This window comes from Silene latifolia, unplaced genomic scaffold (genome assembly GCF_048544455.1).
Source record: "Silene latifolia isolate original U9 population unplaced genomic scaffold, ASM4854445v1 scaffold_394, whole genome shotgun sequence".
NCBI classification, from domain to species: Eukaryota; Viridiplantae; Streptophyta; class Magnoliopsida; order Caryophyllales; family Caryophyllaceae; genus Silene; species Silene latifolia.
Window position 1 is genome coordinate 1 of NW_027413319.1, and position 72,089 is coordinate 72,089.

At 38.9% G+C, this 72,089-nt stretch overlaps 4 protein-coding genes across 4 annotated transcripts; 2 read left to right on the plus strand and 2 right to left on the minus strand.

Annotated features, from left to right (window-relative positions):
* Positions 1-12,289: 12,289 nt before the first annotated feature.
* On the minus strand, positions 12,290-13,682 carry LOC141639441 (uncharacterized). Its single transcript, XM_074448568.1, has 4 exons — positions 13,584-13,682; positions 13,115-13,474; positions 12,635-13,027; positions 12,290-12,547 (listed from the first exon to the last, which is right to left on the minus strand). The coding sequence occupies exons 1-4, from the start codon at positions 13,680-13,682 to the stop codon at positions 12,290-12,292; spliced, it is 1,110 nt and encodes a 369-aa protein (XP_074304669.1).
* Positions 13,683-19,330: 5,648 nt separating this feature from the next.
* LOC141639440 (uncharacterized) lies at positions 19,331-24,925 on the minus strand. The gene is made up of 2 exons (XM_074448567.1): positions 21,049-24,925; positions 19,331-19,944 (listed from the first exon to the last, which is right to left on the minus strand). The coding sequence occupies exons 1-2, from the start codon at positions 23,963-23,965 to the stop codon at positions 19,565-19,567; spliced, it is 3,297 nt and encodes a 1,098-aa protein (XP_074304668.1). The 5' UTR covers positions 23,966-24,925; the 3' UTR covers positions 19,331-19,564.
* Positions 24,926-33,712: 8,787 nt separating this feature from the next.
* Positions 33,713-35,516, plus strand: LOC141639442 (uncharacterized). Its single transcript, XM_074448569.1, has 3 exons — positions 33,713-34,080; positions 34,123-34,402; positions 34,503-35,516. Exons 1-3 carry the CDS (start codon positions 33,713-33,715, stop codon positions 35,514-35,516), a joined length of 1,662 nt encoding a protein of 553 aa, XP_074304670.1.
* A 9,573-nt stretch (positions 35,517-45,089) lies between these two features.
* LOC141639443 (uncharacterized) lies at positions 45,090-46,142 on the plus strand. The gene has a single exon (XM_074448570.1). The coding sequence runs from the start codon at positions 45,090-45,092 to the stop codon at positions 46,140-46,142; it is 1,053 nt and encodes a 350-aa protein (XP_074304671.1).
* Positions 46,143-72,089: the final 25,947 nt, after the last annotated feature.

The window sequence follows — 72,089 nt, forward strand, 5'->3', positions numbered from 1 at the left end:
GACAAAGACTAGACCATTATTTAAACTAACCTAATAACATAGTCGAGCATGAGACAATTAGCGGTCTCACTCCGCTCCCTTCAACTCACAACAAGACAACCATGAGGTAGGATGCCTTTGCAAGGCAAGTGGTGGGTCTTGCAAAATGGACACATCCAAACATTAAGCACACAAAATAAATAATGGATGCATCTATAAAAAGAATAGCCACTTTTCATCTAATGGTGAAATTATCTACAAGGGGAAAAATTCAAGGGTACACACTCCTTCATAGATGCAATTTCTTAAACTACTAAGCTTCAGAAGGATACCAATAAATCACCTCCAAGTCAGGTCAAGCTAGGTACCTTTGTCCTCAATCGTTAAATGTTTTGTCAAGAGTAGACTTATTGGTGTTAGAAACACTGAGGATCGTGGGACCTTCCTCTTGCCTAGACAAGAAGAAGGGTCGTCCTCTCTCTACCATGCACAAAAATGGATACTTATGGATAAAGGGATCGATAGTATTTGAGTTTCATTTGGGGAGTTTGCTTTTTTGTTTTGCTCTTTCCCCCCTTGGGCATATAACATTTGAGAACACTTTCTTTCGCCATTTCTTTTGATTTTGGCATTTCAACACTTGACAACTTTCAACTTTTTGCATTTCTTTTTGAACATTTTCAAAGTCACCCATATGGTGAGGGTACCTTATATTTGAAGTTTTTAGGAGTCTATTTTTTGCTCCTCTTTTCATTTGATTTTGCAAACTTTCTTTCACTTTCATTTCATTGAACTCAAATGATTTCTTTAAAGCCCATCCCCTTTGATGACAAAAATGTGTAGAACATGGATGAATGATGGATGGATTTCAAGGGTCACCTTGAATAAACGGGAGCTAAGGAGTTATCACACCAAAAGATTTTGACTAGGCCTTAATCCATGTCAAAGGATACTAGCATGACACATCCTAGGTGTTTTTACAAGCATCTAACAAGCAAAGTCTTAAGAAAAGAAAGACCATTAGGGCTTATACACCTGTCAAGCCTCCAAGTAGATGGCTTCTAAAAATGTTTCAACAAGCCTTGTAACTATATTATGATGCAATCAATATAAACATCCTAATGCAAATGATTTCATTAACCAGATATATAACTAAATGTAACCAAGTCTGGCATTGTTTATACCGCACTGAATCAACCAAATAGTTACATAGCTGGCTAATATAAAGAGGAAAAGGAGATTGAAAGATCTGTACTATACCTTCATGATTCCTACACAGTCCTTGACAGGGCGTAGTTTCGATCAAAGTGAACAAGGATAAACAAACCTAATGTCTCTCAAAATGATATGCTCTGATACTCTGAAATGAAGCATTTTCGTTTTTCAATTTTAAATTTTTATGATTTTGAAATTTTCAATTTTTACTAGTTTTGAATAAAAAGTTAAGTGTTAGAATTCATCCCCACACTAATGGGCATTGTCCTCAATGGCCAAATGATGAATGTGCAAAAATGATGCATGATTTCTATACTAAATGCAATTCTACACTAAGCTATACAACATGATGCATGGTTTTTGTTATGACGGAGAGGATAATTTAGATTACTCGCTGTGATGCATTAACTTCCCCAAAACCAAATAAAACACTATTGCTAATGTCAAGGATGGGTATAGTTCATGCACACCATGTTATGAAACTAAAACTAGATCAATATTTTGATTTTCAAAATGGGAACAATAAAGAACACCAATGGAACCGAGGCGTGAGTCCTTTGATGTTGCTAGACTAAACCAACAATGATCAAAATGAAATAAAATACAAAGAGATATAGACAAACCATGGGAGTGTAGGAGTTCTCCCAAGGCTTATAGTTCCATCATGCTATATCATCATCATCACTTCCATGAGAGGTGGTCATACTGGTCACTTTCCTTGCACTTTCTTTACTTTCTCCATCATCTTGTTCATCATCATCTTCACCATCTCTTTCCATCTCTTCCATCTCCACTTGCTTCTTCCTCAATATTATCATCAATTTCTTCACCATTTCAACAACCTCATTTGCTTTCCACCACGTCCCAGATGCACCCTAAATAAGGCTTCTTTATCCGCCCCAACTAGTAAAAGGACAAGATGGATCAAGGAGTCTCGTTTCAGCTAAATGTGAGGGGGAGGATATTGAGCCAAACATGCATTCCCCTTCCGATCTTCATAAGCTTGCTTCAGTGCATGGCTTGCATAAGAAGAGTGACATAGTCTTTTCCCAATTTCCACCTTCCGGTTTGAAACTCTTCATACACAAAGGGGTAAGGTGTATAATAAATGGAAGAGAGGTAGTTGCATGATCACCTTTGTTTGTTGTTGAATGATGTACTCTTCTTGGACAGAAGTAGATAGTTGGTCCGGTGGACACTAAGACATAAATCTTCGCGGTAAAGTGAATGATCGAGCTCACTAGTAAGCTTATCCACATTTGGTGTCAAGGGTTTCTTATAACCCACTTGAACTTGTTAATCATGCATAGTACATTACCAGATACACCTTCCTTTGCCTCGTACTTGCATATCCTTATTGAAATTAGGACTGTGGGCGCTTATAGACCGTGCGATCAGGCCGCCATTAACAATAACGTTGTAATTCTTCTTCCACTATCAACATGGGAGCCATCTATCAACCAATAGCCTCAAAGAATTGAAAGGTTTGTATGGATTCCTGATATTCAAAGCCGATTCAAGGTAGAATAAAATCGAGTTCCATAAATGATTGTGTCTTCCTCAGTGTCAGATTTCCATAACTTGCATGTACACACTTACGTCCTTATTGATGATGGACAAAAGAGTACTACAAGCATGAAAATCATCAAACTTTCCCGAGATTGCTCTCCCAGAGGCTCTGGGTCATACTTTCCATGAATGCTTAAGATATCTCGATCTATCGCTAAGCACCTAAAATTTCACCTTAATTCTTCAAAGGTAACGCGCCTACTAATGCCAGCTAGACTAAATCCTGATTTTCCTATCCTCAACTTTGGTGACTTTCAAAGAACTTAAGAATTTCCAAGACAAGGAGGGGTACATTCCTTTGTTTCAACTACCTCTTCAAACCCATGGCATTGAAAAGCGCTTAAGTTTGTTCAAGAACACCTACTTTCCAAGGCATCTTTAATATGAATTTGGTGAATTGATTTTATGAAGCAACTTGACAAATGTCCTTCCTGGGTATCGAACGACGCTACCTCCGATAATCGCAAGAGTTGATCGATTACTCGAGTAGGTAGGTGATGCTCGCCATTGAGTTTGCTGTTGTTTGCACGTCCAAGTTCTGGTGTTGATACTACCAGTTGTCAGCGACGCTACGTGTTTTGTTTGGAGAGCTTTTTGGCTTTTCGGGAGAGAGAGCTTCGCCTGTGCTCGGGTTATTCTTTGTCTCATGCAATTTGATGAATCTTAACCAAGACAGAATTCAAAATCTTGCACTCAGTAGAAATTCACTAACTCGATTCAAGTGTAGGGCACTTGGCGTTATACAAATGCATCCGCTTCCAAAGGGCTTAAGAGATTCGGCAGCCGTTTTGATTGTTATTGAAGATGGCGACTTGATTTGCTGTTCAGCTGGGACGGCTCGATCTGATTTTAGCGACCTTGTCGAGGGCTTTGCTTTTGGTGATGGAGATGAGGAGGGCTTTGATGCTGCCAGGAAGTAGCGGTTTATGATTGAATGAACGGTGGAACTGGCTGGCGGTGTGGCACTTGAAGAAGCCCAATTTTCGAAACGCCAGTAGGTAATCCGTGAAGTGATTGAGTTCCAATCCGCGCGGATTCTCGCAGCCTAATGATTTTGGCTTTCCGCCTGGAAGACGGCGGCGGATTCTCAACCGCCTGGATTCTTCCAGTGACGGGACTGGCGATTGGTTCATGACGGAGCTGGATTTCACTGCCTAGAAATTGCTTTGTTTGCTCCAACAGAAAGACTGGGCGCTCTGGTTCAAGCAAGATGCTTCGACATCTACGAGACGCAAGGCCTGTCCTTAAATCCGCTTCTGGGATTCTTTTCGGCACAGTCAAGAAACTTTCAACTGTCAAACCACACTTCAGCTTCTCCATGGGCCTGGTCGCTTGGATTGCGATATTGTTGAAGACGGCTGGGATTTGCATCCCGGCCTCCTGATATCAGTCCTCATTGTGACACCGATTCCATCCACCTGTGTACAACGCACTTCCTTTACCATTCTTTCATTCTTGCGTTCATTCGCTGTGGGGGCTTCTATGGTAAGGGCCGAATAGCTCAGGCATGCTGCTTGTAATCGATCCCCACACTAAGGTAAAGGCACTACACATCAATCTGAATTTGTTGATCTCTCCTCGCTTCTCTCTTATCATGACAATTATTTTGATCAGCAAATAAAATCCAAAATGACATAAAAACAAAAATGCAGATACGAACATGGAAATGTAAGTTAGGAGTTAGAAGTATTATGGTTGCAGTTTAAGGAGGATCTACCAAACTGGCCTGTGCTTAAGCAGACGTCTAGGTGGTGATGTCGCAAGGTGTTGTCGATGCATGCTCAACACTCTGAAGAAGGAATCGCCAGTAAGCTTGTTCATTATTAAGTTGTAGAGGTCTTTAGCAGATCATGGCTCGCGCTGCTGGATCATGATCGACGGCATGCTCCAATGTAGGGATTGAAGACTCTTCCAAATCCACGTCTGTCCCAAAGACTCACAGAACTTCGGTCAGCCGATCATCAAAATTCTCTCGCCAGGGTGGAGAGCAACTCCTCAAGAATTTCTTCTCTCGGCTCAATGAGGCACATCCTTCTTCTCCTTGTTGATTTTGATGAGCTTGGCAAGCTCTCCTTGTCACAATTCATCGCTCTTAGAATGGATGCATCTTCATTCTTCTTCCCATCGGAGTTCCGATTTCTCTCTTTCATCCTTCCTATGAGAATGATCAAAATCATGAACATGCGGCCTGACAAACGAGAGCTCTCTATGGTATTTGTCGATGATTAAAAAGTTATGCTTTCATCTCCTACTTCTAGAGTGAGCTTCCATGAGCTTGATATGAATCGCTTGACTCCACGGCCGCAGGAAAAGGCTCCTCTCCCAGCATGATTTGGACGCTGAATCTTCCTCTCACATCAACTACGATGGTAAAGCCCACCGGATGAAAAACTTCCAATCGCCAAGTCGTGACACCTTCCCATATCCCTAATGGTGTACTTCACGATCTCTACTCTGCCTATGATAGAGTGCCATATCGGCATTTGAGCCCTCTCATCCCAACCTTTCATCTTCCACACTGGCACATGATGACACTGACTCAGCCCTAGATCACATAAGGCTTATATCGACCATTGTCGCCGCACGCGGTACACGTGTATTGTAGAAGCTTCCCCGGATCCCTTTGACCCTGGATGGTGAACTCCTCAGAGGTATCGCACTTCTCTGACCTATAGCACACACTTCCGGCCTTGAGACCGCTTCCTTCCTGCTCCCTGGACTTGCTTCTCTTTCTTTCGGGCGGTGGATATCTTGCGATACTTGTATAGCTTGTATCGTGTGATTGATTAATTCCGTGAAAGTGAATTGAGACTTCAAGTCTCTTCACAATTTCCAGGAACTTCCACAAGTTGATCATCACCAGTCATTTGGGCTTGTCGACGACCTGGAAAAAGCGGAAGTGCAATTCATCGAACGGGCCTTTCTTCGGCCTTGTCTTCTCATTTTCGTTATGAACTCTCTTCTTTGATGATCTCTCTTGGGGCCTTTGTAACAACAATTTTCTTCTTTTCTCACTCAGCTTTCACAACTTCATTTCTCACCGTCTTCTGGGGCCTGTGAGTATCTTTGGCTCAGACCAGCATGAATGGCACCAACTGGCCGTCACGCCTATGGATACTGAGCGTAATCGCACCTTTTGTGCCTTGGTGGAGCTTGAAGATGCGAAGGAGGTCAATCAGCTTTCAACACTCCAGTGAGTTTAGAAATGCTGTTGGCGGTGTACCTTTCGTCGGCTTACACATTCTTTTCGCATTTGAGGAAAACTCTGTTGATTCTTTGATTTGAGGATCTGCTGGACATCAAAACTTAATATTTGGGTGATCGATGGACTTTGACTTTTGGCAACCTTAGTTCTCGATTGCTATGGTCTTGATTTTGCCTCTCATGGTGTGATGTATATACGGTTTGAGTGGTTTTGGACAGCTTTGGCTGCAGTGAGAGATTTGGATGAACCTGGTGTTTACAGAAAACCTGAACAAAGTGGTACCACTTTGTAAGTTTCGAAAGCATTAACTGGTTTCGTTGTTCCCTCATACTCACTCGGGGTCATGACCTAAAGTTCTGCAATTCTCATATATCCCACTTGGGATTGATGAGGATGCCACATGCACCGACATGATGTTTACGATTTTGAGTTTCTCCTGTCCAGCTACGCACGCTTGTTCAAACTCTGTTGATCGTGGACAATGTGAGCATCTAAGCTGAGTTCCAATCGAGTACCCGAGTCCACTTCATGCTTTCCTCCAGCAGCCTCTGCAGGTCTACTATATTGTGAATTATGGACCGCCATTTCCTCAATCTACCATCCTATGTTTGATCATGATCAACTTCTGTGAATATTCCATTTGATCTCAGCATCGAGCAATGTCTTTAGAATCTTCTATGATAAACTATCTCCAAAATTCGTCAGACTAAAACCATTCACAAGTCCATAGGAGGACACAGAGCGACAAATACCTTTGAACTGCTTCCTAAGCTTCGGACAAAGATTCTTCATCCCTTAGTGCGAAACCCGACTCCGAGCTTCTCGCATGTTAGTCTTTCCTAGCGTAGAATTTTTGTAGATAGCTAGAGCTTACTTCTTCCAAGAATCTATTCCATGGGCGGCTTCACTTGCTGCTCCTCTAATCCATTGCTCTCATGTGTGCCGGACTAACGAAAAAGGCAAAACAAGCACTCCATCTCATTTGGTCTGATTACGCCTGGCTGCGAGGCAGCATCACAACACTCGTGTAAAAGGTCGGCGTAAAGGAGAATCGAGGGTCCTACCATGGCACCCCGAATCGGCTCTCCTGGGCAACCAGCTGGATGAGAGGTCTGATTTGCAATGTGCAAACCACTATGAGATGTCTTGCAGTGCAGGATGAACCACTGGGCAGATTCTCCTGGTGTATGTGAGGACTAAGAATTGCGCCACTGGAGGTGGACTTTGCGTGGCATTGCTTAACGGGTTCTTCTCCCTTCTATTACGGTAGGATTTGACAACTCTACCTAGTGGGTTGAAACAACTTCACCAAATACCTCCCAAATTCCTCCCTAACAAGTCTCCTATTATTCACTAAGGTTCTTCGGATTACTTCACAAAGGTGTCAAGCCTTGTAACCTTCTAGACATGCAAATATCAAACAACCTGAAAATAATTAGAAATAAAACCCCCAGGAGTTTACTTCAAGGTGAATATTGAAATAATAATAACTAATAAATAATAAAAAGAAATCTAAATCAATTAAACACTCAACATTTTAATTAAGCACATATTTTGATGGGCATTGCCGCTGGGTCACATCCAATCAAACATATTTATAATAACAACAAACAACTAGTTAGCGGTAAGTCGAGGCCGATCCATGGACGGTGCTGGCTCTAAGTCTATCTATCTCAATTATGCTAGTGTCACAATTTGTTTCCGTTTGTAGTTGTCTAGACTAATGCAAGCAATAAAGTAGAAATCGAGTAATAAAAGGAAAGATGTAAACACTGATTAAAAGTGCTGTGGATATCACGGGTTTATGGGGATTCATGGTTGCGTTGATCATACAAACATGTTTAAGGGCATGCAAGCAACAATGTTGTGGAGGAACCGAGTCAAGCAGTATTCATTGCTTCTAGGAAGAGTCAGTCCTGGGTCAACTGATTAGATTGTACAACACCTATGTTTACCTTCTACTTTCCTCCTAATCAACTTTTATGTGATGGTCTAACAAGACTCGAGTTGGTTTATATATCTACGAGCCGAAGTTGAGTAGATAAGAGACGGTAAAATGCAATTTAAATATCAAATTAAGAATACGTAAGGGATGATTCATTTATATAGTCAACAGATCATCATTAATCAGTAATGATTGGCTAACTAGAGTTTGCCATTACTGTCGTTTGACGGTGGTGATTAGTTGATCCCTTAAGGTCACACCTAAAGGACAATTCTCTTAATAGACAAATTGATTAATTTTATGATGATAAAAGTTAATCAATTCCTTAAAATTGAACAATACAATTTGTGAGAGAGAATATTTATATCTTATTGTAATTTGATTAAATAAGATTTATTTTAGTAATTGAAATATTTTATTACTAAAATTGATTATTGTTTGTGAAACAATTGTGATAAGAATTAATGATTAATTATAATTACAATATGTTGTGAATTATAATTATATGACCCATTTTATTTATATGATCAAGAATCACTAGTCAATTTTTTGTATGTAATTTAATTAATTTATAAAACTATATTTATTTGATAAATATGCATTAAATTAATTAATAACATGTAACATACTACATGTGATATATTGTGTGACAAGTGATAAATTGACAAAATAAAATGGTAGTCCATTTTATATATATGGGCCAAAATGAAGGGATTGTAGTGGGTTTATGGATGATATTATTTTATGTGATAAAATTAAATAATCATGCCTATGTTAAGTAGCCTTACATGCCTACAATTTGGAGAAGATAAAAACTAAAAGCAAGATGTCATTTTGGCCTTATGCTAGCCGGCTCCTTCTTCCTCTATAATGAGAATTTGTTCTCATTTTTTCACTACTCCATTATTATTCAATATTCATTCAACATGCATTTCTCTCCTTCTCTCACAATTCTCTCTAAAATGGTTTAGAAACCTTATAAATTGTTAGTTCTAAATTCTAGTAACAATATAAGATTACTAGTGTAGTAATAGTGATATTATTAGAATCATTTTAATGATACTAGTGTATTAATATAGTTAATTAATAGGGTTACTTAATGAGAATACTCTAAAATATAGGGGTGCTGCTCAAAATACTCCATACTCTTATTTAACTATGAATAAACCAAACTAATGCCCCCCTTCACTTTAAACAGAATTGATGTTTTATTAACTTGTTATAGGAGGTAATTTTCGTTGACCTTTATTTTCCCTTTATTAGTCTTCAACTTCTTCCTTTACCCCTTCTTTCTTCCTTTTCCATCTTCATCTTCTTCATTTACCCATTTTTTCTAGATTTTTATCTCCCTCTTTCATTTCAACTATAATTTACCTCACCTAGATTTGTAATTATTCCTCTAATATTTCTCAAATAAGCGCTCATCTTCATTTTTTTTTTCAAATTCTAATAGATCTAAAAATACCTGTAGAACTTTTTGCAATCATAAGCTTTTTATCGACTTGATGGAGTATAACTTCTCATTTCAATCACAACGACACTTCAAACTTTCAAAGTCAATTGGCAATTGCATCCTTTCCCACCAACAATTTTTTCCAAAATTCAACTTTTAACAATCCCTCATGGCCTCATTCTCTTTCGTGTCTACAATAAAACATTACCCCTTCAATCAAAATGATAATAATGAAGGTAATTTCAAAGCTAAATGTTCTTATTTTAATGTAAATGGGGCCTCTCATTAAATAATCAAGATCAAAGTCATCGGATTTTAAATAGATAAAGATTGATTATATTAAGGTATCTTGAAATGACCTTAAATGTCTGCCAAACACCAGCTTTTGTGACGATGCTTCATTTGTGGTTGTTGTACTCTCAAATGGGTCCATTGACGAATCCAGTTAGTCTGATTATCCGAAGATAAGAGCGGCAGATTATACCAAGTAAGGATGAATAATTTAAGAAATGATCAATGAGGATCATCAATGGCGTTGTTGGGGGCGTTATTGGAGAAGAGTGGGAGATTTAATGGTGATTAGATGAAAAAGTAAGGGAGAAGGTGGAAGCTGAAAAGGTTAACAAAGAAATGAAAGGATAAAGGTAGGGTTAAAATTTATTCACCTGCTTAGGAGGTAGCCGGTCACCATGTTATAATAAAAGCGAAGGGAAGTATTAGTTGGGTTTATTCATAGTTAAATAAGAGTATGTAGTATTTTGAGCAGCATCCTTATAGTTCAGAATATTATCATTAAATAACCCTAATTAATATATTAGTTTAAGGGATTTGTCTTGGGTGCAACAAGAGGAGGATCTCCACATTGGGATTTTGGAGGATCATCCACCATTTTTAAGCTCAAGAATAAATAAGGATTTTTATATAAATGTTATGATTTTAAGGTCAAAAATGAGCATAAAATTAAATCAAGTTGAATTATTGTCAAAAATTGAGTGATGACTAATTTCTGAGTCCTAAGAATGTTAGGATAATTAACTTGAGCTTAAATTTGATTTAAGTATTGATTAGTGATTTTAATAAGATATTATCACGCACTTCCATAAAACCAGATTATATAATCGATATAAGGTAAATAGGGCGATTTGGCACATAATTTGGCATGATAGACACATATTATAATGTTTCATATTTCAATTGTTGAATGTCTTTTATTTATATAATTTTGAATTATGTAATTTTATCTTAGTATGGCCTTAGTTTTAATCAATATTACCCGCAATGAAAGGGAATATTGATTCGGTTGTAATTTAATGTGATCTCGTATCACTTTTATTTTTACTAGTTTTTCATTTTACAAATGTATAATAGGAATAGCTTTGTATTTTTATTATAATTTGTAATCATGGAATTTTTCAAGACGGTGCCATTCGGAAAGGCGTTCCGACAATGACGGTGTTCTTGGGAGGCGTGCCACTTGAAGATTCAAGGGACCAAAGGAGTTGGTTTCCGATTATGTAATAGATTATTTGATTTTATATTTAGGAAGGCCATATTAGGAATTTATTATTATTGCTTTGCATTTATTTCAATATGTTGCATGCATTGCCAAATCGCCATAACAACACATGCAAATCATATCGAGTCATCGACCGTGTCAATTATAATTATCGTAGTTCACCGCTTTAGTTCACTTAAAACGTGATAGATAATAAATTGACAAGACCTCTCACTAAATAATAATTGAGAATTAGCCTTACCAAATAGTAGAAACCATGAATCCCAATTTCATGAGGAAGTAGGCTCGGCTCACCGGGGTACTAAACTTGTTACGTTGGGTAAGTGGGTAATAAAATGTTATTACATCGAAATTTGGATTGAGCTCAACGGAAGTATTCGTGACCGTAGTCGCATGTGTTAATATTAATGTAATTTTATTGACCGAGAGTTCTAGAAGTAGAATCGATTAAAGAGTTAATCCACCGAATTATATTGATAAGGGATGAATCGGCTCACCGTGCCTGAATTAATATGAATTTGGATCTCGGAATCATTTATAATAGTTGGGTAGAGGTCACTATATAAATGCTTAAAACTTGTTTAAAACGTTTACTAGTATAATTAAAACGATACATGTCTTATTAATTCCTTCATTTCCTATTTTGTAGTCAAAATTGTTTTCTCAATTGCAATGGTAACTCCAATTTTATCCGCAATGGATTCATCTAATAATTTTACACCGATCACCATTAATTCGTGGCTCCAATCATTTAATGAAAAAATGCTCTTTGTATGACAATGACCCAATTAGAGAACTACGCATTGGCATTGGTAAGGATGGAAATCTTTGCTATTTTACCACTTCTACACCTCCCACTCCTTTACTCATGCCCACCTCCTTGGTAAGAGGATCATATGACGGAAACTCACAAATTCCAAGGTATCCTTGTTTGATAAAGCAAGGAGAAATGTCACATTGAGTGAGAGTTCTAGCAAGAATGTCCTTTCATCCAAAAGGAGTAATGGTATTAATAAAGTAAAGGCAAAGAAGGGTAAGAAACCCAAATCCGATTGTGAATTGGAAGTTGATAGTGAGACTACCACCACCAAAATCAATAAGGGTGCCCAATCCTACGACGAATGTCATTATTGTAATGTCATGGGCCATTGGAAGCGTAATTACCCCAAGTATTTGGAAGATATCAATGTTGGACTTATCACTCCAAGTGGGACTTGGAAATGTGGAAAAGCTAAACAAGGGTGATGTAGATCTCTGACAAGGAAATGGAGCTAGGGTAGCCGCCACTTCAAAAGGAACTTATATACTTGTTTTTTTTTTGGTGAAACGTGAATGTTTTCATTAATCAAATAGGCATCATAATATTCGATTACAATTCAATGCTACAGATTCTAATACTAGTCATAGCTAAAACAAAATGTCTAAACATGTAAGCCATTTCTGATCAAAGTTAGTAACTGGTTGCATAATCATCTGATTGACTCGAGCATGAATCAATTTCTTCACATCTTTCACAATTCCGTCAAGCATAGTTAGCTGCAAATCCAGCCGACATTTGTTCCTTTCCATCCATATGTTATACCAGCAAGCCAACTTAGCCATTCTACAAACATGTTGTTGCAACTGAGAGTGCTTCCAATCATAGTGCAGTTTAAGTTGCAGCCACTGCTCAATTTGTCCCAAAATTTGTTTACTTTATACACAATCTTCAAAAAGGTGGGGATGTGTTTCAACTCTTGCCTCACAAAGAACACAATTCGCAGAGTCACAGATTCCAATAGCATATAACTTCTCCCTGGTATTGAGGGCCTTATGATAAACTAGCCAGGCTATGAAGGCATGTTTAGGGATGCTCCGTCTATCCGAGACAGATTGGTCATTCCCTTTCATATAGATATGATCTATCCATTGAACCCACAGTCTATCAGCCTTAGTATAGATCCAATTCACATGCTTTCCAACAGTTGCAATGTTCCATTTTTCAGCATCTTTAACAACCAGACCACCTGATTTCTTGTTGCAGCAAATAGTGGACCAAGCCACCAGAGGAGCCCTGTGATACTCAGTGCCCCCATCCCATAAATAATTCCTGCAAATAGCAACTATCTTCCTGATTATCATTTTAGGAATTAGAAATATTGAAGCCTAATAATTGTGAAGAGTGTTGAGAACAAAATTTATCAAAATCAGTCTGCCAGAATAGCTAAGCTTCCTATCCCCAATCCCTCTCACCCTGGTAACTATCCTTTCCATCAAGATATTATAATCCTGCCTTGTGAGTCTACCTGACTGAATAGGAATTTCAAGGTACTTAAAAGATAACCTTCCTTCTTGAAAGCCTGAGATTTGTAAAATATCATGTTTCAGAACATCAGAAATCCCAGCAAATACCACCTCAGACTTAGCCACATTCACAATTAAACCAGAAGTGGCAGAGAATGTAGAGAAGGCTCTAAGCATAAGCATAATTAATCTAGTATCCCCTTTACAAAACAGCGGGAGATCATCAGCAAATAATAAATGAGTCACCTTGAGGCTCCTACAAAGGGGGTGATATCTGAAGTGCCATTTCTGAGTTGCAAACATCACAACCTTGACAAATATTTCATACAGATTGTAAAAAGCAAGGGAGAGATAGGATCTCCTTGCCTTAACCCTCTTTTCCCAGCAAAAGAGAGAACTGAGGAGTCCTCACACAAACCATAACTAGTTTCTTAAACTTATCAGGAAATTTCAATATTGTCAACATCTGCTCTAAAAAATTCCATTCAATGGAATCATAAGCTTTTTGGAGGTCCATTTTGAACATACATCTAGGTGATGCAGTCCCTCTATTATACATCCTCACCAGATCCTGACAAATAAGGATATTTTCATGTATGCTCCTCCCTTGAATAAAAGCCCTTGATTCCTACTTATGATATCAGGAAAAACAACAGCTAATCTGGCACACAAAATCTTAGAAATGGTTTTGTAGATTACATTACAGCAAGCAATAGGTCGAAAATGTTTGACACTTGCTGGTCTTTCAGTCTTAGGGATGAGAGTGATCATAGTGGCATTAAGTTGGGTAAGCAACTTACCACTGTCAAAGAAATCCAACACAACAGCACAAACTTCATTGCCAACAATGTCCGAAGCATCTCTGTAAAATTGGCTAGTAAAGCCATCAGGTCCAGGAGATTTATCTTTTGGGATACTGAATAAATGCATTTTAACTTCATCTGCAGTGACTACCCTATCTAAAGTCTCCCAATGGGCTAAAGTGCAGCAATCCCCTAATCTGACTACCCTTTCATTCACAGGAATTGTGCTCTTCTAAGATCCCAGAAGTTCCATATAATATTCCAAGAATTCCTTCTGGATTTGATGTAAATATATATATATACTTGTTTTAACTAATAACTTTGAGTTGTAATCGACATAATTGTTATTATGTACCCATTTTGTCTAAAAACATTATTACCATTTCTATGTTAGACATAGAAGGATTGTTCTTTTGCAATCAAAAACAATTGTTGTATTTTGTTGAAATGACTTGACCATGAGCCAAGCCACTTCTATACTAACTATTAGGGAGAAAATTATTACAAAAAATTGTATTTTGCTTACAAAAACTATACAATTTTTAAATTTACTAAAATAATTATATTATTATATATCAAAAATTGTAACGCAAATATTATATTTCAAAATCGTAACGCAACTATTTCACAATTTAATAAATTTTATGGTTTAAAAATATAACTCAGTAAAAAAACAATTTTTAAAATATATATTTTTTTTAAATAAGTAATCCTCTCAAATCTATACAGAAAGTCGTTCATCACAGATGATGTAATATCGTCATGGAGCAAAAATTATGGCAAAGTCGGAAAGTGACAATGATAGGCTACCGAGTAATTTCTACTTCGACAAGCAAGTTTTCAAGATTACATTAATATCGTCTTGGTTAATACGCTTCACCTGTGCAATCTGCAAATAAGTCCATAATAAAATTACGAAATTAGAAAAATTAGAAAATAACGACTGATGACGTAATAAGAGAAGCCATGAAAGAACAATCTCCTCCGAAACCCGAACCTGCAATTAATTAAAAAAATTGCAATTCAGAATAGGAATAACGGGCAACATTCATGCAAAATAAAATATTAGTTTACATAACCAACATGTGAGTCAGGTCTGGTCAGACCCATGTGCAGTAGGGTTAGATCAGTCATCAGACTCATTAGATTAGGGTTAAGTCAGACTCATTGGGATCGAGTCGGGTCGGGTAACTCAAGTGAATCATTTTCTTTATGTGTATTATAAAATTGATCCAGGATGAGGGAGGCGGAATTAGAGACGGAATTAAAGAGGGATGTATAAGATGCAAATGGTTAGAGAGGGAGGCGAAGTTAAAGAGAGAGGATGAGGGAGGCGGACTTAGAGGGGGGAGATTGTTGGGAGAGGATGAGTGTGCTTATATATTACAATGAGTTTATTAATGTTGGGTCAAATTAAGTATGGGCTGGTTTCTTTCTTTATTTTTATTTTCACAAATTGTTATAAAGAGCAGTCTTATAGTATAAGACTAGCCCAAATAGAAATAAGCCCACTTCATTCACCACTCCCAACCTTTCCTGTTTTTCGTGTGCCTCATTCGTCTTCCTCAGTAAGCCACGAATGTCCCAAGTCATTCATCCCGCTCTGCACCCAACTATCTCAGCCACCTGTAAACACCGGACTCAACCCATACCCCAGATTATGGCCATCACAAACCCTCTCAAATTCATCCCCAACTCCATGAGCATTTAATTTAAAACACTAAGTTGTCATGATTAAAACTAGGGATTCATACACCAAAATTCTTACTCTACAAAAGTTAAGCAAAACTCCCAAGTTTACAACTAAAGGTAAAGTAAGTTCAAAGACTCGGGTTTTCTATTTAAAATTGTGAGTTATAAAATTAAAACTTGTACATGTTAAAGCAAGCTTGTGTGTTAGTTAATACATACCTCTATTGAGCATAAAGCAAAATGTTTTAAGCATAAAAATATGAATATTCAAGTTAAAAGATTTAGTTAATGTTTAAAAGTTTGAATTTTACTCTATATTCAGGAATTTAGAAGATAAATATCCAAACCTTTTTGTTGGTAATTGACGTCCATGGTGACTTGCGAGTGACGATTTGTTTTCCTGCTAGTGTATTTAAGTAGTGAGAGAGAGGGTTGACGGAAGGTGATGGAGTCGGCGATCATAAATGATGGCGAAGGTGGCCTATACGTGGATTGAAAAGGTGGCGGTGGAGTAGGTGGTGGCTGGCGCCTATCGCTTTCGTGCTTGGAAGTTGGGACTAAAGGCTCCGTCAGAAGAAAAGGTTTTAATTAATTTGCTTTCTACTTCTTTTATTGGGTTGATTCTCCTTATTGGTCCGTCTTATACTATAGGACGGTCCTATAGGAGAGTAGGTGTTTTATTTTATTTGTTCGGCCCATTTGAACATTATATCGTGTTTGGTCCATTTATTTGTGCGGGTTGATGGTTAGATTGTTAACATTAGTTATTAATGTTATCAGACCATATAAGCACATTTGGTTTAGTAATGTAATCGGTTCATTTTATTAATATTAGCATATTCGATTTTAAAATATGTGTAAGTTTCAAACCCATGCAACTTTTAAATGGATTTTAAACTATTATCATGAGTTAAGGGTAATATAAGGACCTATACTATGCAATTTTTTCCAAGTGAGGACCTAAACGTTTGAACTTTACAGTTAAAGGACTCATGTGAAGGATTCCGTTAACATAGATGGCAAATCGAAAGTCTAAAATCTAAAAGTGGGTCTCATTTAATCCTCCTTGACTAGTTTGACATTTCCTGGTTCTTCATCTTCCCCACCCCAATACCCATTGACTACCCCTGTCATGTATTTCTCTCTCTTCCATTAACAAAAAAATTTGCTAGGTTTATGTTGGTTTGGTTCTCTGTTTTTCCTTTACTTCCTTCAACTTTTTCTCCATTATCAACCAATATCTTTTTTGAATTATTGATGGTGGTCCATCAATCACCATTCTTCGAATCCCGACGTAATGGTTGCAAACCAATTATCTGATCAAACTTTGCAAATTTACATCGACCATATCCAAAAAACATTTTAAACCCAGCATCGCATTACAATAAGGCCTGTAAATCCATCCGTCGACCGACCCAAACACCTGTACATCATTAAACATTTTCTCTAGTCTACGCCATATCAATTAAACGTCAGCCTTTCGAATTTCATTAATCATGGACCACGTTTTGTTCAACAATACTTCTAATACATAAACATAATCCATAAAACTGTATAGCATTAGCGCACCTCCTTCCCAGGGTCGTCTGGGAGATTTTGGTGGCCCTGTGCAAAATCCCGAAAAGGGGCCCTAACTATAAGCACGGTCGATCCAGGATTTCAGTTGGCCTTGTGTGTATGATGAGGCCCAAGATAGAGTCGTGAGAAGGCCGTTATTTCATTGTCAAACTTAAATAAAAATAATAAGGGCCGACCTCAACTTTTTCATTTTCTATGATATTATTTTTAAAAAAAAAGAACCGTCAATAACTCTTGATACAAGTTCAGAATACGATAAACTTTTTTTCAAATTGTGATCTTTAAGAGGTCTTGTTTGAAAAAAAAATTTACGTCTCAACTCCTATTGAGAATTATCGGTCAAAGTTTATTCTAAAAAATGTTTGACCAACCATAACTACGGCTAAGAGTTCAAAAACTTTTTTTTTTTTTTTCAAATTGAAGGCCTTGAAGAGATAATTGGTTTGGAAAAAAAATTGTTTTTAAACTCGTAATAGAGAATTATTGTCGGTCAAAGTGTTTTTTGGTTAAAATTACTGAATATCCCAAATAGCAAGGGTGTTGTTTAAATACTCAAGTAAAATATTATCAAAATAAATAGGGTTATTTGTTGTTGTGCTAAAAACCAAAGGACAACAAATGACCGGGACGGAGTGAATAATTTATTTGCTAAAGAAAGATGACAAATGAACTTTATACTTCCTCCATTCTAATCCAAATGTGTGAAGTTTTGAAAATTTGACAGCAAAAGAAAATTAGATTTTTTACGAAAAAGTAATGTACAATAAAAACTTTCGCAAGAAAATGCTGTATTTAAATGAAAAAATACCAAGCAAAAATAGAGTTTACCTTCAAATTGGATTGGAGGGGCATTAGAAAAGAAATGGAAAACAATGTGAAATTACTTAATAATGTAACATAAACAATTTGAGAGAAAATAAATTAGCCCCACATGAATTCTAGAGTTATGGCAGGGTAAAAAAAAAAAAAAAGAGGAATACAGTGGGCCCCACAAACTAGAAAATTTACAAAAAGTGCAATTGTATGTATCGAACGCGGGCTGTTGCCATAGAAGAAGTCCAGTTGCTTACCACTAAACCATCATCATAGATAGGATTTATCTATGCGTTACATATATTTATTTCTTTCTTCCAGCAGAATTGGGCCCCAAAAAAATGGAGGCCCTGTGCGGCCGCACGGGTTGTACACCCCTTGGGCCGGCCCTGCTCCTTCCCCTATCCCTGCGAGTTTGCGTCGGATACTCGAGAGACACGAATTTAATGCCGCATTAGAATTATGGGTGCAAAAGAAGAAAAAGCCTACTCATAATCTCATATACAATTGTATTTATTTCACTCTATTGAGAATTAATCCAATTTCTAAGATATTCATCCACTAATTTGCGCCTTAAGTAATATTGTTCATGTGTTTTTTTGGTTAACTAATTACTGTCAAATATGCTAATCAAGTTTTTCAATAGGAGAAGTTTAACGGAGTTAAGGATGAAGTCTTTAACTGGAATGTTTGAACGTATAGGTCCTTGATGGAAAAAATTGTTAAAGTTGAGGTCCTTATCATGACCTTAACTCCTATTATCATTATAAAAGAATTAGAGTATAAAATATTCATGTATAGTTTGTCAATAGAAGTTGCATTTTTATATAAATAACATGTATTTAATTTAATATAGTTGACAACAATTTTAGATAGCTTGCGCGGGTTAAAACTAGTTTAAAAATTATATATAAAAACATTAGACAAATCAATGGAACATTTAATATAATTATACAAAAATAAAATTATGTAAAGTATTTTTATAAAATACGAAGAATATATATTTTAACTATAGACATTATCACGAGCAATAATGAAATTTAACTCATGTCGTGTCGTGCTGGGCCTAAAAACGGGCTTTTTTTTATTGAAACATTTGCCTTGGCACGACAAACCGACCGTTGCATATCGACTTATCGTACCATGGTGGCCATGTTAGGTCATGCTAAAATGAATCATGGGCCATGTTTGGGGCGTGTCACACTTCCTTCTCTAACAATGTGTGAGTAGCATTTTAACTAACTCATACGATATACCGAATGAAAAGTGATGCTTATTATTAATCAAATGACCAATTAGGTCCATCTTGACTCAATTATCAAATGAGTATAGAGTTCATCGAATATAATTGCTTCAATTATCTCATTCACGAGACAAATATTAATACGAGTACTATTATTGGAATAAATAAATAAAAAAGAATATAGAGGAAGATCTATATCACCCTACTCAACAGTAGTAAATACACAGAAGAATTAGTAATCAATTATCTATATGATGCCTTTGTATATAATCAAACTGCATTATTTTTCAGGGGTATGTCATGAAATGAAGGGGAATCCAATTTCCCGTCTTGCTCATTAGACTCTATCAGCATCAAGACGACTTCCCGCATGGAAGGACGGTCCAATGGGGACATGTTAGTGCATAGTACAGCCAGCTTCATAACAGTAATCATGTGATCAACAATCGTTTTGTCTTGTAGATTTAGTCGAGCATCAAGTATTCCGGGTGTCAAAGAGTTATTTCGGATATAACTTTTTACCCAACTTACAAGATCACCTCCTTGTTCTAGAGGTTGTACTGGTGCTCTTCCAGTTAACAGCTCCAAGAGAACTACACCGTAGCTGTAGATATCGCATTTTTCGGTAATCTTCATAGTGTAGGCGTATTCTGCAGGTGCATGACACATTGTGAATAAAATGTCTAATTAAGCAGAGTAGAGTAGTAGTAGGAAAATTAGAGAACACATTATGATCTTGGATTAGTTTCACACTGAAGAACACAGAAGTGAGTTAAGGGTATTCATAATGTGTAGATCATAGCGTAATAATGTGGTGGTTCCCTCTAGCCAGCCGCATGGTGTAACCTATAAAATAAATGAGGGGGTAGAACATTCTTGTTAACACACAATGTTTGCATACGTAAACAAATCCGTGGGTGAGACAAAGGTAGGATTTCAGTACTTGGGTTCATAAGAGCTCGCCAGTCACCACAGTAGCTAACAAACTTCTAAACTTCTAAGTTCTAACTATACATATTCAGTAGTAAAAAGTAGAATACTCAGAAGTTCATTGTTCAACCAAAAAGATCCGCATATTAAATGAAACAAAGTTCATAAGGCTTTCAATATATATATATGTTAATGAATCGATATCTATTCGCATATATCAAAATCATTGACAGTCACGGTGAATTTCTATAAGAACACTGTACCTAGTTTAAATTTCCGATATACGAATCATTGACAATCATGACTCATAAGCTTTTCTTTATATGAAGAACTAGAAGAAGTCGTGAGATACTATCAAGAATTTGGGAGGAGTTGCATGTTAATAAAGATGTTCTTCTATTCAGCATTTCAAACATTGGCATTTGGCAATTAGTGCAACGAGGGAGTAACAACCAACATCTAGTACAGTAGTACCACTAATGAAAACTTCTTAAAATTTTACTCCCGGTCGCCTCTTTTAAAAGATTAGTTTATGCACTTTTTATTGATTTTTTTGGCAATAATTTGTTAAACCATTAACATAAATATCTCTTTTACTCAATTATAAACATACTTTTTTACAAATTTCAACTGTTTAAAAACACGGAATTTAGTAGTTTGGCTATTTTAAGAAATGATAATAAGTTTAGGGGTACCGTACCACTGATGTTTCGGAAAAACGAAGGCCACGTAAAATTCAAATAAAAACCCAAAAGGTACCACGTAGAAAAACTCGAATAATAAAATAAATATAAATATCTCAAAAATGTAATTAGGAATCGTACCAGGAGCAATATATCCGTAGGACCCGGCAACTGCAGACACTGATTTTGAATGAGGCATGTCAACAACCTTTGCTAAGCCAAAATCTCCAACATGTGCTTCATACTTGTCATCTAATAGAATATTATTGGACTTGATATCTCGATGAATAATCCTCGGTTTACAGTCATGGTGCAAGTAAGCAAGACCTTGAGCAGCCCCAAGAGCAATCGAGAATCGTTTGGGCCAATCTAGGCAACTAGAAGCCCCATGAAGCAATTCACCCAAACTACCCTTTGACATGTACTCATAAAGGAGCAAATTTGAACCATGGTGGTAACAAAACCCATATAACTTGACAATATTTCGATGTCTTATTTTTCCAAGAGTTAAAATCTCAGCTCGGAAACTATTATCGATGTTGCTCCCCTCCCGGTTAGACCCTAGCTTTTTTACAGCAATCGTCAGTCCGTTCCTCATCACGGCCTTGTATACCGTGCCACAAGCACCACTTCCTATGATATAACTATCATCAAAATTATTGGTTGCCACAATTAGATCATGAAAAGTGAACCCTTCTTTTGGAGGGAAGTAAATATCCGAAATTGGGGAGGAATCGCAACTATCTTCAAAAGAATCCAGAGTGTCAACTGGCCGACGTATGTGGAACAATATAACAACTATAAGAATAAGTGAAACTCCACCAATTGTAACGGCAACTATAGTAATTACTCTCCCCTGAGAGGACCCAGAATTTTGTGGTCTTGGGCCCGAATTAGAAGCTGATATAACATTGCAAGAAGCTAGAGGTTGACCACAAAGACCTCTATTTGCAATAAAGCTGGTGGCAGCCATGGACTGGAACAATGAAATGGAAGGAATGGGGCCAGTTAGATCATTGTAAGAGAAGTTCGCACCCAACAAGCTAGAAAGGTTACCCAAGGTGCTCGGAATCTCACCGGTCAAGTGGTTGTTATTGAGGTAAAGATATTCCAATAGATAAAGGTTTCCAAGCTCTGATGGTATACTCCCAGTTAGATTGTTATTGCTAAGGTTCATCGCAATCTGCAAACTGGTCAGTGATCCCAGTGATGATGGTATATGGCCCGAAAACAAATTTGCACCCATTTGAAGGCCTGTTAAACGCGAGAGATTTCCCAATGCAACAGGTATATTACCAGAAAGAGTATTTTCGGAAAGCATTAGAAGCTCCAGCTGCAAAAGAGTTCCCAGCTCGTCTGGCAGAACGCCTTCAAACCCGTTAGAGCTAAGATCGAGACGTTGAAGGGTCTTGCACTTTGCAATTTCAATTGGGATTTTCCCAGTGAGAAAATTGGATGAGATATTAAATGTCACCAATTGTGTTAACTTTCCAATCTCTTTCGGAAGCTCCAAGACGAAATTATTGTTTGCAAGATCCAATCTTTGCAATTTGGTGCAATTGCCTATATCAGGTGGAATAGGGCCGCTAAACTTGTTCTGTCCTAACTCAATGGCAGAAATATTCTTCAATTTACACATTTCAGAAGGAAAGCTCCCAGTCAACCTATTCCCAACCAATCGCAGTTGTACCAGAGATGGACATGTAACAATCCCGGATGGGATGTTCCCGTAAAGCTTATTTGATTCCAGATTCAACAACATTAAGTTAGAATGACGACATAGAAATGGTGGGATTCTGCCTGTCAACAAATTGACTGAAAAGTCAACAACCCAAAGGGGACTGTAAATCCCGAGCCCTTGAGGAATGCTACCTGTAAGGTTGTTGTCAAAGAGCTGTAACTGAATCATCCGGGTTAAGTACTGAAACCCGAGTGGTATAGGACCCGTAAGAAAGTTAATTGAGAGGTCCAACTTTGTCAAGTTCTTCAAGGAGCTCAGCTCATTAGGTATAAAACCATGGAGCTGATTTTGGAAAAGGTATAGTAAGCTCAAATTCTTTATGTTCCCAAACTCAGCAGGAATCGTCCCTGTCAAAAAGTTCTCAGAGAAATCGACCTCAACTGCTAAAGCAAGATTCCCAATTTCCTTTGGAATTGTTCCATTCAACATATTCCTATAAAGATACAATTTAGTAAGATACTTCAGATTCCCAATTTCTGAGGGAATGTCCCCAACAAGAATGTTCTCATATAAAGCAAGAGTCTCAAGATTAGTACAGTTCCCTATCTCTTTCGGGATAGAACCTGATAACTGATTACCCCAAAGAATCAATTCCGTCAATTTAGTAAGCTTTCCAATCTCCTTAGGTATATTCCCAACAAGCTGATTTTGTGCAAGACCAAGATACTCCAAACTTTCACACCCACCAATCTCAGCAGGCAAACTACCACTGATCGCAGTTTGTCCCGCTCTAAATTTTTGTAACAGTTTAAGATTACCAAGAGAACGAGGCAATGGACCGCTAATATTATTTGTGTACGCCTCAAATTCAACTAATGACACGAGATTTCCAAACTCTTCTGGAATGGGGCCTGACAACTTGTTATTGCACAAGTTAAGGTATTGCAGGGAAGACAATTGACCCAACGACGGAGGAATAGGACCATCAAATTGATTATTGTTCAACGCGAGACTTTCCAACAACGAGCAATTCCCTAGCTCTTTGGGTATACTCCCACTCAATTGGTTAAAAGAAACATCAATCAATGCGAGGTGGGATAAACAGCCAATACTCGAACCAAGTGATCCGGAGAGATTCATACTGTTGAGATCAAGAGACGATACAAGAGGGTTTGACAAACTATCGGAACAAAACACACCAGTCCATTTACAGGGTGTCTTGTAAGTTGGATTCCAGTCAGCTAGGTGATTGAATTTATCATGAAATCCCTTTTTCATCTCAAGAAGACACAATCCCTCGGAATTCAAACCCTCACACAAGTAACCCACTTGGGCAGTGACAATTAGAAACCCCCACAATCCCAAAATCATTGACATTTTCAGCAACACTTATTCAATGAGTATATTTCTATTAATTTAAGAATTGACTCATATTGACAAAATCTTCATCATGGTGTCAAAATGATACATAAAAAATTAGTTCAGTCAGGAAAAAAATAAAAAAAATCAAATTGCTAAAAGTTTGGAGATTGCACCAATATTTACTGTATAGAATATTCTAATGAGAAAGGATAGTGGGACAGAAGATGGAACACCAAAATGGGACAGGGAAATCCGGATTCAAAAGGATCAAAGAAATAAGAATTAGAGAGCAATAGAGCATACCTCTTTGCCTATTATTTGTCAAGAAAAAGTATGAAAGGCAAAAACTTGAGCATGCCTATTGCCTAACAATTTGTACATGAAAACACAATACTCCAAGAAACAAAACTTGAATATGCATCAAAGTTGAAAGCTTTTTTCCAAGATTTAAGGCAAGATTTGAGCATGTTAAGTGAAAATTAATGAGAATAAAATCATGGGTAATCTTGTTTTAAGGTGAAGGAAGCCAAAATGCAATGAACTAGATGGATATTATTGATGATGTGTGATCTAAAAATCATTATTTTAATGGGAAAAAAATAAATAGTAGGATATGGTAATGAGTAAAGGGTTGAAAGGAATAAATGGTGAAAGATGAATGTAAGGAGGACTGGAGGAGAGCTCGTGTATGAAGGTTTAATGGCCGACAAAGCATGCTTTAACCTTCCTTCCCTCCATATACTTCTCTCACTAAACTTGATAATCTGAAAGGCCTTCTGCCCACTTTTTGAGTGCAATGAGGAAAGCCGTGATGTATATGAAAAGGTAGTAGAATTTAGTACTGGTAGCAAACTAGTAGGGGAGGAGTAATCTGCTTTTTGGGAAGTTAAAAATGCAACTTGCTTTCATATCCTCTTTGCTTGGGACTTTCTTTCTTTTAACTTTGCTTATCTTTTTGGCACAAACTTATGTGTCAAAAGCATGTGCTCTTTACATTGTTTATTTATTTGTTTTGACTTGTTTTGAGACCTTTTAAAATTGATCTGATTTCAGGAAACGGGTTCGTACTTGATTGTTAGGATGCAAACTCATGTCCTACATTGATAATGTAAAGGTGAAAACTCATCTTCATAAGTGACACAAAAATATAATAGTATGATACGCGCAGGAAAAGACCAAAAGTAAATCGTGAGGCCAAAGCGGAAAATATCGTACTATTATGGACAGTGGACACCAGTGCAGCAAAGACCCAAGACGAGGTATTCACGCTTCTGTGCAACAAGTGGTATTAGCGTCAGGTTCGACTTGGGCTAGACACAGAGATTCATCAGGCCAAAGACTTCAAATGGTTGTATATTGTTTTTTTTTTTGTGAAAAGAAGCGAGGTTAACCCAAAAAAAACACAAGTTCGAAGCTTACAAAAAACTAAAAAGAATAAAAAGGAACATAACGAGGCTTAGCAACTCCTCCCATATCCTCCTGAACCAACTGGAACAAATGCGCCGACATATCTTACACTTCCTAGACTCACACTTTTTGCCCTTGCACCACGCCATGATTAGCCATTGCATCCGCGAGGTTGGGTGCACCACGCCATGATTGTTAGGGTGCAAACTCATGCTCACATCGGTAATGTAAAAGTGAAAACTCATCTTTATAAGTGCCACAAAAATATGATAGTACGAGACGTTTTGGGAAGGAGCTCAAGAGTAATCCGTGAAGGCTTGTGTAACACCCCACGGTAAGTGAAGAGGTCCAGTGATAGGCTTAAATGACTAGTGCTTAAAGGGATAGGAAGTACTACTCATATCAACAAAGTGCACTTTCTTTTATGGTCATCCATGCGAAAGAACTCCAAAGTTAAGCGTGCTTGGCTGGGAGTAGTCTTAGGATGGTGACCTTTTGGGAAGGTTCTCGGGATGAGCATGAGTGAAGACGAAATGCGCTATAAAGGACCCGTGTTGATCTGTGGGCCATGTACACAGCCTGGTGAGCTATCATAAGTAACCGCTCCTGACCCGGTTTGGGCCGGGGTGTTACAGCTTGGCCCAAAGCGGGCAATATCGTACTATTATGGACAATGCACACCGGTGTAGTAGAGGCTCAACACGAGGTATTCACGCTTCCGCACAACAAGTACCCCAGACCGGATCCGCCACTTCAGAAGTCCTAGAACACAAATGGTCTCTGGCATGGTGACCATCCCACATCGGTAGAAGAGGGGAACGAAGCATGGTTTATAATCATGTGGCTACCTCTTCCTAGTGTGACGCGTTTTAAAGCCGTGAGGGGGTTGTGTCTCCCAGAGCGGACAATATCACGCTAGCAGGTTACCTTGGGCTGTTACACATCCAACCTGGAAAGAATTCATCAGACCTCTGGCACCCAACTTGATAAAAGTCCACCTGATCAACAGTTTTAGTACACAAATGATCTGTATCCCACAAAATTTATAACGCCTTTTCATCCATTTAACCCTAAACCGGGCTTACTCGAGACTCACCCCAAGCTTTGATTCAATAGCCATCCTCCATTCTCCAATGACCACCAGCAATTATTCGGACCTCTTAACTCCTACTTTTCTCTCATGTCTATCACTCCAAAGACCGTCAATACCCACAGTTGCCTAAATGTCACCATCAGATGTACACGATACATTCTCTTAATGTTGATCTTCATGCAACCTCGACAATCAACACTTCTCATTTTTCGCAAACCAACAACCTTTACCACTAAGGGTATCAACAATAAAGGTTTGTCAACAAAGGTTTGTGTACTTTTTAGAGGTTTGTTGACAAACCTCTTTATTGTTGGGAATGCGGGTTGCGGTTTATAGATGATAATGGTTACAATTTTGTATACAGGTTTGTGTTTTTGGTTGTGAGTGATAGTGGACCCCATGTACTATACTTTTATGAGTTTTGTCTATATTTAAGAGGTTTTTATATTGTTGTATTGAGGCTTGTGTGTTGAGTGATGGGGCATTAGACAAACCTCATTTGGGACAAACCTCATTTGGGATTTGTCTATTGCTAATGCCCTAATAGCAACTCTTACTCTCGTTGACACAGTGCCAACGTTGGTGGCGTTTAGACAAAGAAAAGGTGGTCAATGAACATGGAGGGTTGCTATTTAAATTGCTTTGTGGATGATTAATGTAAAAGAAAGAGTAGGTTTTGTGCATATCCAATTATTAACTAGTTAAATCTTTACTTTAATGAATTAAGTTAATAAATTAGTATATCTAATAATAGATCGGAGCGATTAACAGAGATTAATGGTACAATATGTAATTTTGAAAATATAAAGGTACAACAAATGAAAACTTAAAGTTTAAGAGACACGCAAAAAAAAAAATGAAAATATCGATTTAATTATAAATATAATACTCCATAAACTACATATAATTTTAAATAACGATTCAAAGACATGATTTACATAGGCATAATGATTTATAATTGAAAAATATGATAAGATGGAGGGGTGTATTGTTTAGGATTCAAGATGAAAATAATTTTTGTTTCTTTAGCCTAAGGGTATGCAACTGAAAAAAAAAAATTTGATAAAAACTGTATTGATTAATACTAGAAATTTTGCATACCATGAAAATAAACAACTATTTAAAAACTATCTAGTAACAAAATATAAAATATTTTAAACACAAATATTCTCTTGATCATTTCCCTCCAAAAACCAAAGTACTAATAGCTAGACTCGGCAAAGCGGGTTACTCGGATCGGGTCATTTTTGGTCGGGTTATTTCGGGTCTGTTACATATTTCGAGTCGGGTTGGGTTGGGTCGGGTCACTTTCGGGTTTCGGGTCAATTTCGGGTGACCTGTTGTCGGGTCATTTCGGGTCGGGTCATTTTCGGGTATAGGTCATTTCGGGTCGGGTTGCTTTTGAGTTAATGGCTAAGCATTTAAGTTAATACTATTTTGATTAAGAAATACTATTTTGCAAATTTAACTATTTATTAGGGATTATTGTAACCAATGAAACTTTATTTTGATATATATATATATATATATATATATATATATATATATATATATATATATATATATATATATAGTACTAGTTGTTTCGGGTCATTTTGCGTCACTTCAAGTCATTTGGGATCAGGTCAGTTATGAGTCGGGTCTTTTCGGATTGGGTCACCTCGGGTCGGGTCAACATTGGGTCAGACAATGTTCGGGTCGGTTTGGGTCGGGTCGGATCAATTCGGGTTTCTGGTCATATTCGGGTCAAGCAAGTTCGGGTCATTTTCGGGTCTCGGGTCAGCCTTTTTGGGTCGGGTTATTCGGGTCTGACCCATTTTGCCCTGTCTACTAGCAGCCCTCAACAAAGGCGTTATGTCTTGTTCTTTTGGCATTAAATTCACTCCATTTAAGTTTAGTTTAACTTTTATAAGTTAATTGTTCAGTTCAGAAATGTTAAGCTTATGTTAGTTTAGTTCAGGTCCTATAAATTTAATTTAGAAACGATAACCTCAATTTATATTCATTTTTCTATAAATAAAACTCTTGCAAATTCAGTTTTTATTAATTCAGTTCAATTCAATTCAATTTAGCTTCTATATGATCAATTTAGCTTCTATGTGTTTAGTTCTAAAAAGTTAAATTATTATAAGTTCAATTCAGAAAAATTAAGTCAAATGAACATAGCCTTCTTAAGAACGAAGTTGCCAATTTGTAAGACCACCCCCAAGCAAGGTCACCGACTGGGTCGTGACCTTGTCGGGTCACGCTAATGACTCCTTAAACTAGGATTAGCAACATGATTTTGGTGACCTTGAATAACTCAGGGGCAACCCATGACCCTGAGTTGAGAATGGTAATTATGTTGGTGACCCGATAGGTGGCAGCTTCTGATTGCTTGGATACAATTAAAGAGGACAAACCAAAGCAAGTGTCATCCCCTCCCGCCATTTTGCGGAATATAAAAGAAGAAAGAAAACCAATCAATTTATAAATTAAATCTTGAATTGCATCTTAAATTGAAATAAAAAAAATATGAGCATATAAAAAAAGGTTTTATTTTTTAATTGTTTGCAAAATGAACTCAATTTTGATAGATTTTGACCTATTTTGAAATCGACGACAAAATCAAAATCAAAGACTTAACAAATTTACAAAAACGATTTCGGTAAATAATCAAAAGAATATAGCTAAGTCAAGGAAGAAAATAAAAAACAAGATTTTACCTACTTGTTGAAGCCCTTGAAGGTTAAGCGATTGTTGATGGTGAAACCAGTAGATCGAAGAACTCACATTCATCAATCTCGCGAAAATAAACTCCAAATCTGGCGAAAAGGATCCCAAAAATTAATCCCAAAATTAATCCCTAAATCGTGAAAATAAACCCCAAAACGATTGAAAAAATTAATCCCCAAATCGAAATAAAACCCACATCGTTTGGGTTGGTGAGATGAATGTGTGGATAGATGAATAAATCGTTTTTTGTGAAAAATTTGGATCTTGGAAACCCAGAAAATGAAGAACAAATTAATGATTATTTGAAGATTTTGGGGAAAAAAGTGGGTTGAAGACGAAAATTTTGGGTAAAAAAAGTTAATATAATCTGTTTTGATTATTTCATTTGGTTTTGGGGATTGGGAGTAATTATTTTGATAAGGTTGAATTAGTTTGGGGGTAGTGGGTTAAGACTTAAAGTTACGTCAACAACCTAACTTCTTTGTTTTTTTTTTTTTAATTTTTATTATTGGTGTCTTTATTTTTACGATTTGATTTACGGCCATCAAATATAATCGTTTGAATTATTAACGATGGTTAGACTATATACTAGTGTGAATCCGCGCAAAAAGCGCGGTTTTTTAGATAAAGATGTTATAGAATCTAACATTTAAACTAATGGTATTTAATACAGAGTATTATTTTTAAGAGGGTAGCTCGGTAATTTGCCTTGTTTATTTGAAAGTTAAACTATGATTTTTGAAAATATTATAACCATAATTATCGTCAATATTTTACGAAATTAATTAGGAGATAAATATTGTGCAATAGTAAATATAAATAGTGGGACCAATTAATTAGGATGTAAATATTATAGAGTAGTGTGTCACTTAGTAGGAAAAATTTTGAGATTTCTTAATCTCTTAGTAGCGGGGGACGTAGTAGGGGGATGTGTGTATTCAAAAAATATTTTAATATAATGATTTTTTTTTATAAATTTTCTCATATTCTTGTAATAATTTTTTTTGTCATAAAATTAATAATAACATTTATGGTTATGTATAATTTATAGTTTTATCCTAATTTTAATTTATTTTAGTTAAAAGATTATATTTTAAAGTTTAATGATGAAAGATATTTTTAAAATGAAAGATTAGGTTTATTAAAGAAAATCGAACCATGTTTCCATATTTAAGTTAGAGCATTTGGAGGGAAAATTTTTGAGAATCCTTATTCTCTTAGTAGATAGGAGATGTCGGGTGTACTTAAATTTTAACCGTTCGATTGGATATAACCGTTTATCAATGTAATTGTTTTTTACTTTTTATTTTTTTTTCTATTTATCATCGGGACTAAATTTTTTATTTTAATTAAGACATTCATCAAATTTTATCATATTGCAGTATTATTTTTATTACGATATTTACAAAATTAGAAAATTAAGTTATTTAAAATTTGTTAGTAAATAATAATTGAAAAATTAAGAGAGAGATTTTGGTGGGGTAGTGAATGTGTTAAATGATTGGAAATGTTGGAAAGTGGAAAAATGATTGGGTTGGTGACCTAGGTCGTGACCTTCTGCTTGGGAGGGTGAAAGTGGGTCAAGATTAATAAGGTGCGATTAAGAGGAAAAATTTTGGTGGCGCGATTAAGGTGGCTTCGCAACTGGGATGGTCTAATAAGAACCAAATTATGAATACTCGCCACATTTCAATGTTTATATTATATAAGCCAATCTTATACCTTTACGAAGTTAATGTCTAATCATTTAGGACCGTTGTCGTTGTTACATCGAAAGATCTGTTATTATATTGATTTAATATGATTGAGAAATGAGAATCCGATCAATCATATAGAAGATGCGTACGGTTCTGGAGCCTGCCAATCAACGACATTTGGACATAAACAAGTGATACCCAACATTAGTTAAATGTTATTGTGTCAGGCCAATGTTCATAAACACAAATTGGTGCGTTAGCGTATTACCGCATCATGGCACAGTGCCACAGTGTGCCAAAATAAGTAACCGACCAAAATAGCTTCAAATTGAACCCGACAAAATCGAAAATGTTAAATTGAGTTTTATTCCTCATTCTATCTTATTATTTGCTATCTTACAACTTGAGTGGCATTAGTAAAAAGATATTTAATTATCATTATACTTGTTTTAAGGGGATGACTAATTTTATCCCAAAATTTGAATTGAGTCTAAGCACCAGAATTGGAAAAATAATAAAAAGACTTTTTTTATCGCGTCAACTAGATCTTGAAAATTTAACTCATGTTGATACTAAATACGAAAATGTGAACAACAAACTGAGTCTCATTGATTGAGTCAAATTTGTCGTACCAAGTTGTGCCTATTAGGTTGTTTATTCGAGTTTTGAGGCCACATTTATGCACTAATCTTGGACATATACTGACCTATTTCGCTTCCTTATAGTTTTTGGTCAAATTGAGCATTCTCTTAGGTTATTCATCTCATAAGACAAATTAAAGCATCCATATCTATGAGTCGAGGCGAAGATTTCGTTTTACATCAACCAGGATATGAAGCTCACACTAACCAAGCAATGACAAATGAAGACGGGAAAGTAAAGGACCAAGCTAATGATCAGATTTGGAACTCGGACTCTCGTCCCGAGCGCAGCCTGCGCCCTTCCCCAGATCCTGCGCACTCTTAATAGAACACGGGCTTAATATTCCGTGTTTGGGCTTTCATGAGACGGTTTAACCTAGATTGATGTGCATCCATATAAATATCACAAACTTTGAAGAGCAATTTATCTCATGCTTGGCTTTAATCTTGTAATAATCAAAAATTTAATCTTTCCATAATTCATGTTAATCTTTCTTCATTTTATGGGTTGTCAGCAAACTATGGAAGACTAATCTTTCTTTACTTGGTGTAATTTGATCAAAGTATCCAACTATGGTGTTGTAAGACTCTTAAATCTCTCTTAATTCATCTATTGTTCTTTCCTTTGTTCTTAAATTCTTATGTTGAGTAAATGAATGTATGATTTGATCACTCTTGCATCTTGTTTACCTAACTATTGCAAATTCTAGAGAAATGGTTTAATTTATCTAGAATTGTTTGGAGCAAACTTGTTGTATGTCGATTTGGTTTAAAGGATTCATATAACAAGTAGGAAATTACATGTCTTTTCTTGCTAGCATGGTTTAATTTAGTAGGATTTGATTCTAGCTTACATTTCTTGGCAAAAGCTTCATGCTCAATTCTAGTTTTCATTCATGGTTTAATGAGTTGTGGTTGGAATTGAAGGATTCACATATATGGTTTAATTGTGTGTGTCAATTTTTTGAGATGATAGTATTGGATAGATAACAATAGAGAGAAAAGAGTCAATCTTTATCATTGTTGGATTACTAAGAGAGAAATACATCAAGTCCTTTCTCATATTTGATTGTTGCATATCTAGTGTTTGTTGTTTTGCTTCTATGATAAAAATTGCATATTTATTAATCCTTATGCTACTTCAAAAACAAACTTTCTTCATCTATGTTAGGCCCTGTTCTTTCTGGCTTTTTAGAGTGAATCGAATCGAATCGAATCGAATGAAGTGAATCAATCGAATGGAGTGAAAGCTGAGCGAATCGAATCGAATCTGAATCGAATGGAGCTGAGCTAAATCGAATCAATAAGTGAATCAACAGAATCGAATCGAATGGAGCGAAATTTGATCGAACTAAGTCGATTAGAGCTGAATTGAACTGAAATAATATTAATATTAATATTAATACTAAATATAATAAATAATGATAATGATAATAATAATAATAATAATAATAATAATAATAATAATAATAATAATAATAATAATAATAATAATTAAACTAATTTGAGTGATTAACTAGGTAGCCACCATGAACCACGGTTCACCATCAATCTAATTAGGTAAAATAATGGAGCGCCAATTTGCTAGATTGATGTTCAAAGTCTAGTAGTTTATCATCCTAATTTCACTAACAATCCTAATTTAATTAATTAGATAAATAAAAATCGACAGACCCTAATTTCATCTTTAACAAATAAATAAAATTTGGTTGATTAATTAAAACTCAACAAATAATATTAATAATTGATAACAAGTAAATTAATTAATTATTTAAAAAATTAGAATTCATCTTGTAAGTTTTAAGTCATTTGAGCAATTAAATTAAGTTTTAGGGAAAAATATTGATTTAAGAGTTCACTTGGTTCAGTTTGAGGTGAAAAGGGTACAGAATAGAACGTTATGAAAAAGTGTGTGTGAAAGAGTAAAGTTCGTATATGAAAAAATAATTAGGTATTAATAATAGTAATATTAAAATTAACAATGTTATTAATATTATTATTATTAATTAATATTCATATTCATATTAATAATAATAATAATAGTAATAGTATTAATTATATTAATATGAATATTATTGATTTTAATAACCATAATATTCATAATAATAACAATAATAATAATAATAATAATAATAATAATAATAATAATAATAATAATAATAACAAATAAATAAATAAGTTTTGGACCCATATTACTACTCCTGAGATAATGTATTTTGCAAAAGGCTGGTATTACTTTCGTTTTGCTAGTGCTGAGGATATGGAGAAAATTCGGTCTGACACTTGGAATGTCAATGGCTTTCCTTTAGTCTTCAAACCGTGGAGTCCTACAGTTATTGATGAATTGAATGTCACACATGTCCCTGTTTGGGTATTGTTTCCAAACTTGGATCCCTGTTTCTGGTCTAAAGCAGGACTAAGCAAAGTGGCTAGTGCTGTAGGGCAGCCCATCTGTGCTGATGAACATACTACTCATAAGAGTAAGCTGGCCTTTGCTAGGATTCTTATAGATGTAGATCTTTCAAAAGAACTCCCTAAGGCTATTAAGATTAACTCCCCTTATCATGGAACTCTTCTGTAATCTGTTGCATATGAATGGGTGCCTCATTTCTGTACTAGTTGCAAGAAGATTGGCCACACTAAGGATAGATGTAATCCTGGAAAACCAAAGGCTAAACCTTTCTACAGGCCTAAACCACCTGTGATACCTCGTACTTCTAGTCCTGCTGAGACTAGTAAACCAGTTAGTCCTAAACGCACACCTGTTCAGAAGACTGTGGCTACAAACCTCTTCAATAGATTCTCCCTCCTTCAGCCTGAGGGTGAGGAGGAGACTTCTATTGTTCAGGAGATTGCAGACACTGCCTCTAGAGATGAATCTAATGTAGAGCTGGAAATAGTGGATGACAAGGGTTTAGAATTGGATCTTGGGGACCTTGAAAACCCCCATGATCATAACATCTTGGAACATTAGGGGTCTTTATGACCCCCTCAAACAGCAAGAAGCTCATCATTTCTTGCTGATTAATAAGGTGGACTGTGGTGCTCTACTTGAGACTCATGTTAAGCATCAGGCCATCAAGGATGTCAGTAAAAGTTTTCCTGGTTATAATCTGGTTCATAATAATGCTAATCACTACAATGGTCGGATTTGGATTTTTTGGAAACCTAATGTTCTTTCTCTTACTGTCTTGCATAAGTCTGCTCAGCATATGCATTGTCTCCTGCTTCACATAGCTTCCCAAAAGTCTATTGAAGTGACTTTTGTGTATGCATTCAATGCAAGACTGGACAGAAATGAGCTTTGGGAGCAGATCCTTGGGATTTCTTCTCAAATCTCCCAGTCTTGGCTTTTTTTAGGGGATTATAATGTGGTTTTGAATATGGATGAACGTTTGGGTAGTTCTCATGTGCAGCTGGCTGATATCTCTGAGTTTAAAGGCTGCTTGGATGCTTGTAGTTTGGTTGATCATCCAGCTACAGGCTGTCACTTCACTTGGAATAACAAGCAGGGTGATGGCCTTAGATGGGCTAAACTTGATAGAGTTTTGGCCTCTCCTCTGTGGTTGTCCACTATTCACTCAACTGTTGCCTATCTTACTGCTGGTGTTTCTGATCATTCTCCTTGCTTAGTCAATATTGCTGATATGCCTGCCTCTAGGAAATCCTCTTTCAAATACTTGAATTGCTGGGCTCTCTCCCCTCAATTTAAGGATACTGTCAGGGCTAGGTGGAGTAATCAATACTATGGAAGTCATATTGCTACCTTATTTCAGAAAATCAAAAAATTAAGAGGGAGTCTAAAGCAACTGCACACTGATTTTTATACTAACCTTTCAGCTAGGGTGGCTGAAAGTAAGCTTGCTCTTCACCATTGTCAGGACCAACTCAGTAGCTCCCCTCTGGATCTTACCATTCTTGACAAGGAAAAGCACTTGCTACAGGATTATATTATGATCAAGAAAGCTGAACTGCAGGTTCTCTACCAGAGGGCTAAAGTTCAAGGGCTTTAGTTAAATGACCTTAGCACCAGATTTTTCTATTCTAGGCTTACTGATAGGAGGGTTAAAAATAGTATTGGACTTATTCAAGATGAGTTTGGGGTACAGTGTATGGGTTCTAAAGAGGTTTCTCAAGGGTTTGTATCCTACTATACTAATCTTTTGGGTACTTCTTCTCCTGTGCAATCTCTCCCCTCATCCTTATTCTTGAAGGACATTGTCCCCCCTGAATGCTGGGGTTCCCTGGTGCAGCAGGTAAGGGTGCAGAAGATTCTTGATGCCCTAAAATCCATTGATAGGCACAAGAGTCATGGAATTGATGGGTACTCATCTGGGTTCTTTTTGGATGCTTGGGACCAGGTAGGGTCTGACTTTAAAGCTGTTGTGTTTGAGTTCTTCCAGACTTGCAACATGCCAAAAGCAGCTAATTCTACCTTGTTGGTGCTTGTTCCTAAGATGGAAACCCCACTTTTTGTTAAAGATTTTAGACCCATTGCCTGCTGTACCACTTTTTATAAGGTGGTGAGCAAAATTCTAGCTAATAGGCTCAAACAGATCTTGGACTCCATCATTGGTCCTGAACAAGCTGCTTTTGTAGCTAATAGGGATATTTTTGATAACACCATGCTTGCACATGATCTGGTTTCCAAATATGGCCGAGCCTACCTCACTCCTAGATGTTTGCTTAAGGAGGATATCAGGAAAGCGTTTGACTCTGTTAATTGGGATTTCCTTCAGGATAGCTTGCTCTTCTTAAAGTTTCCTCCTAATTTTGTTAAGTGGATTATGGCATGTGTTACTTCTCCTTATTACTCTTTGCTTATCAATGGAGAAGTTCATGGATTCTTTCCTGGTAAATGTGGGTTGAGGCAAGGGGATCCTCTATCCCCCTACCTCTTTGTCATCTGCATGGAGGTGTTATCAAGGCTGCTCAGAATGCTCCCTAGGGCTGCTAACTTCTCTTATCACCCTAAGTGTGTCCAACTGAATCTTACTCACCTTGTTTTTGCAGATGACTTGCTAGTCTTTACTCGTGGTGACCTGCCCTCTGTTAAGGCTGTTGCAGATTGCCTTGATACGTTCAGTCACTTCTCTGGCCTCCATAATAACCCATCCAAAACTGATCTGTATTTTGGAGGTGTAGCAGAGACTGTCAGGGTGTAATACCCCGTATTTTATATAATCAATTAAACGGATATTATTATATATTAATTATTATACATTTATATTACTAATTATGTCGGGTTAATAGTTGAGTCGATAATTACATTAAGCTATCGTAAGTTAATTGAGACGGGTTTATATGAAATTCGAAATGTGAGCTAACCCATTTAAGTGGGCCCAATAACATGTTCAGCCCAATTAACCCTAAACCCTAACCCTAATTATAACCTAAACACTACCCAAACCCTTCCCTCAACCCGCCTCCCTCACGCCTCCCTTCTTTCATCAGCTCCAACTTCAATCTTCACGCTTAGAGAGAGAGAGAGAGTGGCCGTGGGTGTTGGCGGCATAGCAGGGATGAGCTAGGGGCTTTTGTCGACAACCGTGGGTGGCCCTGGTGGCGGCAGAAAAAGGTAAGAGCAACCCATCTCCTCTGTTTTCGCTTTGATGTCGGGTTTTTGGGTGTTGTTTCGTGTCTTAGGGAGGGGATGCTGGTAGTTGTTGGCAGGGTAAGGGACTAGTGTGGTAAGGGTCGAGTGTGGTGGTGGTTGTTGAGGTGGTTTTAGGCGGTGGTGGTGGCTGTGAAAGGCGGCAGCGACAGGGGTAGCAACGTGGTTTAAGCAGGGGTTTTCAGACGGGTTTAGAATGGCTAGGTTTGGGGTGGCGCCACCATGGACTAGGGGGAGGTCGAGACGGCGGTGCCACTGTGTCTGGGTTCGTGGGATGACGGAGAGTAGGGCTGTGGTGGTTTGGCAGGGGTAAGGTAATGGTTGCGGTGGTGGTAAGGAGAGAACATGGAGTGGTTGGTGAGGCTCGGCGGTGAACCAGGCCAAATGACGGCCCTGGTTCGACTCGCCGGCGGCAGTCGACCAGCTTGGGGTCGGTGGTTGGTGGTGGGGTCGAAGTGGGGAGCATGGCTGGTGGTTGTCACGGTGGTAAGGTGGCGCGTGGGAGTCGGGAAACGGGTTGGAAGTCGTGGGTTGGAGCGTGTTGTTTAGTAGATTTTGATTCGTTTTCCTTATTATTTAAGTTATCGTATTTAGTTAATTAATTTAACTCCCGAGTTATTTAAAATGTTTAGAGACGGTTTTGAGTCGGGATTGTTAGAGTTGTTCAAATGCTTGATTCGTTTCATCGTATAATTCGTTTAATCCTCTAATTATCGTTTTGGTTTAAGTTCCGAGTTATTTAAAATAAAATAATAATTAATATTAATTAATTAATTAAAGACGGGTTTTGAGTCGGGTTTGTTAAAAGAGAAAAGTTACTATATCGGAAAGTTTCCATTTTAAGAAATTAGTAACTTCTATTTTGGGAACGGGGATAGTTAAGTGATTGTTTATCATTTAATTATCTTTCAGAGGGCGAGTTGTTGTGGAATATTACTGGACACCCGACCATTTGACTGCAGTACTGAGGTAGGGAAATACACTTGACTTATTATCGTTGTTGTTGAATTGTGTTGACTTGATTCATGGTTGTTGATTTACGTTATGATTCATATACGGGAAGGTGATTGACTGAATTGATCGTATTGAGTATGATATCACAACATCGGGTAACCGGCATGATTTTATGATTTATCAGTTCAATGATATATATATATATTGTGTTGCATTAATTTCTTTTGAGCATTCATATGCATTGGAGATGGAGGATGTTGTGGTGATGTGGTGTGGTGATGATGATGTTGTGATAAGGCCCAGGCGGGTTCTGCGCAGACTTGCCCTGGTGTCCTCGGTGAAATGGCGAGATCGGCTACGGTTGATATATATAGTCTACCGGGGATCGGTATGGCTGGGCGTTCGGGTTATGAGTTATGAGACTGGTTATGAGATATGAGTTGAGATGGAGATGGAGGTGACGGAGGAGCATGCATATCATATTTTTTTTTTTTTTTTTTGTTTCATTGCTTTCCCTACTCAACCTCGTAGTTGACCCTGTGTATTCGTTAACACCTGTGATGACCCAATTATTGGCGAGCAGACTTGACAGGTTTAAGAGATAGAACGAGAGCTTGGTGGGCGTGAGACACTGGATCAGAAGACTTAGTAGCTAGATCATCATCTAGAAGACTTTCACTTTTATTCATGTTAGTTCTTTGTAATTTGACGTAAAAGAGGTTTTGTAATAATTAAGTTAAAGTAATTATATAATTTTGCTTTGGAGTTTAATTTGTTATTCACTACCTCGGGAAACCGAGATGGTAACAGTCCGGTTTATTAGGGAATGTCTTGCTAAAGGCTCCTTCATAAACCGGGGTGTTACAAAGTGGTATCAGAGAGAACGATCCTTAGGCCTAAACCAATGAATCCAGTGAACATAGGAAAAGTCTAAATAAAATGAACCCCGGGATAGAACTGTTAGGAGCCCACTAAGGTAAGGGATGAGTTAGGGGCCCCCTCACACCGAACCAGTGGCCCTCTCAGTTTGACCCGGAAACCCTGAGTGTATATGAGAGAAAGGGTAGAAAAGTTGCATAAGGTTGAGCATGAAATTCATATATCGTTGCCTAAGTGTTAACTGATTGATACATTGATTATTGCATAAAAGAGTTGATGCATACCTTGAGACCCATATATTCTAACCATTCTGCAGGACAACGCTACGGTAAGTATTTTGTATGAATGATGACATGATCATATGATGCTATGGAGATGAGAAATAAAATTCTCGTGTTCAGGTTGATAATCAATGAAGTGTTGGATTGTGGTAGTCGTGAGCGTGAAAATAATTGCGAGTCGATGATATTTACCTAGGTGGATGTTGAATGATGTGCTGATAGTACTATTATGTCTAGTGATATGCGGTTATGTGATCCCAAAGCCATGCTAGTATACTCTTGTGATAGTAATAAGAAACACTATTGAATTGCATGTTTTTAGTCATAGCAATCGTAATTTAGATGTAAGGAGTAGATCGAGATGCGAAAGGATTCTATGGGGTAGATGTTACGAAATACACAGTGTGAGATTTAAGTTAGGATAAGTTAGTATCGATAGTATGGTTGTAAGAGTTTGGAACATAGAAAATGAACGACTTAGTGCTGAAACCCGTTTTGTTTGATTTTACTCTTTAATTGACCTTACTGTCATTCCTTTCTGTTTATTGCCTATGGATGAAAATTTATGAGAGATAGCCTCGTGAGTTAGTGTTCATTTGGCGTTGGTTTCATGCTTATAGGATATACAGATTAGGAGTAATAAATATTTTAGTGAGCTGTGGTTAGGAAGTTCCTGTGCAGTGATGTTTGACCAACGATTTTGTAAAAAAAAAAAATCCTCATTTAAATTGTATTAATAATTTTTGCACAATTCCAACTCCATCGATCAAAAGAGTCGCATATGTATCCAAATTGATAAGCCACGAAAATTCTTGATGTCTATATATTAAACGGTAGGTTTTGCAAACTGACCCGAGTTTTGGACCAATTGCTGTCACATGTTTGTTTGGACCAACTGAGTTGTAAAATTCTTTAAAAATGAAATTCTTGTGCTTTAGACCTAATTCTTTTTCCCCTGTGTTTTTAACTCTCCGTGTGTTATAAAAATAATATGAATCAAGTTTTAATCGAATGGTTATTTGTTGTGGTCTTTGGAAATTACAACGTGAATCATGACCTGTAAAAAGTGCGTTCTATGTTAAGTTTTCATACAGTTGTTTGATTAATTCATGAGCCTTAGTAATGTGAATTTATAATGTTTTTTATATGAAGATAGTAGCACGCATGTTCAGTAGTTATGTATCTTAACAAGTGATAAAATTAAAACTTAGTTGATAACATTGTTGGCATGATAGTATGAGTAAAATTGAATAGCTTAATTTGATTCTTAATCGAGGGTGAAATATTTTATACGAGTCCAGTTGTTTGCATATTTTGTGGCATGTTGTAATATCTCTGGTGTGTTCATCATATTTGTATAGTGGTCGGGTATACATAAATATAAAACTATATTATCATATCTTGGTAAAATTGGTGGCGTTAAATGTTCTAATATACTCGCATGAATATTTACAATAATTATGTTTAAATGTTTACACATGAATGGTAGTAATGATTATGTCTAAATGTTCACACATGTAGGATGTCACCTGAGTTCCAATGTCTTTTATGTGAGTCTGTGTGCCTATAGTTATACTTATAACTTTCATTTCATTAAATTATTTCAGTTGGACCTAAACCTATAACATGATAATAAATAGTGTTGTTGTTTCTTATTGGATATGTTCGATATTATATTGTCATTAAATGCTAAAGGGATTCTTGCAATTGTATGAGCATGATATAAAGGAAACTGTTTGATATAACACGACATTTGACATATCTATATTCTCGAGTCGTTACTATCAATTATATTCTAATAAAGATTGTTATGATAACTATGTTGGCAATTATAATGGGATAACCCTTTGATGATTCACATGATATGCATTGGTTCCAATGGTAGTCGTTCATTAGTAAAGATAGGACTGAAATGAATAAGATGAACCTGTAATTACAATGTATGAGTCGACACCTAAGCTCGTTTTGTTTGAGGGAATTGAATTAAATTTATCTGATTTTGAGTTTCGTAGTAAGTTGTAAATGGATTCTATGGACGGCTCTGTTATAAGATTTATGTTAGGAAAGTTATTCATCGTCCGGTATGAAAGTAAAAGTTTTGAAAATGAAGTTAAATTTTGTCGTGTGAGTATAATTAGGAATGAGATTTCCAGCCAGTGTCTGGTTGTATGGTTTCATGATATTTGCTAGTCTGGGGGAATGAAACTAGAACGGAGTCACAAGTAGTGGGTTAATTTAGTCATGTTGTTCGTTCATGTAGCGAATTGGTGGATTGTGGTTAGTTACGAATGTCAAAACGGGAAATGTAAGTTGGTGATTTAAGTGAATTATGTGTTAACACGGTATGTTGATATTAGCATGATATGTAAGGGATATTGTAAAATTGGTGTAGTTAAATACATTTAATCTTTTATGTCATGGTGTTGGGTGCAGTTTATATATATTTAATAGCAAGAACGAAATTCTATGTATGATAGTCTTGTATGTTAACTTTCCAATATCGCTGTTTACTCACTTGTTTGACTCGACCAATAAGTTGTAAAATTTGTCAATCAATGTGCATTCGTCATTCGTGAATAAATCCCAAACCCTTTGTTATGAGTATCAAAAATATTTCTAGGATGATAAGTACTGCGAAACTGGTTGTCTTCATTTTTTGGTGATTCGGTGTCTTGACCTAAATCTGTACAATTATGAAAAGGGAAGTCAGACTGGACCTATTAGGTTATAAATTTTCATAAATCGATTTATTAAGTTTCGACCCTAATTCTTTTCTTATGTTGATTGATCCCCTATGTTTCTAAGGTGTGAGATTACAATGATTGGTGAAGTGAATAATTACTAATGATTTTTTACTGGTAACGGTAGCTTCCTCGAGAGAGCTTGTATATTGATTGTCTTTGGTAAGGATTAGTTAACTTGAGCGTGAGTTGTGAATCTTTTATCCTCTTTCAGTTGTTAGCAGTAGTTTGAGAACTTTTGTTATAATAATGAAGGTTACGAGGACGTAACCATGTTTTTAGTTGGGTAGGATTGTAAAATCTTAATGTTTAATTTGCACTTGTTTGCAGATTGTAGTTTTGATCAAGTTGATGTTTCGTTGTGGGGTACCTATGCAAATGAGTTCTATATGTTTTGTTCCTACTTCTGTTAGTTGGATGATGTGTAAAAGGAGAGTGTAGTTAAACTACTGGTATTGAGTTATTTGAGTTTGGAGATCGGAATTTAGATGGAAGATGACGGTGTTCTCAGATGAATATTTAGTTGTTATACATTTGTGTTCTCAGGTAGTTATTATTGTAGTTAGTTGGGTTAAGTAAAGATGAGTTAAACTTCGGGACGAAGTTTATATTTAGGAGGGCAAAATGTAACATTCCGTGTCTGTTATGTTTAACTGATGTGTCAAAAGTGTGTGTTAACGGTGTAGGAAATGCGTGACGTCCGTATGTACGATATACAATACCCCTTCTGAGGTTTGAGTACGGGAGCGAACTTCGGGACGAAGTTCATTTTTAAGGGGGGAAGACTGTAATACCCCGTATTTTATATAATCAATTAAACGGATATTATTATATATTAATTATTATACATTTATATTACTAATTATGTCGGGTTAATAGTTGAGTCGATAATTACATTAAGCTATCGTAAGTTAATTGAGACGGGTTTATATGAAATTCGAAATGTGAGCTAACCCATTTAAGTGGGCCCAATAACATGTTCAGCCCAATTAACCCTAAACCCTAACCCTAATTATAACCTAAACACTACCCAAACCCTTCCCTCAACCCGCCTCCCTCACGCCTCCCTTCTTTCATCAGCTCCAACTTCAATCTTCACGCTTAGAGAGAGAGAGAGAGAGTGGCCGTGGGTGTTGGCGGCACAGCAGGGATGAGCTAGGGGCTTTTGTCGACAACCGTGGGTGGCCCTGGTGGCGGTAGTGGCGGCAGAAAAAGGTAAGAGCAACCCATCTCCTCTGTTTTCGCTTTGATGTCGGGTTTTTGGGTGTTGTTTCGTGTCTTAGGGAGGGGATGCTGGTAGTTGTTGGCAGGGTAAGGGAGTAGTGTGGTAAGGGTCGAGTGTGGTGGTGGTTGTTGAGGTGGTTTTAGGCGGTGGTGGTGGCTATGAAAGGCGGCGGCGGACAATGGGGGGTAAGCAACGTGGTTTAGCGGGGGTTTTCGAGACGGGTTTAGAATGGCTAGGTTTGGGGTGGCGCCACCGTGGACTAGGGGGAGGTCGAGACGGCGGTGCCACTGTGTCTGGGTTCGTGGGCTGACGGAGAGTAGGGCTGTGGTGGTTTGGCAGGGGTAAGGTAATGGTTGCGGTGGTGGTAAGGAGAGAACAGGGAGTGGTTGGTGAGGCTCGGCGGTGAACCAGGCCAAATGACGGCCCTGGTTCGACTCGCCGGCGGCAGTCGACCAGCTTGGGGTCGGTGGTTGGTGGTGGGGTCGAAGTGGGGAGCATGGCTGGTGGTTGTCACGGTGGTAAGGTGGCGCGTGGGAGTCGGGAAACGGGTTGGAAGTCGTGGGTTGGAGCGTGTTGTTTAGTAGATTTTGATTCGTTTTCCTTATTATTTAAGTTATCGTATTTAGTTAATTAATTTAACTCCCGAGTTATTTAAAATGTTTAGAGACGGTTTTGAGTCGGGATTGTTAGAGTTGTTCAAATGCTTGATTCATTTCATCGTATAATTCGTTTAATCCTCTAATTATCGTTTTGGTTTAAGTTCCGAGTTATTTAAAATAAAATAATAATTAATATTAATTAATTAATTAAAGACGGGTTTCGAGTCGGGTTTGTTAAAAGAGAAAAGTTACTATATCGGAAAGTTTCCATTTTAAGAAATTCTATTTTTAGTAACTTCTATTTTGGGAACGGGGATAGTTAAGTGATTGTTTATCATTTAATTATCTTTCAGAGGGCGAGTTGTTGTGGAATATTACTGGACACCCGACCATTTGATCGCAAAGATCGAGGTAGGGAAATACACTTGACTTATTATCGTTGTTGTTGAATTGTGTTGACTTGATTCATGGTTGTTGATTTACGTTATGATTCATATACGGGAAGGTGATTGACTGAATTGATCGTATTGAGTATGATATCACAACATCGGGTAACCGGCATGATTTTATGATTTATCAGTTCAATGATATATATATATTGTGTTGCATTAATTTCTTTTGAGCATTCATATGCATTGGAGATGGAGGATGTTGTGGTGATGTGGTGTGGTGATGATGATGTTGTGATAAGGCCCGGGCGGGTTCTCGGCAGACTTGCTCTGGTGTCCTCGGTGCGAGTGGCGGATCGGCTACGGTCGATATATATAGTCTACCGGGGATCGGTATGGCTGGGCGTTCCGGGTTATGAGTTATGAGACTGGTTATGAGATATGAGTTGAGATGGAGATGGAGGTGACGGAGGAGCATGCATATCATATTTTTTTTTTGTTGTTGTTTCATTGCTTTCCCTACTCAACCTCGTAGTTGACCCTGTGTATTCGTGAACACCTGTGATGACCCAATTATTGGCGAGCAGACTTGACAGGTTTAAGAGATAGAACGGGAGCTTGGTGGGCGTGAGACACTGGATCAGAAGACTTAGTAGCTAGATCATCATCTAGAAGACTTTCACTTTTATTCATGTTAGTTCTTTGTAATTTGACGTAAAAGAGGTTTTGTAATAATTAAGTTAAAGTAATTATATAATTTTGCCTTGGAGTTTAATTTGTTATTCACTACCTCGGGAAACCGAGATGGTAACAGTCCGGTTTATTAGGGAATGTCTTGCTAAAGGCTCCTTCATAAACCGGGGTGTTACACAGGGATCTTATATTGGATGCTACTGGTTTTAGTATGGGAGCTTTCCCTTTCAGATATCTTGGACTTCCTCTCTTTAATGCTAGAATAACTCAAGACATGTATCAACCTCTGTTGGATAAAATCAAAGCTAGAATTATGAATTGGGCTAATCATAGTCTGAGTTATGCAGGAAAAGCTCTTCTTGTGAATTCAGTCATTTTTGGTCTTCATACTTTTTGGGGGGCTAGTGTGTTGCTCCCAAAAGGCATTGTTAAAAGAATTATCAAGCTTTGTAAGGATTTCCTTTGGGGTATTGCTGATGGGTCTAGAAGACATGTCTTTCTCAAGTGGCAGTTGCTATGCTCCCCAAAATTAGAGAAGGGGGGGGGGGGGGAGATAGGCATAAAAGAGGTACTAAGGTGGAATTGTGCGCAAATGATGAAAAGGGTTTGGAAATTTTTTTATAGACCCCATTGTATCTGGACCAGATGGATTTCAACTTATGTTCTAAAAGGAACTAGTTTGTGGGATGCTCAGCAGACTGTTTCCAACTCTTGGTACTGGAATAATGTACTTAAAATGAAAGACCTTCTCCTGGGACTTGCAGGTTCTCCTGATCAGGCTCTTCATCTGCTTGATGCCTGCACTGCTCAGATGAAGTATAGCACAGATACCATGTATGGCTATATCAGGACTAGAAGACCATTAGTTCCCTGGGCTCCTCTGATTCATGGGACTGGATGCCACCCCAAGCATTCTTTTACTGGTATGTTGGTTATGAATAATGAGTTGCCTACTGTGGATAAGCTGATCTTACGGGGTATGTGTTTTATCAACAGATGTGTACTCTGTGAATGTAGCTGTGAAGATATCCCTCACTTGTTTTTCGAATGTGAATTCTCTAAGTGTGTTTTGATTGTTGTTGCTCAATGGGTTCAGATGCCCTTGGGCTCCTTCTCTCTGGCTCATATTATGCAGGCTAATCTCCCTACTCGTAGAAATGTCAAGCAACATGCTAGTCTGCTGGCTACTATCTACTACTTATGGAAGGAACGGAATGATAGGATTTTTAAGGGTTCTAAGTCAACTGTGGACGCTTTAGTATAGTCATTAGGAAAGTTGTAACTTTACGCTTGTATGGTTCTAATTTTTCTTAGGCTGTTGTGTAGGATGTTTGTTCTTTTTGATCTTTCTTAGGGGGCTTTTTGGGTCTCCTTTGTAGGAAAGAGTGGCAAGGATCTTGTACTTATGGTTTTATCATGAAATAATAAGATCCAAAACTTTTCTGAAAAAAAAAACAAATAAATAAATAAATAAAAATAATAAATAATAAATAACAATAAAATAATAATAATAATAATATTAATATTAATATAATATTAATAAAAACTATTAAGTTTAAGATTCGCAAAATTGAAATTGGCTGAATTTAGTGGAGTGAATCAAGTGGGTGAAATTTGAATCAATGGAGTGAATGATTGGATGAATCGAATAGAGTGAACTAAAGAATCGAATCGAATAGAATAAATCGAATCGAATCGAATCGAATCGAATCGAATCGAATAGAATAGAGTGAATCAAGTGAGTGAAAATAAGCCAGAAAGAACATGGCCTTATACTACATGTTAACCATTGTTCATAATCATTGTTTGTTAATAACTTAATTAGTAAATCTTAATTGTGGTTAGTATATTAATTAGTTCTTAGAGTCCTAATTAGTTGCTATATAGTTAAAATTCAAGTCTTTAGTTCAAAAGTCCTTCCCTTGGAGTTCGACCCTAGCTTGCCAATTTACTACCTTATTGCTTGAAGTTAGTAGAGTTAGTTAGGCTTATAGTTTGTTAATTTGGTAGTTAATTCTAGTATTATGACACCTAGTATTATCTCGGTCACACCCCCATATACCAAGGAGCCTTAACAAGACCTTCCCTAGCATATAGAGGCGTCACCATCTCGGTTGCCCGAGGAAAGTAATCATCAAAGGTCAATAAAAGAACATTTAAAGTTATTTTACAAGTGATACAACCAAACTACTAAAACAAAAGGTACAACTCGTCAAAACTATATAACTACTTCTGACATTACTCGTGAAGACTCATCCTCGCCAGGACTCCAGCTACCATCTAAGACAACACCTGCTAAGACGGACTGCTCACCATAAGGGATCACGGCAGACACAACAAAATAAACAAGACACACCACACAAGGTCAGTAACTGAGGCATGACACAACAAACGGTACCAACATATTACAAACGCAACCAAACACACACACACACACAGTCACAACCACTCCAACCAATCTCCGCCACCGACTATCCACTGGACCAGCCCTGCCAGTGGGGGACCGCAGCCGTACCCACCAAATCCCTGCTCATCATACCGAGCGATAAACCCTGTCCCATTAATGTGCACATCCCCTCCCGTGGCGGGTTCCACGGAGGGCGAAACTAGGGCGTGAAGCCACTCCCGCAAGTGACTCCACTCAGCCGAGAACGCACCTCGAGAACCAAGACAATTAATCACAAACAGCTGCAATACAACAACAACCAACAAAACAGCATACACCAACCGATTACCACGTATACTCAGCCACACGGTCACAACAACAATACAACAATCGACACACTAGACCACCAACAGAAATTGAGTAGGCGAACCTACCTTTAACCAAAAGCAGCGATTCCTCGATCAACCATACGACATCAACCAAGCAAGCAATCCCTATACAAACATCATACAAGCCTATTACTACCAATACAACCCTATAAGGAACAACCAAGACAAAGATGATGATGATGACATACCTACGCATCCTAGATCGGCGTTAAGACCGCTACCCGACTCAAGCAACGCATCCCCATAGGCACTAACACCCTTAAATGCTCCCATGGAAGAATTTATGGTGAAGGGAAAGGGGAAAGGCGGCATCTAGGTATGAAGAAAAGAGGCGGAAATGATTTGCGATTTATCAAAACACGATTATAAACCCTCGCTAAAAAGACGCTACTCGATCGAGTAACCCACTTACTCGATCGAGTGGCCCCTACTCGATTGATTACCCAAGCTACTCGATCGAGTAGCCTCTACTCTATCGAGTACCACACACTCCTAAGGTTAAACAAGACACAAGGCACCTCTTGCATGCATTCCTAACGGTTATCACCTGCCCCAAAGGTCGGTCAAGGTTGGTCAACGAGTCCCTAAAAGGACGGGTATTACAGTCTTCCCCCCTTAAAAAGAACTTCGTCCCCGAAGTTCGACTCACCCTCTCCCGAACCACAAGACATGACACCAAGGTCGACATCACCGTTTACCCGACATAGGGTCACAACTCTCTAAAAACATCATCCCGCTACACCATCGTCATCAACTGTCTAACACACACCACATGTTCAAACCTTCAAAAAACCACTATTCGAATTAGCGAAAACGCTACATGTAGCCAACAACCCTATCACAGACTCAACAATGTATGATTCATAGACACACACCGTAACTACTAATGACAACCTCGCTACTGTTCAAAACATGTCGTCTCATTATGTAATACTCCGTATTTATAGTCTTGGGGGTACTCTATCGAGTAGCCCTTACTCTGTCGAGTAAGGGCAAGTTGCGCAGATAAATAGTTTCTGACCTGTTGGGCACTCGATCGAGTAGTGGGGCACTCGATCGAGTAGGACTACTCGATCGAGTACCTTGGGTACTCGATCGAGTGTCCGGTTTATCGGGGGGTTTTCTCGGGTTTTGTTAATTACGCGATTAAGGTATATAAACATATTCGGCATTGTTTTAAAACACTTTTTACAAAACCTAAAACCTGTTTAAGAGAGAAAGCAACTTGTCTTCTTCCTAATCGCGTTCTTGACAATTCCCGGAGTTCAGACGGTCGGTTTGCATCGTAGTTCGTGTCGTTGGATTCCTTGCGTCGAGGGTAAGCTTTTAATGTAATTTATATAATGTTTTGTTAAGATTAGTGAAACCCTAATTTAGGAATTGGGGGTTTTTATGAATAGTAATTGAGTAGTAGTATCTATGTGTTGTATGGTAGGAGGAGAGTTCATAGAAGAGGCGTTTTGAGACAGCTGTAGATACCGTCTGCGTGTTGTGCTTTCGGGTAGGATTTCTACTCGTATTAGTCCCATAATGGGATATTGGTGTTGTCTTTGTAGTTAGTTGTTTGATATGATGATTGTGATTGTGATTGTGATTGTGATTGTGGTTGTGTTCGTTGATGGTTCTCGAGATGCGTTCTCGGCTGAGTGGGGTCACTTGCGGGAGTGATCTCACGCCCTAGTTTCGCCTTCTGTGGAACCCGCCACAGAAGGGATGTGCACATTAATGAGCAGGGTTATCGCTCGTACGATGAGCGGGGCTTAGGTGGGAACGGCTGCGGTCCCCCATCGCGTGGCTGGTCCAGTGGACGATCGATGATTGAGACGGTTGGTTGGATGTGTGTGTGTGTGAAGTTCATTTGTCTGTTTGTCTTATTGTTGTTATCTATATTGATTGTGTGATTAGTGCGACCCGGTGTTGTTTTGTAAAACTGCGGTGATCCATTCGGGGATGGTGAGCGAGATATTGGCAGGTATAGAGATGATTGGGATATTTGGGATGGCCACGACATGACGATAGAGTCTTCATTTGTAGTTTAGTTTTATTTATGTTTGATTGAGAACGATTAGTTTGGAATAATGTATTGTACTTTCGTTTGGTTTCGAGGATTGTACTTATTCATTAAACTACTTATAATAAATGTTGTTTCTGTTTTTGTCTATTTGATTATCATGCCTCGGCAACCGACAGCGGGATGGTGATGTCTTCATACCCGAGTGGTCCTGGTAAGGCACTCGGAGTATGGGGGTGTTACAAATGGTATCGAGCCAGGTTCAAAACCGTAACCAATGAACTTAAGGAACATAGGGAGTCAATTAAAATGAACCCGGGGTAAAAGTTGTAGGAGCTAGTGCAAAGGCTTGGGAGACGTCCTAAAGTCGCGGGGTCGCCCTACAACTTTGAACCGGTCACATGGGAACGTGTTTGTTGAGTCGTCTGTGTGATTGTTTAACTTGTGCAACAAAGTGGTGAAGTGTGTTGATTGTTTGGTGTTGAAGTAGGAGGTTGAGCATGTGAAAGAAAAGTAATGTATGGTTGGAATAACATGTTGAGTGCTTACAATGTGGCTTTCATAGCATGATGAATTGATTTTGTTGATAAGTAGAATAGATGCGTAGCATATAATTTATGATATCATGCGGTTTTTATAAAGTTAGCATGTTAGTATATGACGTAACATGCGGGTAGCCTTTACGTATTAGTGATACTTGATCGAGTGAGACTAACTCGATCGGGTGGGTTTCAGCAATTTTGAGTCGAATCGCGTTTTGGGCACTCGATCGAGTAGCTAGGGGTACTCGATCGAGTAGAAATCACTCGATCGAGTAGCCTAGATACTCGATCGAGTGGGTTAGAGATCAGAAGGTCCGTTTGGTTCTGGAGTTTGGGTACTCGATCGAGTACATAGGGGCACTCGATCGAGTATCCCGTTACTCGATCGAGTGGGTTCGGATACTCGATCGAGTAGGTCCTATGCAGCGCGTTATCGTGTTTTGAGGTTTAGTACGCGTGTTTATGTTTATCCCTTTCTTCTATAGCTTCAAGATGCCGCCCAAGAGAAATGCTTTGTACGCAAGAGCTGAGGTTATGACTACGGATGACATCGTTAAGATGTTGGAACACCAGGACGCTCTTACAGAGACCCTGAAGAGAGTGAATGAGGACAAGGATAAGAGTAAGGAGAAGGAGGTTGATCATGCTAAAGTCAGCCTCTATATTGCGAGGTTTAACCCGAAGGAGTACAAGGGGGTTGAGGAGCCTAACCATCTTGACAGTTGGCTGAGGGAGATGGAGAACATACTAGATTTAGTTCGTCGTCTCCGATGAGATGAGAGTGGATCAGCTGCATTTTATCCGAGGGAGGCACTGGCAAGTGGTGGGATTCGGTGAAGGTGAGTGCTAAGGAATTGTATACCAACCAAGGGTTACCTGCTATACCTTGGGAGGAGTTTCGTAGGAAATTTGTGAGGAAGGAGTTTGTCTTAGGAGCATGTGAGGAGTAAGTTGAGGGAGGAGTTTGATAAGTTTAAGATGACTCGCCGAGATCACGTGGTTTGAGTACTACAGGCAGTTCAATGAGAAATCTAGATATCTTTGAGGACATGGGTTTGAGTGATGAGAATCTGGCTTTGAGGTTTGAGAGCGGGCTAACCACGAAAATTATGGATAAGTTACCCGTGGGAGTCCTTACTGATGTAAAGGAAGCGTATGAGAGGGCTGGGAGAGCTGAGAGACTAGTGGAGATGGCTCAGGAGAGGTCTGGTGGTGAGAAGAGGAAGTCGGAGAGCGAGGGTGGTGGCCAATCTAATTACAAGAAAGGCAACCACAATCAGTCTAAGGGGTTTTCTTCTGGATCAGGGTTTAGTGCTGGGGCTTCCTTTGGGCGAGGCCGAGGGAGTGTGAGTAATAGCCGGGGAGTGACTGCTTTGGATGTGGTGGCGTAGGCCACAAGAGACATGAGTGCACGAGTGCGCGGGATCTTTTCGAGAGACTCGCACAGAGCTTCGCGAGCAAATGTAGACCGGTGGATCATGGCCAAACCGGGAGGTCGAGCTACCAGAGTGGAGGCAATCGCAACGGCGGTAATTCTTATCAGAAGACACCGATGAACAACAACAACAATCAAGGGTCGGGTGCTAAGCCGAGCCGGCGTCACCAAGATCTTGTCCAGGGAGGTGGGCGGAAGACCGATGGCAAGTTATTCATGATGGACAAGAAGGCGGTGAGGAAGATGCGCATGTTATCATCAGTACATTCCTTGTTAATGGTATTCCTACGTTTGTTTTGGTTGATTCGGGGCTTCTCGATCGTTTGTGTCTTGAGTCATGTGAAACAGTTGGGTTTGAGAGTATATGAGTCTGTTAATGAGCAAGTTTTCATACCTTCGGGTGAGTACGTACCATGTGGGAGGTTGTTTAGAGATGTATCTTTGATAGTTGGGCAAGTTGATTTCCTGTAGACTTGCTAGAGTTTCCTTTTAACGGTTTTGAGATGATAGTTGGGATGGATTGGTTAGGAAAGTATAAAGCTAAGATAGACTGCCATCAAAAGAGAGTGTCCTTGAGAGGTCCTAAGGGTGTTAGTGTGTCTTCCGGGGTTTCTAGTCAAACCCAAAGTTAAGTTGATTCATTTGTCACCTTGAAGTCATATTTGAGGAAGGGATGTCCTTTGATCTTATGCCATGTGAGAGATGACCGGATAGAGAGTCCGACAGTTGATGAGATACCAGTGGTGGGAGAGTTTGCAGATGTGTTTCCAGAGGAGATTCCGGGGTTACCACCGAGGAGAGAGATAGATTTTACCGTGGAGTTGAAGCCAGGAACGGGGCCAATCTCTAAGGCACCGTACCGTATGGGTCCTAAGGAGATGGAGGAACTTAGGAAGCGGTTGGATGATCGATAGAGAAGGGATACATTAGACCAAGTGTATCGCCGTGGGGAGCACCATTCTATTTGTGAAAAAGAAAGATGGAACCTTGAGGTTATGCATAGATTACAGAGAGTTGAACAGGTGTGACGATAAAGAACAAGTATCCTTTGCCAAGGATAGATGACCTGTTTGATCAGTTGAGTGGTGCAACAGTCTTTTCTAAGATTGATTTGAGGTCGGGGTACCATCGGGTGAAGATTAGAGAGGTGGACATACCGAAGACAGACTTTCACGTCGAGGTATGGCCATTATGAGTATGTGGTGATGCCGTTTGGGTTATCTAATGCGCCGAAAAGGTGTTTATGGATTTGATGAATAGGATCTTTAGACAGTTCTTGGACCAGTTTGTAGTGGTGTTTATCGATGATATCTTAGTCTACTCTAAGACTAAGGAGGAGCATGAGGAGCATTTGAGGATCGTGTTGCAGACATTGAGGGAGCATGAGTTGTATGCTAAGCTATCCAAGTGTGAGTTCTGGTTAGAGAAAGTGGCTTTTCTGGGGCATGTGATATCTAAAGATGGGGTAGCTGTAGATCCGGCGAAGATTGAGGCAGTAACAAAGTTGGAGGCACCAAAGAATGTTGCTGAGGTTAGGAGTTTCTTGGGTTTAGCGGGATACTACAGACGGTTCGTGAAAGATTTCTCCAAGATAGCTAGACCGATGACAGCGTTGATGAGGAAAGAGAACAGGTTTCGTTGGGATGAGAGTTGTGAGACGGCGTTCCAAACATTAAAGGAGCGTTTGACCACGGCTCTGTCTCGCCTTAGCATTACCCGAAGGGAGCGAGAATTTTGAGGTTTATACCGATGCTTCGAAGAATGGGCTAGGTTGTGTATTGATGCAGAATGGTAAGGTGATTGCCTATGCTTCTAGGCAGTTGAAGCCTTATGAGGAGAATTACCCTACTCATGATCTGGAGTTGGGTGCGGTGGTGTTTGCTCTCAAGATTTGGAGACATTACCTTTACGGAGCAATCTTTAAGGTATTTTCTGATCACAAGAGTCTCAAGTACATCTTCACTCAAAAGGAGTTGAACATGAGACAGAGGAGGTGGATGGAGTTGATTGGCGATTATGACATGGAAATCATCTACCATGAAGGGAAGGCCAATGTTGTTGCTGATGCTTTGAGTAGGAAGAGTGTACATTCCTTGTGTACAGCTCTATCTTTGATGAGGTTGAGGGATGAGGTAGCGAGTTTTGGGATTCATATGATGCAGAAAGGAGACGCCATGGGTGATATGACAATACATCTGGAGTTTTATGATGATATTCGAGGTAAACGGGCTTTGGATCCTAAGATAGTTGAGTGGAGAGCGGGAGTAGAGAAAGGGACAGTGTCCCGGTTTTCTATTCATACAGATGGTAGTTTGAGGTTTGATGGTAGGTGGTGTGTTCCTAATGACGAGGAGTTGAAAAAGACTATCATGACAGAGGCGCATTGCACACCATATTCAGTTCATCCGGGTGGAGACAAGTTATACAAAGATTTGAAGAAAACGTTTTGGTGGCACGGGATGAAGAAAGAGACAATTTGAGTTTGTGTCCCGTTGTTTAACATGCCGTAGAGAGTTAAAGGGGGAGAGAAGACCGCAAGGTAAGATTCAGTCTTTAGAGGTGCCTGAGTGGAAGTGGGAATCCATTTCCATGGATTTTATTGTGGGTTTGCCAAAGAGTCAGCAAGGTAACAACATGATTTGGGTGATAGTGGATCGCTTGACCAAGTCAGCTCACTTTGTTCCAATGAAAGATACATGGACTAAAGCACAATTGGCTATGGCCTATCGAAAGAACGTGCTTAAGTTACATGGAGTCCCTAAGGACATAGTGTCCGATAGAGATGCGAGGTTTATATCAAGGTTTTGGAAGGAGTTGCAGGAATCGTTGGGAAATGACCTTGAAGATGAGTACTGACATTTCATCCCGCGGACAGATGGGCAGACCGAGAGAACAATCAAGACTCTTGAGGATATGTTGCGAGCTTGTGTGATGGATTTTGGTGGTAGCGGGAGCGAGAGGTTGGACTTGATAGAATTTTCTTACAAATGCACTATCACACTAGTATTGGTATGGCACCGTTTGAGGCTTTGTATGGGAGGAGATGTAGGAGTCCAATCTGTTGGGACGATAGTCGAGGCAAAGTGGTTTTAGGACTAGAGATGGTGCATGAGATGGTTGAACAGATCAAGATGATCAGGGAAAGGATGAGAGCAGCTCGGGATCGACGAGAAGAGTTATGCGAGATCTACATCAGGGATATAGAGTTTCGGGTTGGGGATAAGGTTCTTCGAAAGTGTCTCCTATGCGCGGAGTTATGAGATTTGGGAAGAAAGGCAAGCTAAGTCAGAAGTTTATAGGGCCGTATGAGATCTTAGAGCGAGTTGGAGAGGTTGCTTATCGTCCGGCTTTACCTGCGTTAGAGAGAGTGCATAATGTGTTTCATGTATCGCATCTGCGGAAGTATGTGAGTGACCCGTCACATGTGTTAGAGGCAGAGAGCTTGGAGCTAGATGAGTCTTTATCATATCTTGAGGTACCTAAGCAGATCCTAGACCGAAAAGTTAGAAAGACTAGGAGTGGTGAGACAGTTTTGCTTAAGATCCTGTGGTCTAACCACGAGACCGAGGAAGCTACATGGGAGGCCGAGGACATCATGAAAAAGCGTTACCCTTTCCTTTTTGATCAGGTATGTATGGTTACGGGGACGTAACCTTGTTTCTTTTAGGGGGGTAGGAGATGATCGCGAGAGTTTTTAAAGAGTTTTATACACCTTTTGTATGTTGTGTCGGGATGTTTGTCTTGGGTTTGTATCATGTTTTGTTTGGCTTTTGAGTCGGGAAGGTTGAGGGAGTACCTTTGTTTTTGTAGTGGTTTGAACTTCGGGGACGAAGTTCTTTTTAAGGAGGGAAGACTGTAATACTCCGTATTTATAGTCTTGGGGTACTCTATCGAGTAGCCCTTACTCTGTCGAGTAAGGGCAAGTTGCGCGGATAAATAGTTTCGACTGTTGGGCACTCGATCGAGTAGTGGGGCACTCGATCGAGTAGGGGGGTACTCGATCGAGTACCTTGGGTACTCGATCGAGTGTCCGGTTTATCGGGGGAGTTTTCTCGGGTTTTGTTAATTACGCGATTAAGGTATATAAACATATTCGGCATTGTTTTAAAACACTTTTTACAAAACCTAAAACCTGTTTAAGAGAGAAAGCAACTTGTCTTCTTCCTAATCGCGTTCTTGACAATTCCCGGAGTTCAGACGGTCGGTTTGCATCGTAGTTCGTGTCGTTGGATTCCTTGCGTCGAGGGTAAGCTTTTAATGTAATTTATATAATGTTTTGTTAAGATTAGTGAAACCCTAATTTAGGAATTGGGGGTTTTTATGAATAGTAATTGAGTAGTAGTATCTATGTGTTGTATGGTAGGAGGAGAGTTCATAGAAGAGGCGTTTTGAGACAGCTGTAGATACCGTCTGCGTGTTGTGCTTTCCAGGTAGGATTTCCTACTCAGTATTAGTCCCATAATGGGATATTGGTGTTGTGCTGTAGTTAGTTGTTTGATATGATGATTGTGATTGTGATTGTGATTGTGATTGTGGTTGTGTTCGTTGATGGTTCTCGAGATGCGTTCTCGGCTGAGTGGGGTCACTTGCGGGAGTGATCTCACGCCCTAGTTTCGCCTTCTGTGGAACCCGCCACAGAAGGGATGTGCACATTAATGAGCAGGGTTATCGCTCGTACGATGAGCGGGGCTTAGGTGGGAACGGCTGCGGTCCCCATGGCGTAATGGTGGTCCAAGTGGACGATCAGTGATTGAGACGGTTGGTTGGATGTGTGTGTGTGTGACAGTTCAGCTGTCTGTTTGTCTTATTGTTGTTATCTATATTGATTGTGTGATTAGTACTGACCCCGGTGTTGTTTTGTAAAACCCGCGGTGATCCATTCGGGGATGGTGAGCAGATATTGAGCAGGTATAGAGATGATACTAGGATAGCTGGGATGGCCACGACATGACGATAGAGTCTTCCGCTGTAGTTTAGTTTTATTTATGTTTCAGTTGAGAACAGTTAGTTTGGAATAATGTATTGTACTTTCAGTTTGGTTTCGAGGATTGTACTTATTCATTAAACTACTTATAATAAATGTTGTTTCTGTTTTTGTCTATTTGATTATCATGCCTCGGGCAACCGGGATGGTGATGTCTTCATACCTGAGTGGTCCTGGTAAGGCACTTGGAGTATGGGGGTGTTACACATTAGGACCATCTTCTTACTATAACACAACAAATTTTCTCAAACATTAGAAACTCAACAAATTTTCACTTAACGCAACCAATTTCTTCCCTAAATATTATAAAACGCATATATTATAAAACGCATTAGAAATATAGTAAACTATTCTACAAAATTATTAGGAATAATTATAAACTCGTACATGAAATATAACAAGGACGTTATAAAACATTATAAACATATGGCAACAATTGTTATAATTTTTTTTTTTTTTTTTTTTTTTTTTTTTTTGCGACATTACTCTTCCCCTCTAAAAAGGAACTTCGTCTCCGAAGTTCACCATCAAACGACCTTCCAGCCACCTAACCGAACACATATCACAACTTATCGACATTACTCACTAATTTCAATTAGCATTAACTTATATACACCGACTACTTATGAGAATGATTATCATCAATCATGAAAGACATGCATGTAACAATTTGTGTATAATGTAAGTATGGAAATTTCAGGAAATAAGTAACGAGTCTTTTCGATAATAAATAAGTTAAGCTTGCTTGTAAACGTTGAGGATGTAAAATGAATGCAATAAAAGAAACCTTTGTGTCACATCTATTCCCACCAAATTTCATCTATAAGTCAAGCACGGACCCAAGCATAACTAATAAGTCGACCCAAACATGTTACTCACCTCCAATAACCATGATAGATAACCAAATGTGCAAAAATAAAAGCATTCAAACAATTAAATTTTCGAATAGTGCTTATAACAGTGCTACTCGATCGAGTGGGTTAGGCACTCGATCGAGTGTCTTAGCTACTCGATCAAGTAGCCCGAGATCATAATACTCTTTAATTGTCACACCTGCAGCTACTCGATCGAGTCAGGGACACTCGGCCGAGTGGTCATAGGCCAAAACTACTCAAAACTCCCTTATCATAACATATATGCTCGCATAATCACTAGTCGGGATGGTAACCCAACTACAAATCCTGCAAAACAAGTCCAGAAAGAGCAAATACAGCCTTATGGCCACCACCAATACAACCCAAATACGATAAGTACAAAAAGAGAAAGTACCAACCAAAACAAACTAACATCCAACACAACTACAAACATGATAAAAGAAACGGAGTATCACTCCTGTTGCTGCTGCTGCTGCTGCTCATCCATGACATAATCCTCATCTCCACCACCACCCAAGGTGCCTGCTCCTGATGCGCCCAAACCCACATCACCACCGGCTCCAGTATCTGGTCTCACGTACCAAGGGGTCAAGCCGCCGTTGGGGTATGACTGAGGTGCTCCCCATGTGGACGCATCCACCCCGTAAGAGTGGAAAACCCCGCTGTAATCCCCAAGTCCCCTCCACCAAACCAGATACGGTCCCGAGGTCCCTATGCCCTGAGCATATGCCATCTCATGCATGTTCCGGAGCGTCAAGGTAGAGGACACTCTCTCTGCCAGGTAGCTCTCACGTGTCTCCGGGGTATCAAGGTAAGGGTAACAAGGAAATGGGTGCTGTGGTGGTGCTGCCGGTTGTGGCTGTGTCTCAGCCATCCTCTCCCACACTCAGCGTGGCCCACTCCCTATCCTAGGGCGATCCTCCTCAGCACTCACGTTCTCTCCCTTCCTCGGCTCTGGCATGACTCGGAGGATCTCCGGGTCGATGAAGTACGTCTGCCTTGCAGGACGCGCCTCAATCTCCTCCTCATCAGAATCGGCAGCTACCACTGCCACAGGTAAAGGCTCTGTCGGTGGGAGGTGCTCAGGAGCAGGTATCTTCATCCAACTCATTCCCCACACCCTCCATGCTAAACTACCATCCTCCAAAGTTCTCAACCACTTCAGGTCGAGGAAGTAATCTCTGTCCATGGTAGGGACCGGGGTGGCTAAGGGAATGTACTCCGAGGAAGCCTCAAAAGAAGTTAGCTTCTCAGCTAAACGTGTGGCGATAGCACCACAACTCAAAAACCTAGTGCTAGAGGAGGCCATCAAGGCAAGACTGGCACATACTATAGCGGGAGCATTGAAGGTCACTTTCTCAGTCCTTTCGGGGTTGAGGTACGCCATCAAAAGCAACAACTCGTGGGAGTTTAACTTACTCATGTCAGACCTCTCGTAAAGGAGACACAACACAGCACGAAGAAAGATCCTCAAGGTAACATGTTATACATCATTGATCAACATGTTGCTAGCGGTGGGAGCTGATTTCCCGGTGATACAAGGCATAAGGCGGCAAACTCCACACTTAGACGGTATGTCATGAAGAGATCCCTTGGGAGGCTTAGCCAAGCCAAGGTGAGAGGCAAAAAGGTCTATGGTCAAAACAAAACTGGTGTTCATAAGACGGAACTGCACAGTCTGCTCAGCCGGCTCGTATTTAAACGAGCTCATGAACTCAAGGGTCAGAAAAGCATATGAATGTTTCCGTAAACGATATAGCCCGGTAAATCCCAAAGTCTCGAAGATATGACGAACATCCGTCTCAACACCCAGGTCCTCTAAAAGAGTCGTGTCCACACAGCGAGTCGGTCTCATCTTTAGGGACAGTAAGCCTACAAACATATCCCGTTGTGCGTAGTCTACAAAGACCACAGACGGGTACTCTGGTACAGCTGGTACCACTGGTCCACTCCCCTCCCCAACTTCGGGCTGGGCAGTCCTACCCCTCTTACTTTGTCTGGTCCCTAAGTTTAGTCTCGGCATCTGTTTCAACATATAATTTAAATACACCAACACATATGCACCAAAACATACAAACTACACATATTTGAGCATAAAAGAATCATCTAAGTACACACTATCACCAACAATTCCCAATATACAAGTGAAAATTCAAATTCTTAAAGTTCAGACGGTCTCTACAGCTGTGAAAATTTAACATAATTAACATGAACTAACTCAACCAGTACAACTTTTAGGACTTAAATCTTCAAAATGCATTCATGTACAACTCAAATTTCCAATTATATGAGGCGAATTTCAGTTTGGGGCACTTTTAAGACGGAGCTTTAAGACAAATTTTGGGGTGAAAATCAACTTCCCACATGATATATACAACATACATTACTCAAATTTCATCGTTCAACATGTAAAAGACAACCAAAATCCAATTCAATTTATCAAACCCTAGAAAATTCGGCCACTCTATGCTAAATTTTGATTCGATTTTTGCATTATTAACAACAATAATCATTCAAGGAAAGCATTTAGATCATATTACAACAATTAGAAATATGTTTTAACACATGTAAATCAATTTTCAACATATTCTATCATCTTAGGTGATTCCAATTAACCAAAAACATTGAAATAGAGGAAACATTCATACCTTGATCGATTAGGAAGTAAAAGGATGAATTTAGGCAAGAAAATCACCCAATAAGAGTACCACAAACACAAGAATGAAGGAGTTTGAGAGGAATTTTAGTTATTAGGTTTGGCGAAAATAAGGGAAAGAATAAGAAGAATGAATAAAGAAGGGGTTTATGAACCCGCGGAAGTTCCCGGTAATGTAGCTTACTCGATCGAGTAAGTAGGGTACTCGATCGAGTGGCCTCTACTCGATCGAGTAGGCGCTATTCGGTCGAGTTTCCGTAGGGAATTCCTACTTCCTCAACGTCATAGCTTCCTAACTAGATCGAATGAGGTCTACTCGGTCTAGTAGGCACTCATACGCGGTCAAGTAAGGTTAGGTACATGATCGGAACTACGAGATTAACTGAAGATTCCTGCAAAACAAGATCACGTGTCGACCCCAAACCAAGTTCGGAAGTCGTCACAGGTTACCATAATCATTCGCATCACACTATTACTACTCAAATGTAACGCCACAGTTTCACTCAACCAAGATACATACCATATCATTCTATAACGAACTTCGCACAACACAATTTATCATATCATTAAATCGTTTACACATACCTTTGACACATTATTCCATATCTAATTCTTCGGCTACAACTTTACTAATAAAACTTACAATTACATTACTTTAAACACTCATTTAACATTAAATTTCCATGTATCATCCGAGTCTACTAGCAACGTAACTATGCCTCCACATAAACAAATTTGTTTACTCAATTTAATCTTGTCACAGACGGAAGCTTTCAGCAATTTATATACCACATCCATCCATTACAATTTTGATAATTATTATCACAAATTCACAACTTTTGAACTATCATTATTATTACTATTATAAGATTTGTAAATTCTTATATGATCTACCATTACAACCAACTTGAAATAAACATAGCCATTACCACATTTCATATCGCATCACACGTTTCTATTCTTTTCACATACTTCTATCGTATAAAACCTTTCACGTTCCTCATTGTCATCACACTCACATATTAACTCCATCAAAACTTTACCATATATGATTATACATAACTATTACACACATGCTAACTTCAACAGAGACTCGACCACAATCAATTCTAACATAATCGCCATACACATTAGGCACCTAATTGTCGACTCAACATCCCCATACCCAGTGACTGGCTTAAGCACAATGGGGCCAAGATTTTGAAATGAGGGCGCCTACTCACCCAAAATCTAGGATCGGCTGGGCTCCCAATATACATACACCAGGTTCATTTTATTAGACTCACTACGTTCATTAGGTTCATTTGTTACAGGTTCCAAAATCGTCGCTCTAATACCACTTTGTGATACCCCCATATACCAAGGAGTCTTAACAAGACCTTCCCTAGCATATATAGGCATCACCATCTCGGTTTCCCGAGGAAAGTAATCATCAAAGGTCAATAAAAGAACATTTAAAGTTATTTTACAAGTGATACAACCAAACTACTAAGACAAAAGGTACAACTCGTCAAAACTATATAACTACTTCTGACATTACTCGTGAAGACTCATCCCTGTCAGGACTCCAGCTACCATCTAAGACAACACCTGCTAAGACGGACTGCTCACCATAAGGGATCACGGCAGACACAACAAAACAAATAAGACACACCACACAAGGTCAGTAACTGAGGCATGACACAACAAACGGTACCAATATATTACAAACACAATCAAACACACACACACACACACACACACACACAGTCACAACCACTCCAACCAATCTCCATCACCGACTGTCCACTGGACTAGCCCTGCCAGTGGGGGACCACAGTCGTACCCACCAAATCCACGCTCATCATACCGAGCGATAAACCCCGTCCCATTAATGTGCATATCCCCTCCCGTGGCAGGTTCCACGGAAGGCGAAACTAGGGCGTGAAGCCACTCCCGCAATTGACTCCACTCAGCCGAGGATGCACCTCGAGAACCAAGACAATTAATCACAAACAGCTGTAATACAACAACAACCAACAAAACAGCATAAACCAACCGATTACCACGTATACTCAGCCACACGGTCATAACAACAATACAACAATCGACACACTAGACCACCAACAGAAACTGATTAGGCGAACCTACCTTTAACCAAAAGTAGCGATTCCTCGATCAACCATACGACATCAACCAAGTAAAGCAATCCCTATACAAATAGCATACAAGCCTATTACTACCAATACAACCCTACAAGGAACAACCAAGACAAAGATGATGACGATGACATACCTACGAATCCTAGATCGGCGTTAAGACCGCTACCCGACTCAAGCAACGCATCCCCAAGGCACTAACATCCTCAAATGCTCCCATGGAAGAAGTTATGGTGAAGGGAAAGGGGAAAGGCGGCATCTAGGTCTGAAGGAAAGAGGCGGAAATGATTTGCGATTTATCAAAACACGATTATAAACCCTCGCTGAAAAGACGCTACTCGATCGAGTAACCCACTTACTCGATCGAGTGGCCCCTACTCGATCGAGTACCCAAGCTACTCGATCGCGTAGCCTCTACTCTATCGAGTACCACACACTCCTAAGGTTAAACAAGACACAAGGCACCTCTTGCACGCATTCCTAACGGTTATCACCTGCTCAAAAGGTCGGTCAAGGTTGGTCAACGAGTCCCTAAAAGGACGGGTATTACAATCATTATCACACATATTGTATAGATATCTTTTGCGAGTCTTAGGGATAAAATGAAAACCTAAGAGACTCTGAATTTAGTATGAAATATAAAATTTTGAGTTTTAAAACTTTTAGGGAGTTTAGCAATAAAGATAATCCATCACTGACCGATAACCTCGCTAGCCGATAACATAAAACCCAGTTCAAAATTTGGGATCAAATTTGTCCTATTTTAAGAAAAAAAAATCAGTAAAAAAAACAATAAAATCAGGAATATATGGTTCATACTTGTCTCGATTGGCTCATTATGGGTATCCTACTCATATCTGCATTGAGGAAAGCTAACACCTCCGAGGAGTATGAGAAACTAAGGAAACACGAGCCCGTAGACTGCAAAATCCGTGAAGTGGTGAAGGAGAACCAAAGGTACTTGACTGAGGAGGAAGAAGAGGTCGGATATCGGGTTTTTCGTCCATCGAAGAAACCAAAGAATACTCCTGCCGAAAAGATGGTGGTGGATCGAAATAGGAATGATAGACCGCGAGAACGACTTTTGGTGATTCGGTCGGAGATAACGCAAGAGCGCCCCGCTCGTGATCGAGACAAAAAATATGACTAGGGTGACAAAGGCAAGGGGAAAAAGGAATAATAGCCTTAGTCATTTTATAATAGTATTTTTTATTATTATTTGAGTTGTAATAAATGACGGGATTTTCAGAATCCTAACTCAGCATTTAAAATTTGAGCATTTTAAATTTATATGTATGCGGCTTATTACTATTATTTATGGAACTATGAATAAAAGATTTGTTAGTTAAGAAACTTTCATAAATTTCCTTTATTTATTCTTGTAGAATTTCAAATGCAAATGTCCTTCTATTTACATCTTAAAATGACGGGTTGTATCTTATGAGGAATTGCCTACGTATTCATTAGAAAAAATGAAATCAAACCCCGTACGTAGTTCGGAAAAATGTAAAAGAATAAATGTTCGAAGCAAGAGGTTGTAATGAATTTAGAAAATAAGCATGTGCTTTACTTACTCTTAAGGAAGTGCAATTTAATTTGTTTGATAATATGAGGATGTCAAAATGTCAAAACGCAAGAGCATGATGTCATGAGCTTTTAGCGGGCCAGTGCCGATTTTATTTTGTGTCGCTCGAGCGGCACGTGGGTCACGCGAGTCGCGTCTTTATCCTAATCCTAAGGGTGGTACCGTTTCAATTGGTCTAGGTTAGCTGGGTTAGAAAACTCATTCCCGTCTAGGTCTGTGAACTTGACCGCACCCCCTGAAAGTATGGACTTGACCAAGAATGGTCCTGCCCAATTAGGCTTAAATGTACCTCGTGGATCGACAGGTAGGAGAGCTCTGACTAACTTGAGTACTAAATCTCCTTCCTTGATATTTCTGGGTTTGACCCTTTTGTTAAAGGCTCGTCTGATACGTGCCTAATATGTCTGCACATTGTATAATGCACGTAGCGTTCATTCGTCCAAGAGGGCGAGTTCATCATACCTATCTCTATTCCATTCAGCTTCAGGTATCTAACTTTTGAGTATGCGTAAGGATGATATCTCTAGCTATACTGGTTATACAACTTCCATGCCGTAAGTCAAATAGAAAGGAATAGCTCCAGTGGGTGTCCTAACTGACGTGCGATATCCCCATAATGCAAAGGGTATTTTATTTGCTAGACCAATCACGATAATTATCGATCATTTTCTTGAGGATTGTGACGACATTCTTGTTATCTGCCTCCACTGCGCCATTAGTTTGAGGTCTGTATGGCGAGGAATGGTGATGCTTGATCTTATACTTGGCTAGCAATTGTGCAGCTTCAGCCTGAAAATATGACTCGTTGTCACTGATCATTTCATGTGGGAAACCACATCGGCAGATGAGATTGGTTTGTATGGACTTTGCCACATATTTGGCTGTAAGGCTAGTGTAAGATGCCGCTTCGACCTATTTAGTAAAATAATCGATGGCTACTAAAATGAAATGACCTCCTATCCCAGCTGGAGTGATTTTCCCGATGATGTCTATTCCCCAAGGATAAAATGGCCAAGGAGAGGTCATGGTATATAGCATCGAGGGAGGAACATGTTGCACATTCCCGGATATCTGGGAATTGTGACAATATCTGACGTATTTGATGCAATCTAACTCCATTTTCGTCCAGTAATACCCTAGACGCGTGATTTTCTTTGCCCATCATAGGTCCACTCATATGAGGACCGCATTCTTCATCGTGAACTTATTCCATTACTTTCCGTGCCTATGAATGATCAAGGCAACACAAGACGACACTAAGTGGTGTTCTTTTGTACAACTTTCCCTACATCAGGAGGTATTGAGAGGCAAGTAGGCGTGTGGCGTGTTGTTCCCTCTTATCTATATCTGGTGGGTATGTACCATTTAGCTTGAAATTGAGAATGGCTTGGAACCAAGGTTCCCCTGGGTTTTCCTCTTCATCTGTAAGGAAGTGCATATAGGCTAGTTCTGATCGCCATTCGATGCATAAAGACATTTTGTCCATGTCGTCTGGCATATTAATCAAGGATGTAAGTTTTGCAAGAGCGTTTGCAAACTGATTTTCTTCTCGAGGCAGGTGTAAATAAGTAACCTGATCGAAAAATTGAGCAACTTGATCTATCCTAGCCTGATAAGGTGCTAGACTTTCACTTCGTATTTTCCAGGATCCAGTGATTTGGTTAATGATCAAGGATGAGTCGTCGTGAACTCGAAGATGATTGATGCTTAAACTTACTGCTGCTTGTAGACTAATGAGACAGGCCCCATACTCTGTTGCGTTATTTGTCACCTCGAAGTCGAGCTTGACAGAAAGTGGTGTATGCCCGCCTTCAGGAGAAATGAGCAACACCTCTATTCTGAATCCTCTCAAATTGGATGCCCCATAAAAGTAAAGATCCCAGGAATCCATACTAGTTTGTAGAATATCCTCATCTGGAAACGACCACGTGTCTATTGCTTGCGTATTGTGATTGGATTGTCTGCGAAGAATTCAGCCATGGCACGTCCCTTTATGACTTTCAAAGGTACGTATTTGAGATCGAACTCTGAGAGCATTAAGGTCCATCTTGCCAAGCGTCTGTTGAGAATGGGTTTCTCGAAGAGGTATTTGACGGGATCCATTTTGAATACACCTTGATAGAGTAGCTAAGCATGTAATGGCGTAGCTTCTTTGTTTCCCACACAAGAGCGAGGCATGTCTTCTCGAGAGGTGTATACTTACTCTTGTACTTTAAGAACTTCTTACTAAGGTAGTAGATAGTTCTTTCTTCCTTTCCCACAGTCCGTGCGAGCATAGCCCCCATGGCTGTTTCGGTGACTGTGAGATATAAACCAAGAGGTTGATCTCGTTGGTGTGACATTAGCACGGGTGGCTTAGCCAGTATCTCCTTTATCCTGTTAAATGCCTTTTGATAGTCTTCGTTCCATATGGTATGGTCCGTTTTCTTGAGCTTTTTGAAGAGAGGTTCGCATATCATAGTGAGTTTCGATATGAATCGACTTATGTATTGCAGTTTGTCCAGGAATCCTCTACCTCCTTTTCTGTCTGGGGTTGTGGCATTTCGATTAAGCCTTGATCTTGGATGGATCAATTTATATCCCCCTCTGGCTGACGACGTATCCCAGAAGCTTGCTTGACGTTAATCCGAATGCACATTTCTGAGGATTGAGCCTCATATTGTACTTGCGCAATCTGAGGAAGAATTTGCGAAGGTTATCGATGTGCCCTTTCTTTAGATTTAACAATCATATCATCCACGTACAACAATCATATCATCCACGTACACCTCCACTTCTTTATGCATCATATCATGTGGCAAAGTGGTGGCAGTGCATTGGTATGTAGCCCCAGCATTGATTAGCTCGAATGGCATAACAGTATAACAGTATGTGCCCCACTGAGTGACGAAAGCTTTTTTGTGCATATCTTCCACGACCATTTTGATCTGGTTATACCCTGCATAACCATCCATGAAGGATAAAAACGCGTGATCTGTTGTGTTATCCACCAATATATCAATGTGTGGTAGAGGGAAGTCGTCTTTAGGACTCGCCTTATTCAAGACTCTAAAATCAACACAAACCCGGATTCGCCCATCCTTTTTGGGTATGGGGACTATGTTAGCCACCCAGTCTGAATACTCGGAAACTTTGATGAAACTGTCTTTGAATTGCTTATCGACTTCTTCTTTAATCTTAAGAGTCCACTCTGTCCTCATCCGACGAAGCTTATATTTTACATGCTTGAAACATGGCTTGATTGGAATGCGATGCTCTGCAATATCCCTGTTAATCCCTGACATGTCTTTGTAAGACCAAGCGAAGACGTCTTTGAACTCGTGTAGATGTCGATGAAATTGGCCCTTTTACTTGGGTCTAGGGTCGTCCCTATCCTATGTTCTTAGGGTTCTAATTCTGTTCCTACGTTGATAGGTTCAGTGTTTTCTATAATGGGTGCCCACATCCCTTTTACATTATAACTACTAATTTTGAAAGCTTAACATACGAAATAACTTCACCAACCAACAAATTTCACCAAGAAGTAAGAAGAGTTTCAGTTTGGGGCACTTTTAAGACGGAGTTTAAGGGAAACTTTTGAGTGAAAATCACAAAAATCAACTCTAAACATAATATATATAACATAGATTACTCAATTTCCTCCCTTTTACAACCAAAGACAACCAAAAATAAATTCAAATTCACAAACCCTAGAAAATACGAGTCATATAAACCCCCAATTTGTTTCGAATTTTGCGCAGCTATCAACAATAATCAATAAAGGGAAGCATCTAGATTATATTGTAACAAATAGAAGCAAGATTTAACTCACCTAAATCGATTTTTCAGCATACACCAACATCCTACATGCTTCTAATCAAATTAAAACATCAAAATAAGATAAACCTTCATACCTTGATCGATTGGCAGTTAAAAGGACGAATTAAGCAAGAGAAAGACAAAAGTTTCAAGCACAAAATCACCAATTTGAGAGCACAAGAGAGAAATATGGGTTGTTAGGGTTTTGGGTGAAAGAAAGAATGAAGAAGAAAGTAAGAAAATAATTAGGAAAGAAAGCTTAAGATCCCGTGTTTAGGCGGTACTGTAGCAGCTTACTCGATCGAGTGGCCTCCACTCGATCGAGTTAGAGCTACTCGGTCGAGTTTTCGCAGTAAATTCCAACTTTCTCGACGTAATAGCTTCCTAACTAGATCGAATGAGGTCTACTCGGTCTAGTAGGCACTCATACTCGGTCAAGTAAGGCTAAATACATGGTCGGAAATATAAAGTTAACTAGAGATTCCTGCAAAACTACAACGTGTGTCGAATCCAAAAATGAATTCGGATATCGGCACAGATTAACATACTCATTCACATCGTATTACTACTACACAAGTACAACGTATCAACCCAACAAATACATTACTTCATCCAACTCTTCATTTTTAATCTATAAACATTATTACGCAACCAAGTAACCAAACTTTCAGTTTTCCCACGCACACTTTTAACACATTTCCTTCACTTATAGGCATACAATTGCAATCATGCATCTAACACTTACCACACACTAGTTTAATTACTCAACTGAATTATACCACACGCGGAAGCATTCAATCATTCATCTATCACATTTACTCCACTACTATCTTGATGACCATTACAACAAATTTATAACTTACCTACCATCACCATTATTACCACATACAAGACTCACAAGCTTTTATATCAATTACTAATATCAACCATTTGAAACAGGCATTACCAACACCACATCAGGCACACTATCCCATATTGCAAACACGTCACCACATCCGTTACTACCCAACTATAGGTTTTCAGAGTTCTGATCACAACCATACACATTTAACATCCATAAAGACTCCGCTAAAAACATCTCTACATCACTATCATACACACTCCAGGCACATAATTCCCGACTCAATATTCCCTTAACCAGTGACTGGCTTAAGCAAAATGGGGCCATGATTTTGAAATGAGGGCGCCTACTTACCTAAAATTTAGCATTAGCTGGGGCTCCAAATATACATACACCAGGTTCATTTTATTCGACTTACTACATTCATTAGGCTCATTTGTTACAGGTTCCAAAATCGTCACTCTTATACCACTTTGTAACACCCCCATATACTAAGGAGCGTTAACAAGACCTTCCCTAGCATATAAAGGCGCTACCATCTTGGTTGCCCGAGGATAACAATCATCAAAAGTCGATTAAAGAACAATTATAGTTTATTACCAGTGATGAGGCCAAACTAAAGCTATATAAAGATACAACTCCAACTATTGTCAACTATGTGAACTATACTTCTGTCGTGACTCGTGAAAGACTCATCCTGCCCAGCACCCAGCTCCTTATCCAAAACATCACCTGCCAAGACTGACTGCTCACCATAAGGAATCACGACAGACACAACAAAAGCAAACAAGAACAACCACACAAGGCCAGTAACTGCGGACAATATAACAACAACAGTTAACTCCCTACAGACACAATAGAACACGCACGCAAGCCATAACTACTCCAATCAATCACCGTCACCAACTGTCCACTGGACCAGCCCTGCCAGTGGGGGACCGCAGATGTACCCATCAAATCCCCGCTCATCACATTGAGCGATAAACCCATGACCATTAATGTGCACATCCCCTCCTGTGGCGGGTTCCACAGAGGGCGAATCAAGGGCGTGAAGCCACTCCCGCAAGTGACTCTACTCAGCCATGGACGCGCCCCGAATATCACAGACAGCTACACAATAATCACAAACACGTCAACCCTGACAACACAACACCAACCGGTATCACAATCTATCAATCACACCGACACAACATTAACTAACTCATATCAAAAGACGCATTAGACCCCACCAGTACTGAGTAGGCGAACTTACCTCTAGCTAGGGGTGTAACCGAGCCGATTTGAGCTCGAGCTCGGGTGGGCTTAGAATCAGCTCGGAAATTTGAGCTTGAGCTCGGAATCGGCTCGGAATTCTCCGAGATCAAAAAATTAAAGCTCGGAATCAGCTCAGATTAGGCTCGAGGTCAACTCGAGCTCGATTCGAGCTCAATTAAATCATTATTTCCTTTGCTTTATTTTAATTTTTATATCTAATTAAAAATAATATAGGTTAAGTTAACTGCAAACATACACTTTTTATCAACTATAATAAAAATATACTCATAAATTCTAAATAACATTTTACTAAGAACAAAAATAACTATAAAATGCCAAAACTAAATAATAATAAAAAATAAAACGAGCCCACTCGAGCAACCGATCCGAACTCTACTAAGCTCGGAATCAGCTCAGATTTTTTAAACCTCAGCTCGAGATCGGCTCGGAATCAGTTTTGACCGATTTCGAGACGAACTTTGACCGAGCTGATTCCGAGAGCTCTACGAGCCGGCTCAGATTATTTACAGCCCTACCTCTAGCCAACCGCAACGACTCCCGATCATGCGATATCAATCAACCAATCAACACACCGGATGCGTGTCTATAATATGATGTTTTACATCTTTATTTCCATGCATTTTATGTCTATTATATGTAGTTTATTCTACTATTTTCCCCATTTCTGTCTACTCTTGTATTTTTATGTAATATTGCAGATTATTGCGGAAATGAGTAGAAAATGAACCAAATCTTGACCCCGAAAGCTAAGCTTAGGAAGGACATGAGTATTTGACTCGGACTTGAAGTTTAGAATGCATTTCAAGGCCTAAAGATAGCAAAAGCATGGGTGCGTACGAGTTTAACAAGCAAAGAAATGCTTCTCGACATTGCAGGCTGCTTCAGATGGCTATATCTCGAGTTCTAGAGCAGATAATCTAGTGATTCCAATTGGAGGTGAAAGCTTATCCTCTTAGCTTTCCAACGCCGCATAGAACGCCTGATTTGACCAAGTAACGAAGAAATGACAGCTGTTTTAAGATCGGTGCGCGCTGCAGAATCGTCGAATGCAGTGCAGACGGTATGCCGTTGGTCGATCGATCTGGTCCAAGTGGTCGATCGACCACTCCACGGGTCTGACGAGAATTTAAAGACGAGATTTATCTTAAGCCCATTGTATATTAGGTTTAGGAATAAGAGTTGCGTGATATTCCTATATAACGTAGCTTTAGCTTTCAGTTTTATCATTCAGTTTTCATTAGTTTTAAGTTCATAAAAATTCTAGGGTTAAGTAACTTATAATTATTTCCTTCAATACAAGTTTGTTGCGCATTCGGTCCTTTGGATCTTTATTCGCTGCAATTTCATGACAGTATTCTCTGTTCGAATTTCAGTTATTGTTTTAATTTCTCTATAGTTAGATCTGCTAGTTAGGAGTCCCAAAGCCGTGTTGCTAATTTATGTTATTTATTCGTTCAATTATTTCAATCATGAATTCGGTATTTTTATGCCTTAGTCTTATTGTTATTTTCATCATAGACATGAGTAGCTAAAACCCTTGTGCTAGGATGTAGGGGATCTATAGCGTAGATGGCGTAAAATTAGGCGACCTGAATTAGGGCATCGATCGATCGATCGCTTCTCTCGGTCGATCGATTGTGCTAGTTGGTCGATCGATCGCCTATAGTGGTTGATCGATCGACGCGTGTATGATTAGCATCGTTTTTAATTTATTAATAGCAATATTTGGCAGCGAGACCGAGAGGCTATTTGTTAAATGCTTAGTATTGACCAACCCATTAAGATCGCGAGATAGGGGAGGAAAATAATTAATGAATTAGAACAACTAAATTGCTAAGATCGAAAGACAGGTAATTTAGGCTTTAAGAATCACTTTTCAGTGCGAGAGCTAGCATTAGTGAGATTTAGGGGCTAGTAGCATAGGTCGAAAGGAGCTACTGGTTAACTTGGACCGCGAGGACTTGTTATTTACCCATCTACACGACTTTATTTCAGACTTACCTAGGATTTTGTGCCATCGCAGCTATAGTGAACCGACCATCTTAGCACCTTTTTTTTATATTTGATTTAATCCAGTTTCTTTTATTGTTCATTTATTGCCATTGGTATAGAACAACTCAAAACACCACCCTTACTTGTTATCGGTGAAATATAGAACAACTGAAATTCCCTTCCTCCCTGTGGTTCGACCCTGACTGCCACTAGCTTCTGTTAGTAGTACTTAGGTTATAAATATTATTTTTGGTACTAAACGACGGTATCAAATTTTGGCGCCGTTGCCGGGGAGGTAGCGCTA

Coding starts and splice junctions, on each gene's coding strand:
- LOC141639441 (XM_074448568.1), bottom strand. CDS start 13,682: ATGGACCTCCAAAAAGCTTATGATTCCATTGAATGGAATTTTTTAGAG. Junction 13,028..13,114: donor TGGAAAGGATAGTTACCAGG/GTGAGAGGGATT, acceptor CACAATTATTAG/GCTTCAATATTTCTAATTCC. Junction 12,548..12,634: donor TCTGTGACTCTGCGAATTGT/GTTCTTTGTGAG, acceptor CAAATTGAGCAG/TGGCTGCAACTTAAACTGCA.
- LOC141639440 (XM_074448567.1), bottom strand. CDS start 23,965: ATGTCAATGATTTTGGGATTGTGGGGGTTTCTAATTGTCACTGCCCAA. Junction 19,945..21,048: donor CTACGGATATATTGCTCCTG/GTACGATTCCTA, acceptor ATGCACCTGCAG/AATACGCCTACACTATGAAG.
- LOC141639442 (XM_074448569.1), top strand. CDS start 33,713: ATGTATTTTGCAAAAGGCTGGTATTACTTTCGTTTTGCTAGTGCTGAG. Junction 34,081..34,122: donor CCTTATCATGGAACTCTTCT/GTAATCTGTTGC, acceptor TTTCTGTACTAG/TTGCAAGAAGATTGGCCACA. Junction 34,403..34,502: donor CTAATGTAGAGCTGGAAATA/GTGGATGACAAG, acceptor CCCCTCAAACAG/CAAGAAGCTCATCATTTCTT.
- LOC141639443 (XM_074448570.1), top strand. CDS start 45,090: ATGGGAGCTTTCCCTTTCAGATATCTTGGACTTCCTCTCTTTAATGCT.